We start from the raw sequence: 72,089 nt of genomic DNA, 5'->3' as shown, positions 1-72,089 counted from the left end.
TCTTTTACACACAGCTTCAATTTGTTGTATGATCTTTTTTGGCATGATAAATATCTGGCACCAAAATTGATTTTAATTGATTTTTACTATTCCCTCTGGTCCATTTTAATTGATTTTTAGCTTTTTTTGTCGTCCGCAATATTTGATTTTTTAGATATTAAGAAGGAGTTAACTTTTTTTTTCCAAAGTTCCCCTTGGAATAAAGAGCCTATGGATATTTGCTATATTTTCAATGAACAAATTAAGGTTAATATGGTCAATTTCATTATCAATTAATGCTAAAAGGTGCATTTCTTAATATGTATGAAAACAATCATAAAATCAATTAAAGTAGACCGGAGGAAGTAATATATATTTGTATTTTATATACTATTATGCATAAAATAATAAACAGATAACCACATAACTTAATTCGAGTATTATTTTAATATCACAAATCAAATGATGCATTAGTTATGCGACCATTATTTTTCTTATACTGTCAACGAAATGATATATTATCTTAAGTAAGATTTTATGTAAGTATTAATTATTCCAATATAATCAACCTAATGTTGTAGTGTCCAACGGTTTTATGATATCGGGGGTGTATTTCAATCTATTATGTGTTTTGCATATTTATTTTTGACATTGTGTCGAAGCCAAAAATTTTAATAAGGAGATTAATCAAAAAAAAACTTGCACAATGAATTAATACACTTGTCTATCAAGAGAAGTCACAAAATTTAGTTTTACTTCATTTACATAATATAGAATTTTCAGGCAAAAAGAATTTAATTGAATCCAATCAATACACTTAGTTCCGCCACGACTTTTACTTCATTTACATAATATAGAATTTTCTTTTGTACTGTGTATAAAAGTTTAATTAGTTGCCATATTTAGGAATTGTTTGCATTTTGCTTAGTTCGGTAGCACCTTTTTCGGTCACATCCAAAAAAAACCATTGAGTTTAGCTGCTAATTCCAATAATAATGCTGCAAGTTCAGTGGTAATCATTTATCAAACAAAGAGCTAAAAGCGACAACATGAATTTCACAAGTTTCGTTCATTGTAATGACGCAAACATCGATCACTCATCTTTTATTTGAATAATAATTAAGTGAAAGGTGATAAATATCAATATCACTTTCAAGAAGTTGCATTCACACTGTTTCTCATGACATGTAAGTATTAATTAGTGTTTGCTTCAAAAAATTGAAAAACCAATTTTATGAAAAGTGCCACTAAAAAGATTTTTTATTTTATTTTCCTTTTTTGCTACTACTGCCTCCTATCGATTATATATATGATTGTTTGATTACAACAACAACAACAACAAATTTATAGACTAAATATACAAATTTATTAAACGCAAATTTTAAATAATAAAAGGAAACTTTCAACATATAAACTAAATATATTACAAATTTATAGTCTTACTATTATTCACATGTTCTTTCATAGTATTTATCTCCCCTAATAAAACAATAAAGTTTTATATAAAAGAGTACAAACTCATATCAATAAGGGTAAAATCAGAATGATAATATTAAATAATTTTTAAATATAAAATGATACTAATATTTTTTGGGATAGATTAGAAAAAGAATGTTACCTAAGATAGGGTATAGGGAGTATAAATTTCTCGAAATTAGATTGTCCTCGTTATATGTTGGATGTTATATGAGAGGAATATTTGAAATTATAAACATAGCATTATTATATTTAGGTTGTCAAACGTCTCACGCGAGTGGAGAGCTAGCCTTTTGTAATGATCAGGTTGGTTGTTTTTCCCGCATCTTTTTCTGTTTATGTGACTTGTCGAGAGGTCTTGTTTTGGTTTCGGAGTGTTTTGGGACACTTAGTCCCTAAAACGAGAGTTTAAGTCTTAGGATTTTGACCGTAGTCAGAACTGTGTGAAGACGACTCCGGAATGGAGTTTCATCGGTTTCGTTAGCTCCGTTGGGTGATTTTGGACTTAGGAGCGTGTCCGGATTGTGTTTTGAAGGTCCGTGGTCCATTTAGGCTTGAAATGACGAAAGTCGAAATTTTGGAGATTTGGACCGATAGTGAAAATTTTGATATCGGGGTCGGAATCTGATTTCGGAAGTTGGAGTAGGTCCGAAATGTTGAATATGACTTGTGTATAAAAATTGGGGTCAATCGGACATGGTTTGGTTGGTTTCGGCATCGATTGTCGAATTTGGAAGTTTCAAGCTCTTTAGGTTTGAATCGGAGGATAATTTGTGATTTATTATTGTTTGATGTGGTTTGAAGGCTCGACTAAGTTCGTATGGTGTTTTAGGATTGGTTGGTATGTTTGGTCGAGATCCCGGGGGCCTCGGGTGAGTTTCGGGTGCTTAACGAGTGAAAACTTGGACTTAAAAGAATTTGTGACATGCTGGTTTCGGTGTTTTCGCACCTGCGGTGGGCAAAGGCGGACCCAGGATTTGAACGTCGCAAGGGCACCATTATCTTTAACGTAAATATAAAAATAACATTAGTTGCAATAAAGTTTGGCGTGCAACTCTTTTAAAACTTAGTGATTACGAGTTCGTGGCCGAAAGAATGTTTAAAAACATAAAAAACTTAAAATCATGACTAATAAAAGTCTGTAAGCAGTCCAAAAAGCCTCAATCGAAGTCCCAGAGTGAACGAATACTTGCTACTTTGCCCAAGTAAACGTTGAAGGGAGAAGGTTTTAATTGTCTTTATTTTTTTTAAATAAAATAATAATAAAAATTGATTAAAGATAAAGATTATTGACTAATGAAACTAGTTAATGATATATTTTATCCCCTTTTCTACTGTCTTTAATCATTATTTTTGTGTCTCTTTATTAACTTTTCAAAGTCTAGAAAGACGTATCTTCAATAGAGTTTTGAGTATTTTGTGTAGAAGATACAAAGAACTAATTATGAAGAGAAGTTGAGTTTTGGAGCTTAGATGGAGAGATTTTAAAAGAAAAAAATCAAACTAAGTGACTTCTATGTACTAGTAATACTAAATCGTTGAAGGGAGAAGGGTTCTAGTTGTCTTTATTTTTTCTAAATGAAATAATAATAAAAATTGATTAGAGATAAAGATTATTGATTAATGAAACTAGTTAATGAAATATTTTATCCCCCTTTCCTACTGTCTTTAATCATTATTTTTGTGTCTCTTTATTCACTTTTCAAAGTCTAGAAAGATGTGTCTCCAATAGAATTTTTGAGTATTTTGTGTAGAAGATACAAAGAACTAATTGTGAAAAGAAGTTGAGTTCTAGAGCTTAGATGGAGAGATTTTAAAAGAAAAAAAAATTAAACTAAGTGACTTCTATGTTCTAGTACTAAATTAATGTTTGAATTAAAAAATAAATAAACCAAGTTGATTATTAAATATGGAGGGCTAAATTGTCGTTCAATTAAAAAAGGAAAAAAGAAAGAAATGGTGAAGTAATGCTAATGTTGGGTCTCGATCATGGGTCTCGCAATGAGAGAATGGAACTAAACAGCCTACAGAATCAGTGCAACCAAGGGGTATTTTATTATTTTGGGGGCACAATTAAATTATTATAAGAGTCCTCGACGTATATACAGTAATATATACATGGTTTTTCCCGAGCCTATAAGGTGCCAGTGACCCCTCACCACTCCACGTGGGTCCTACCCTAGCGGTGGTGAGTCTGCAGGTGCGGCCCCGCAAAAGCGAGGCTGGGATCGCAGGTGCGCCTTTAGACATGGGAGTCAGTGGTCGCAGATGCGACGAATGAGCCGCAAGAGCGGAGCCGCATCTGCGGAAGGGCAGTCGCATATGCGGAGATGAGAAGGACTCAAGGTTCCACAGAAGGGAACGAATAAACGCAGAAGCGCATCCGCAGATGCGGATTTAGGCGTGCAGGTGCGGACTCTGGAGTTTTAATGAAAACTCGCAGGTGCGGAGTCCTCGCCGTAGAAGCGGCACCGCATGTGCGATGATGAGGTCGGAGGAGCGGGTTCGCTGGGCAGAAAAGAGAGTTTCGAGGGCTTGATTCATTTCTCCATTTTTGGACTTGGGAGCTCGAAAATTGGCAATTCTTTAAGGGATTTTCAGAGAGAGCTTTGGGTTAACGATTCCTAACTCGTTTTTGGTTGTATTTCATTAATCTATAGTTGTTTTCTCCATTTAATTTCGGATTTAGATTGAAAAGTTGGGAAAATGGGGAAAAAGTTCCCTAATCGAATTTCTGAGTTTTGATTGGGATTTAGACATCGAATTTGGTTAATTTTGGTATGAGTGAACTCGTGAGTGAATAGGTATTCGTATTTTGTGACTTTTACCTGATTCCGACACGTGGGCCGGAGTCGACTTTTTTGGGGGGCGAATTTCGGAATTTTTGTTAAAATATTAATTTCATTAATTAGATGAGTCTATTATGGTTGTATTTATGATATGTAATTACTTTTGGCTAGATTTGGGCCATTCGGAACCGGATATTCGTGGGAAAGGCATTTTGACCGATTGATTGAGCTTGGTTCGAGGTAAGTGGCTTGCCTAACTTTGTGGGGGGAGGGGGGGAACTCCCCGTAGGATTTGTACTGTTTTTGATATATGAGCGTCGTGTACGTGAGGTGACGAGTACGTATACGGGCTAATTGTGTAAAAACCCGATTTTTCTACTAAGTAATAACCTGATTTCTTTCTTATTTGAGTTTCATCAGCTTGCGTAGTATCCTACTAGATTAGAATAGCATGTCTACTTGCCTTAACTATTTACTTGAACTACGTACAGCATGTTTAGTGAATTTACATGTCTTTCCTTAACTGGTACTTAGGTTGAATTGTAAAATTTTGTGTCGTGACTATTGAATTTTATTGTTTAGCTGCATATTTACTTTAGAACTACGGAACGATATTCCGGGAGATCCCTCTATACTGCATATTTACTTTGGGACTACAGGACGGTATTCCGGGAGATCCTCTTGTACTGCATATTTACTTTGGGACTACGGAACAGTATTCTGGGAGATCCCCATGTACTGCATATTTACTTTGGGACTACGGAACGTTATTCTAGGAGATCCTCCTGTCTTGCATATTTATTTTGGGACTACGAAACGGTATTCCGGGAGATCCCTCTGCACATTTACGTTTGGGACTACGAGACGGTATCTCGGGAGATTCCCTGTTGTTATCTCTGTGTACTGAGCTGTTGTCTTCTATGATTTCATTCTTGTTAAATTTTAGTCTTTATTTTACTGCGGTATTTCATTTTATCTTGTGTTATTATCTATATACCAGTAAGGACCTGACTTGACCTCGTCACTACTCGACCGAGGTTAGGCTTGGCACTTACTGGGTACCGATTGTGGTGTACTCATGCTACTCTTCTGCACATGTTTTTCATGTGCAGATCCAGGTACTCCTTATCAGTCGCACTATCAATAAGCCGAGACAGCTTTGGAGATTTCAAGGTATATCTGCCGCGTCCGCAGACCTCGTAGTCCCCTTCTACTCTTCCCCATGTCCATTATCTTCTGTATTTTCTTTTGATAGACTCTGATGTATAGAGATACTAGATTTACTTTCTGTAGTTTGTGATTCATGATGTTCCGAATTTTGGGATTACTTTGTATTTTTGAATAGTTAGTTATTGTACATGCCAAGCGGCATGGTATTCAGTTATGGTGTTATTGCTACAGTTAGTTGTTAAATTTATGTTTTCATTTTATTTTTCCGCAAATGTTAGGCTTACCTAGTCATAGAGACTAGGTGCCGTCACGACGTCATACGGAGGGAAAATCGAATCGTGACAAGTTGGTATCAGAGCCCTAGGTTCATAGGTGTCGTGAGTCACAAGCCGATTTATTAGAGTCTCGTAGATCGGTACGGAGACGTCTGTACTTATCTTTGGGAGGCTATGGAACTGTTAGAAAAATTTCACTACTTTGATTCCTTGTCGTGCGAAAAATTGTTGACTTCAAAAACTCTACACTTCTGTATTCTATTCTCTCACATATGGTGAGAACACGTACAAACGAATCTGATGACCAGGCACCCGCGCCCTCTGCTAGAGCCGCGAGAGGCTGGGGCCGGGGTAGAGGCCGAGGACGTCTACGTGGTGCAGCTAGAGCGCCTACACGAGCTACTACAGAGGAGCCCCCAATAGCTCCAGCTGGAGGGCAGACACCTGAGGTACCTGTTTTTGCACCAGCCCTCCAAGAGACTCTAGCCCAGTTTCTGAGCATGTTCAGCACCTTAGCTCAGGCTGGATTGATTCCACTTGCTCCTGCCACATCTCAGGCTGGGGGATGAGCACATACTCCAGTCGTCGGTACTCCAGAGCAGCGAGTTCAGGTCGACCAGGTTCCAGAGATTGTACCAATGCAGCCGGTAGCTCCAACTCAGCCCGAGGTTAGGGCAATAGCTTCTGAGGTGGAGCAACTCAGACTTGAGAGGTACAAGAAGTACCACCCACCTACCTTCAGCGGATTGGCTACAGATGATGCTCAGGGTTTTCTGGAGGAGTGTCATCGTATTCTTCGTACTATGGGCGTAGCGGAGACGAGCGGATTTCTTTTACTACTTTACATCTTAGAGGAGCAGCCTATCAGTGGTGGCGTGCTTATGAGCTGAGTAGTCCGGATGAGGCAGTTTCGCTTACATGGATTCAGTTCTCGGACATATTTTTGAGAGAGTATGTCCCTCAGAGCCTCAGGGACTTATGGCACGCAGAGTTTATGCAGTTGCGCCAGGGATCTATGACTGTGTCAGAGTATGCAGTCCGTTTCAGTGATTTGGCCCGACATGCACCGACCTTGGTTGCCACAGTTCAAGAGAAGGTCCGACGATTTATTGAGGGACACTACCCCAGCATTCGGATTAGTATGGCTAGGGAGTTGGGATGGATATTTCTTATCAGCAGGTTATGAGTGTTGCCAGGAGATTGAAGGGCATGCTTGCCCGGGATAGAAAGGAGAGAGAGGCCAAGAGGTCTCGAGAGACTAGTTATTATTCTAGTGCTCGTGCCCCAGCAGCTCGCCATGGTAGGGGTTATGTGAGTCGCCCCGTTCATTAAACCCTTCCAGCCGCCAATAGTGTTCCAGTTCCTTCTAGGAACTCGAGCCTTATTATGCACCGCCAGTATCTAGTGTGCCTCCTGCACGGGGTGTTCCTAGCGGCCAATCCAACAGAATTGGCCCGAGCCAGTCATAAAAGCCACGCCCTCCCAGATCTTGTTTTGAGTGTGGCGACACTCACCATATGGTGAGGGATTGCCCCAGATTTATGAGGGGTGCACCTCCATAGACTTCTCATCCAGAACATGCTCCATCGGGTCCTCAGGCTATGATTACAGCACCAACTGTCACCCCACCTGCTCAGCCATCCCGAGGTAGATGTAGGGGAGGTAGAGGTCGCCCTAGAGGGGGAGGTCAGGCCAGATATTATGCCCTTCCTGCTCGTACAGAGACAGTCGCTTCTGATTCTGTCATTACAGGTATTGTACCGGTCTGTCATAGTGTTGCGTCGGTATTATTTGACCTAGACTCTACATATTCTTATGTGTCCTCTTATTTTGTCCCGTATTTGGGCGTATTTTGAGATTCTTTAAGTTCCCCTATTTATGTGTCTACTCCTGTGGGAGATTCTCTTGTTCTGGACCACGTGTATCGGTCGTGTTTGATTGCTCTTAGTGGTTTTGAGACCAGAGCCGATTTATTATTGCTCAGCATGGTGGACTTTGATATTATTTTAGGCATGGACTGGTTGTCGCCTCATTATGCTATTCTTGATTGTTACACTAATACTGTGACGTTGGCTATGCTAGGTTTACCGCGGTTAGAGTGGAGATGTACCTTAGAGTATACTCCCAGCAGATTTATTTCGTTTTTTAAATCTCAACGAATGGTTTAGATGGGGTGTGACGTGTATCTAGCTTATGTGAGAGATGTCAGCACTGATACGCCTAGAGTTGAGTCAGTTCCAGTAGTGAGGGATTTTTCAGATGTGTTTCCAGCTGATCTTCCGGGTATGCCGCCCGACAGATATATTGATTTTGGCATTGATTTGTTGTCGGGCACTCAGCCCATCTCTATTCCTCCATATCGTATGGCTCCTCCTGAATTGAAGGAGTTGAAAGAGCAGTTACAGGAGTTGCTTGATAAAGGCTTCATTCGGCCCAGTGTGTCACCTTGGGATGCTCCTGTCTTATTTGTGAAGAAGAAGGATGGTTCTATGCGAATGTGTGTTGATTACCGCTAGTTGAACAAAGTCACAGTGAATAACAGGTATCCATTTCCTCGTATTGATGACCTATTTGATCAGTTACAAGGTACCAGAGTGTTTTCTAAGATTGGCTTGCATTCAGGTTATCATCAGTTGAATATTTGGGAGCCAGGTATCCCGAAGACTGCTTTCAGGACCAGATATGGTCACTATGAGTTTCTTGTTATGTCTTTTGGGCTGACCAATGCCCCAGCAGCTTTTATGCACTTGATGTACAGTGCGTTCCGGCCTTATCTTGACTCATTCGTCATTGTGTTTATTGACGACATTCTGGTGTACTCTTGGACTCGGGAGGATCATGAGAATCACTTGAGGACTGCGCTTCAAACCTTGAGAGAAAAGAAGTTATATGCAAAAATTTCAAAGTGTGAGTCTTGGCTAGACTCGGTGGCATTATTGGGTCATATAGTATCAAGCGATGGGATCCAGGTGGATCCAAAGAAGATTGAAGCAGTGCAGAGTTAGCCCAAACCGTCCTCAGCTACAGAGATCCGGAGTTTTCTTGGTTTGGAAGGGTATTACTGTCGATTTGTAAAGAGTTTCTCATCTATTGTAGCACTTATGACCAGACTGACCCAGAAGGGTGCTCCGTTCAGGTGGACAGAGGAATGTGAGGAGAGCTTTCAGAATCTCAAGACAACTTTGACTACAGCCCCAATATTGGTATTGCTTACAGGTTCAGGGTCTTATACTGTATATTGTGATGCATCGCGGATTGGTCTCGGCGTGGTGTTGATGCAGGACGGTAGGGTAATTGCCTACGCATCCAGACAGTTGAAGGTGTATGAAAAGAACTATCATTTCCACGACCTTGAGTTAGCAGCTATTATTCATGCCTTGAAGATTTGGAGGCATTATTCGTACGGTGTTTCTTATGAGATTTACACCGATCATCGGAGTTTATAGCATCTGTTTAAGCAAAAGATCTTAACTTGCGTCAGCGTAGGTGGTTGGAGCTACTTAAGGATTATGATATCACCATTTTGTACCATCATGGGAAGGCCAATGTGGTGGCCAATGCTTTGAGTCGTCGGGCAGAGAGTTTGGGGAGTTTAGCATATCTACCAGCAATAGAGAAGCCATTGGCGTTGGATATTCAGGCCTTAGCCAGCCAGTTTGTGAGATTGGATATTTCTGAGCCGAGTCGAGTATTGGCTTGTGTGGTCTATCGGTCTTCTCTTTATGATCGTATCAGGGAGCGTCAGTATGATGACCCCCATCTCCTTGTCCTTAAGGACATGGTTCAGCACGATGATGCTAAGGAGGTCACTACTGGGGATGATGGCGCATTGAGGATGCATGGCAGGCTATGTGTGCCCAATGTAGATGGTTTGCGTGAGTTGATTCTCCATGAGGCACACAGTTCGCGTTACTCTATTCATCTGGGTGCCACGAAGATGTATCAAGACTTGAGACAACATTACTGGTGGATGAGGATGAAGAACAACATAGTAGAGTATGTGGCCCGATGTCTAAATTGCCAGCATATGAAATATGAGCATCAGCGGCCGGGTGGGTTGCTTCAGAAGTTGGAGATTCCGGAGTGGAAATGGGAGCGAATCACTATGGATTTCGTTATTGGGCTCCCACATACTCAGCGGAGGTTTGATGCAGTTTGGGTGATTGTGGATAGGCGGACCAATTCGGCTCATTTCATTCCTGTGATGACTACCTATTCTTCCGAGCAGCTAGCTCGAATCTACATCCGTGAGATCGTCAGGCTTCATGGCGTACCGGTATCGTTATCTTTGACCGGGGTACGCAGTTTACATCACGATTCTGGAGAGTCATACAACAGGAGTTGGGTACTAGAGTGGAGCTGAGCATAACATTTCACCCTCAGACGGACGGACAGTCCAAGTGCACTATTCAGATACTGGAGGATATGATATGTGCTTGTGTGATAGATTTTGGGGGTGCTTGGGACCAGTTATTGCCGCTTGCGGAGTTTCTTACAACAATAGTTATCAGTCCAACATTCAGATGCCACCGAATGAGGCTCTGTATGGTAGGCGATGTCGGTCCCCAGTGGGTTGGTTCGAGCCGGGCGAGGCCAGGTTATTGGGTACGGACTTGGTTCAGGATGCCTTGGAGAAGGTTAAGGTGATTCAGGATATACTTCGCATAGCCAGTCCAGACAGAAGAGTTACGCAGACCGGAAAGTTCACGATATTGCATTCATAGTTAGAGAGCGGGTCTTGCTCCGGGTTTCGCATATGAAGGGCATTATGAGGTTCGTAAAGAAGGGCAAGCTAAGCCCAAGGTTCATTTGTCCTTTCGAGGTGTTGCGGCATGTTGGGGACGTTGCTTATGAGCTTGCCTTACCTCCCATCCTAGTAGGGGTTCATCCAGTATTTCATGTTTTGATGCTCCGGAAGTATCACGGCGATCCGTCTCACGTATTGGATTTCAGCTCAGTCCAATTGGACAAGGATCTATCTTATATTGAAGAGCTAGTGGCTATTTTAGACAGGTTGGTCAGAGAGTTAAGGTCAAAGAACATTGCTTCTGTGAAGGTTCAGTGGAGGGGACAACCGGTCGAGGAGGCGACTTGGGAGACCGAGCAGGATATGGGCAGCCATTATCATCATCTTTTCACCACTTTAGGTATGTCTCTATACTCGTTCGAGGATGTACGATTGTTTTAAAAGGGGGAGGATGTAACGACCCGCCGGTCGTTTTGAGAGTAATAGCCTCGATCCCCTATTTACTATTTTTCCCGTATATTTTTCTGCTTATGTGACTTGTCGGGAGGTCTTGTTTTGGTTTCGGAGTATTTTGGGACACTTAGTCCCTAAAATGGGAGCTTAAGTCTTAGGATTTTGATCGTAATCAGAACTATGTGAATACAACTCCATAATGGAGTTTTGTCGGTTCCGTTAGCTCCGTTGGATAATTTTGGACTTAGGAGCGTGTCCGGATTGTGTTTTGGAGGTTTGTAGCCCATTTAGGCTTGAAATGGCGAAAGTCGAAATTTTGGAGATTTGGACTGGTAGTGAAAATTTAGATATCGAGGTCGGAATCCAATTTCGGAAGTTGGATTAGGTCATAAATGTTGAATATGACTTGTGTGCAAATATTGGGGTCAATCGGACGTGGTTTGGTTGGTTTCGACATCAATTATTGAATTTGGAAGTTTCGAGCTCTTTAGGTTTGAATCGGAGGACGATTTGTGATTTTAGCATTGTTTGATGTGGTTTGAGGGCTCGACTAAGTTTGTATGGTATTTTAGGATTGGTTGGTATGTTTGGTCGAGGTCTCGGGGGCCTCGGGTGAGTTTTGGGTGCTTAACGGGTGAAAATTTGGACTTAGAAGAATTTCTAACATGCTGGTTTCTGGTGTTTTCGCACCTGCGGTGGGGAGTCCGCAGGTGCGGCCCCGCAGAAGCGAGGCTGGGATCGCAGGTGCGGCTTTAGACCTAGGAGTCAATGGTCGCAGATGCGATGAGTGAGCCGCAGGAGCAGAGCCGCATTTGCGGAAGGGCAGTCGCAGATGCGGAGATGAGAAGGACTAAAGGTTTTGCAGAAGCGGACGAGTAGACACAGAAGCGCATCCACAGATACGGACTTAGGCATGTAGGTGCGGACTCTGAGTTTTAATGAAAACTCGCATGTGCACAGTCCTAGCCGCATAAACAGCACCACAGGTATGATGATGAGGTCGCAGGAGCGGGTTCGCTAGGCAGAAAAGAGAGAGTTTTGAGGGCTTGATTCATTTCTCTATTTTTGGACTTGGGAACTCGGAAATTGACAATTCTTTAAGGGATTTTCAAAGAGAGCTTTGGGGTAACGATTCCTAACTCGTTTTTGGTTGTATTTCATTAATCTATAGTTATTTTCTCCATTTAATTTTGGATTTGGATTGAAAAGTTGGGAAAATGGGGGGAAAGTTCCCTAACCGAATTTCTGAGTTTTGATTAGAATTTAGACATCAGATTTGGTTAATTTTGGTACGAGTGAACTCGTGAGTGAATAGGTGTTCGTATTTTGTGACTTTTATCCGATTCCGAGACGTGGATCCGGGTTGACTTTTTTTTTTTTGGCGAATTTCGGAATTTTTGTTAAAATATTGATTTCATTAATTAGATGAGTCTATTATGGTTGTATTTATGATATGTAATTACTTTTGGCTAGATTTGGGCCATTTGGAGCCGGATATTCGTGGGAAAGGCATTGTGACCGATTGATTGAGCTTGGTTCGAGGTAAGTGGCTTGCCTAACTTTGTGTGGGGGAACTCCCCGTAGGATTTGTACTGTTTTTGATATATGAGCGCTGTGTACGTGAGGTGACGAGTGCGTACACGAGCTAATTGTGTAAAAGGTCGATTTTTCTTCTAAATAATAACCTGATTTCTTTCTTATTTGAGTTTCATCAGCATATGTAGTATCCTACTAGATTAGAATTGCATGTCTACTTGTCTTAACTATTTACTTGAACTACGTGCAACATGTTTAGTGAATTTACCTGTCTTTCCTTAACTGCTACTTAGGTTGAACTGTAAAATTTCGTGTCGTGACTATTGAATTATATTGTTTAGCTGCATATTTACTTTGGGACTACGGAACGGTATTCCGGGAGATCCCATTGTACTGCATATTTACTTTGGGACTATGGAACGGTATTCCGGGAGATCCCCTTGTACTGCATATTTACTTTGGGACTACGGAACGGTATTCCGGGAGATCCCTCTGCACATTTACGTTTGGGACTATGAGACGGTATCTCGGGAGATTCCCTGTTGTTATCTCTGTGTAATGAGCTGTTGTCTTCTATGATTTCATTCTTGTTAAATTTTAGTCTTTATTTTACTGTCGTATTTCATTTTATCTTGTGTTATTATCTATATACCAGTAGGGCCCTGACCTGACCTCGTCACTACTCGACCGAGGTTAGGCTTGGCACTTACTGGGTACCGATTGTGATGTACTCATGCTACTCTTCTGCACATGTTTTTCGTGTGCAGATCCAGGTACTCCTTATCAGCCGCACTATCGGTGAGCCGGTACAGCTTTAGAGATTTTAAGGTATATCTGCCGCATCCGCAGACCTCGGAGTCCCCTTCTACTCTTCCCCATATCCATTATCTTCTGTATTTTCTTTTGATAGACTTTGATGTATAGAGATACTAGATTTACCTTCTGTAGTTTGTGATTCACGATGTTTCGGATTTTGGGATTACTATGTATTTTTGAATAGTTGGTTATTGTACATGCCAAGCGACATGGTATTGAGTTATGGTATTATCGCTACAGTTAGGTGTTAAATTTAAGTTTTCATTTCATTTTTGTGCAAATGTTAGGCTTACCTAATCATAGAAATTAGGTGCCGTCACGACGTCATACGGAGGGGGAAATCGGGTCGTGACATGGTTACGGGTTCGACCTAATCACTTAGCTTTGGTCCAAACTTTATATTTATTTTTAAAAAATTATTGAATATTTATAAATTATTACTTTAAAGCTCAATAATTTTAAAGAACTATATTTCTGAATTCATAAATTTTAAATCCTAGCTTAGCCTATGTTTACAACGAATCTGCGTTAGAATACTTAGGATTAATAGCTAACTCAACCTCGTTATTTTGTCATCTATTTTCTAGTCTTTTGCCCTTTTTTTGGTTTCCATTTTTTTTTTCTTAAATGCACTTGCTTCTTTAGACAGCCCTTCTCCCTCCCCAATATAGTGAAGTTACCATATTGTTTTCAATTTAAGACGTTATTTGGATAACATTTTGTTATCGAATATAACTTATATATATATACAAGGTGTAAAGGGCGTAACTTATATAAATCACATTGTTAGTATAATTTGTTTAAGGTATTAGTATATTTAACTGGTTATAATAAAATTTAACTGGTTTAATGTATTTTAAGGCTTAGAATTACGATGGTTAGTTACATAGTGTAAGTCCTCTTAACCAAATGGTGTAAAAATACTGTGCAATATTAATGCACGTAAGTTAAAAGTCACATTTGAATGAGAAGAGATCCGTACAAATTACAAGGTTAGTTTTTTTGAAGAATTTGAATATTTTTTAGGATAATACTTTGGACAAAAATCACTTTTAACCCGCAATAAATCTATTTAAATCTGGTGGCTAGCCGAAAATTTTATATATATATATATATATATATATATATATATTATCGACTATTATTTTAAGAACGGCTATACAGCGTAAATTTTTTTAAAAAGTACATTTCAAATTTCTCTCTTTCTTTTTTATAGGAAAAAAAAAAGGTTACCCATAGAGAAGCTTTTTTAAAACAGTTGACACATATTTCTAACGATCTAGGGGCTACTCTGTAGCTAGAACTAGGCCAGTGACTGAAGATAGAATTTTTTATTTTTATTTTTTGGAGTACATTAGAAAAGTGATAGAATTAATTTGTGTTAAGTTGCTAAACTTCCTCCCATTATGCTCTTGCTCTCTTAATTCATTTCGCACTCGTTTGAGAATCAACTTGACAAAACAATTGGAGTCAAATCAGGTCATACTAGTTTTTATCAAAATTTTGGATATTTAGGAATTAAAAAAAATTATTTATAAGCTACAATTTTTTTCATATAAAAATGGCAAATAAGTTGTTTATAAATGTTAGTTGAAGTCTCTTAATCTGACTCTCGAGAGGTAAAAATTGGTGAACATTTAGAAACGAAAAGTTATCTAAATTTTTTTATTATTATCTTATACGTTAAAAGTGTTTTCTATAGGTTATTTTTATATTCTCTAAACTCGAATTTGATAATCTCCTTTTGAACAAATTCATTTATTTCGTATTTTAAAATTTAAAGTGCAAGTGCATTGTTGCAACAAATAATTCATTCTTTTGCTTGTGGACATTAATTAAGCGTTCACACACATAACTAGTGACAGCCTACTACAGCTACACGTTGTCGACTCTTTCCTGTTGATTTTTCGTAGTAATAAATTAAATTTTGTCATAAAAAAGTATCAGATCCACTTAAACCAACAATCAATATTCTAACAAACCCAGGAAGGTTTTAATTAATGTGCGAGCTTTGAGTTGGCCAAATCACCTTCTATTTTATGAAAACCTTTAGTATTTGAAGAAGCAGATATATTTTTTATATTAAAAATTTATTTGCACACTGTGTTTATATACCAAATCACTTTAATTTACATGGTTAAGTGATTTAATAAAGTAAAACGTATATTACTCAATTATGATTAAGTAGAAAAAAATTATGGATAAACATCATGCATTTACAAATGTGATGTAAACACCCGGTGTTCAAAGAGATAGATTAGAACCCATACTCGGTCCAGCTATCCTTATTCTTATTTTTTTTCCAGCTTTTTTATATATTTATCTCAAAATTTCATTATATATACGAAGTAGGAATATTTTTCGTTTCGGCCTTTACTAAAATTACTTCCTGAGTGGAGAGGAAAACAAAACTTTGTTAGAGAAAAGAATTTTTTTATAAGACCAAACACTTTACTAAATTGGAAGAGAAGAGAAAATGTTTAACATGTAACACACTAATGCTTTGGTGTATAAAAGTAGATAAAATAATGAAGTAAAGAAGTTTCAAGTGAGCAGGCCTCGGATGTAGCGTGTCAATCATAGGTTCAAATGAACCCATAATTTCGATGCGAAGTAAAAATTTATATATAAAAATTTGTTAAATATTACAAAATGGTAGATATGAACACATAAATTTATAAATTAACAAGTTCAATGCTAAAATCTTAAAAATTAAACCGATAAAATTTAAATTATAGATCTGCCTCTTATGTGAGTAAAAAAAGTAGAGAAGAAACAATTCGGGTTTCCGCTTCAAATGATGGAATATCAAACCGCTTTGTCTGCCATTAAATGCAATTAAAGTATGCTTTTTTAATATTCAGATAGTTAAATTTCTGTCATTTTGAGGAATTATTTCGTAAGTTTTCTAGTTCCAAAAGTGTGGCATCATGTGGAAAAAGGAAACAGAACAATTATAAAATGATGAGTCGTTAGAAAATATTTATTCACACTAAATATTTACACTAAGCCAAATAATTCAATCATAAAAGGCATATATTAAAGTTAGATAACGTGAAGTTTATATGCAAGAACAAAAGTACAACATTATCCTCAACTTTTAACTATACTTTAAAATTACAATTTTATTAAGAATAAAGGATAAAATTGAGACTGTATAGGTAAAATCTGATTTTGTCACGTAGATAGATTGCATGGTGATACAATATTGCTTAAACTATGTTTTATCCCAGAGATAAACCAACAAAGGACTCTGCCCCCACGAGAAGTGTCTCTGACTCGGTAACTCCTTCCTGGGTAGACAAGAACCATGTCCCGGTAAAGCACTCCGAAGATGGTTCCGGGAATCCATTGGTGAAGCAATAGCTCGGGGTCTCACTTTACTAGTGATCCACCCACATCCACTTATATCAGATACTTCTCCCACAACCGACAAGTATCTCGCTGGCTTCTAATTAACTATTCAGAGCGATGTGCGAAAGCGAGACTAGGTATATGAACGTTATACTTAAGCTATAAATATCCATAATTCTCTCATTTGCAGTTTATTCAGAGACAGCTAAACTTACTCATTGTTAAATGTTATTGTATCTCTTCTGGGCAATCAATCTTTACTTCGCAAGCACCGCGGCTCATAACGAAACTCTATAAGATTTTTTTTTTTGCTTGTCTACTTTACTTGCTTTATTAGTGTCATTTATTGCTCATTTAGTCTAATTATACGATTCATTCAATTAAGATTTGATTTAAACTAACTGCTAGTAACCGCATTAAATATAAATTTAATTATTTTTATTTTGAAACTATTTTTTGGTTAAATAAAGATAATTTTCTAATGACTAGAAAAATATAAATTAATACGTTTAAATTTTATTTTATAATTTAATAAAGGACAAAATTGTTCCATTTCGAGTAATACATAATCAAATTTGACGATAATTTTACTAACGTGAGCTCAATAAACGCGTGCTTTATAACGCCGAAGAATATGTTCTTTTTGATCAGAGAATGGGAATTCCTACACTTCAAAATAAATTATCTGAAACACATCGAACAGCTCGTTTACTGCCACTAATATTTAAACACGTGGAAATTCAGCCTCGGAAGATCTACAGGCTCGGTTCTGAGCCTATCCAGATTTCCGAACCTATTGATTCGCTAAGTGGGACCCAAAGTATACAGCTAATGAACACGCCTTCCAACGTTATGGTCATGACGTAAACAAAGTACTGGTATGAACACACATGCGTGATTGCGCAATAATTTTTCTAGGGGTCGCTTGGTACACGGGATAAGGTAGGATAAAATAACGGATAAAAATTATTTTATATTTGATTGATGATATAAATTTATCTCAAGATAAATTTAATCAAATATGGTATAAATTTAATTTCAGATTTAATACTGAATATCCCTTTATAAAATAATCTAAGATAGAATTGTTATCCCGGAATAACTTAGTCCGCTTACAAAACCACACTTGATTCTATTGTTTTTGGAATGTAGTCCCTCAATTTCTGACCATATTACTAGAAAGGGTTACAATTTATCCGCCAACTGTCCCTGTCAAATGAATTAACTTATTATGATTAAGTAATAATTAAAATAATATTATATACATTAATTAATTATAATTTAATATATTTATATTATGTATATATGTATTAAGTATTTAATATTTATTGAATTGGTATAAGCACCTGGTGCAAATAAGTATTTATATACTACTCACTCCGTTCACTTTTAATTATCCACTTTGGACTTTTATGTCCCTTAAGAAATAATAAATAAAATATGTATTTTATAATTTTACCCATAATATGATAGCATTTTCAAAAAGTTTTGGAAAATGATTTAGGAAATGAGTAGTTAATAATAATAAGGTTAAAACAGAAAAAGATTGTCTTTCTCTTGATTTAATATAGTGAACAAGTAAAAATAAAAATATATTTTTAGTACGGTAGAGTGAACGGAAGGGATACAAAGGATGTCATCATTTTGGGTGCAATTTGCTTTTCATTCTTTAAGCAAATATTAATCCCACTGTTTTATTTTATGTGATTACTATTACACTTTGGGAATTCAAAGAAATTTATACTTTATCGATTTTTTAGATATTTTTTGAAATTTTAGACTATTACCAATTATTGCCTTTAATAATCTTTTTCTTTTTGTAAATTTTATTTCATAATTTTTGAAGAATCTATATATAAATTCACAGAGAAGTAAGTAATTTGACCCTCAGACTCCTTCCAATTCCGCCACATAAAATAAAACAAAAAGAGTATTAATATTTGATAATATCTTAGTCTATGAGAATTAATAAATTTTATAAAACTTGTCTTTTTAGATGATCAAAATTAGCAATTCTAATACATAATAATTAAAAATATACGAAGAGAATATCTTTGAAGTGTTAACTAAAATAACTACTTCTATTATTATTATTATGTCACAATTGTAAACAAATCGGAGTAGCTATATGAGTTTTCAAAAATCACGATATTTTAATTTAGACTCATTTCAAGTCAATTTTATACAGTACAAAGGTTAGCAAGCTATGAATGAAGTCTCTACAGACAATGACCTTAATCATATCACAATCCTTCTTATCTTCATATAATAATCCTGAAATATGTTAAGAAAAAAATAAGAAAAAAGCATATGTATCAGTAACAGGTCCAATATCCTAATTGTAACATTAACAAGACAATGATAGCCTCCTGACATAAATTAACTTTAGTAAGTTTCATATTAGGGGTATTTAGAAATTTAATGCGCAGCCCTAAGTTTCATGTCAAATAATATGCCCTTTTCAAGTTTGCACTTTTGAGGTAGAATAGAAGAACTAATTTTCATTAAACGGTCCAGTTTTTCCACATATCACGACAAACCAATAGTAAGTGGTCCAAATTAAAATCGTCTAAAATGGGATCATTTGGATGTAACAATTAACCAATGGCGGCTCAATCAATTATGTGGTTTTGGTGAAAGTTTTACATATTTTATTTTGATGTTAATTTTTGTAGTTTCCTAAAATGCAAGGAAGTTAATTATATTTGGATAATCAACTCTTTTCACTTGATAGTATCCTCAGTAAGTATAATTCTCATGAGACATTGTTGATATTAAGCTAGATCTTATTAATTTTAGTTTGCAAACTTTTTCAAATTTAGGCAACCATCTGTTATAATTCGGCACATAACCTACTGCGATTCTTCTTTCAGACTATTCCTCTTTGTTGGGAGCTGGCTAAGCTACAAGCTAAGATACATACATGTTGGAAGGTAGTAAAATTGTCATGTGACCTGTTATCCGGTGCCTTCCTAAGATTCCTTAGAAGGGCGACGTAAGTCTAAGCAATCGATAAAAAAAAAATGCCCCCCCCCCCCCCAAAAGTACTTTTATGAAGAAATTAAGGTGTTTGACCAATCTTTTAGGAGAAAACATATTATACGATAGCACATTTTCTAAACTAATCATTAATTAATATAGTTAGCCCGAGCTTGAAATTATTTAAAAGACACTCAAGAAAAAATCTTACAACAACGAAATTATAAACAAGAATGGTTCGAATTCAAATGCATTAGATAAAATTAAGATAGGAAGTAGTTACAAATTTAATTGCTTACAATTTTCAATCGTAATTACATTAATCATATTTTAAAATAGTATTTAGCATAAACTTTGAAAATATGGACGTAGTGAATGATAAAAAATGACAACATATGATTACCAAATTTTATTTTTCACTAATAATAAATATATAATTATTTATATTATATATATAATTAATTTTTGGGCCTCATCCCCAAGGATTGACTGAGTTGATTGGGTGAGTGGTTTCCTACATGGGAGACCTGGGATCGATTCCCTCACCAGCAGCCTCCTCAGTTAGAGCTAGGTAGAAGCTTGTCTAGTGCGGTTTATATATTTTTTGTGTAGTTTGCGAGCTATTGTATAGTGAACAGGTTACTCAGTATGCACCGAGAGGTAACAACTGCTGCTTTCCTTGGAAATTTTTTCAAAAAAAATAAAAAATAAAAATTGGGACCTTATTTCTTTGAGGCCCCCACTGCTTTAGTGGCTTTAGGGTTGGGCCGCCCCTGCAATTAACTTAAACAATCTACGGGTCAGTCTAGAGTCTTTACGTAAGACAACATCATTTAGCCACGGTGGCCAATGCTACGTGGTTAAGTTTCCTTGCAAAAGTCAAAACTATCTACGACCAACAAGGGGTTGTTTTGTAGGATGTATAATAATACTACCGAATAAGGTATTTTAATAAGTTGAGATTAGTAATCTTGGAATTAGATTTTCTAAGATTAGTTATGTTGGTATTATTTCTTATCGATTGTTTGGTTTGATATATTAAATGCTTTGAAAGGACAGTTATGTCTTTATACATGCTTATCCATATATTAAAAATTATGGTATCGCTAATGTTATGATTTGCTATGTATAAGAATAATACTGAATAAGGAGTATTATTTTTTACATAAGTTAGAAAAATACTACCAAATAAGAGATCAATAATATCAAGGCAAATATATGTATTTTTCCTAATACATTTTACCAAACGACCACTAAATGATTGTTGAACACTAATTATAAGGTTGACTATGGCCTTGACAACAGACTACAAATTAATATTTTTCCTAATACATTCTAAGGTTAATTTCAGAGACCTCCCCTCAGGTTTGGCCTCATTACAGTCATCTCCCTTGTAGTTTACGATATTACGCATACCTCTCTCATTTTAATTTTGTTGTAACAATTCTCTAAACCCATTTATTATTATTTTTTATGAATTGTGATATGACTAATTTGCCCTTTCTAATATACTCTTCTCTTAATTAATTTTACTAACATCGTTTTTGAAAAAAATATTTTGCAAGAGAAATCTCTTGAACCGAGAATCTCTTGTTCAGGCTTAAAATGGTCCAATGGCGATGCAACACGGGGACAAAGTTATACTAATCCATTTATTGAAGAAATAGAAGACAATAAAACCATTAAGATCGTTAGCTTAACTTTTTTTTTTTTGGTTTCTCATTCGGTGTTCAGTATTCGCATGAAAATCCGACTATATCCAAATTCACGCCGCATGGGACCCCATTCGGGGAAAACCGCTCCCTACCCCATTCGGGGAAAAGCCGCTCCCGATCAGGATTTTTCCATACCCAAAGTTCGAACTCGATACCTCAGGTTAAGAGAAGAACAGTCTCATCCGCTACACCACATACTTTGGTGGTAGATCATTAGCTTAACTTAATCATGAATAAGTCATGAAAGACTCGAAATCAGACTATCTCAAATCGTCACAATTCCTGCCAATGCATCTTCACTCTTTTAACACCAAAAAAAATAAATACTTCAGATTTGCCCAAAATTCCTCCTTAGCATCATCGCCCTTTGTATTTCGTTACAGTATCCAATCCTTAATTTGGTCATATAATCCCTAATTTGCTATTTAGGAATATTCTTATAATCTCCATACATCAATGCATACTCCAATATCAACGGCAAGAGATGGTGAGCCAAAACGTTTGGATACTTCAATTGGCTTTTGAAGTTTGCTTTTCAAGATTCTTGGTGTTGAGAGAAAGGTGTTGGGGTTAGAAAATATTTGAAAAATTAATTAACGAGAAGAACATATTAAAAAGGGGTAAATTAGTCATATTATAACTTTAAGGAATTAATAATAAATAGGTTTAGAGAATTGTTACAACAAAATTAAAATAACCGGATATATGCTAATATCATAAACCACAAGTAAAGTGACTACCAAACCTGAGGGCAGTTATCTGAGATTAACCCTACATTCTACCAACAGACTACAAATTGCGATTTATAAGTTCCCACTGCAAAAACAACAGCGCTTTTTTCCACCCTAATGCCCTTCCAATCATTTTCCTCGTTTCCTTATATTCGGCATTCTCAGAAGACAAATTAAAATCAATAAAGAGCTAAAAATAGAAAAAGAAACTTAAAGCAAACTGGAAGGAAGGCAAACAGTTGCAGGAATTGAGTTTAGTGTCTCAAACAAGGAGAACTCTGTTATTGCTAATCTATTGCAGGTATCCATTTCCTTCTTTTGGTATCACTATAGTATTCCCTGTGTGTTTGTTTTTAATGTTTATTGTGCTTCAGAAGAAGGATTCTTTGACCATAGTGTACTAAGTTACTGTCGGTGTTGTTGATGAGAAAGTTTGCAAATTTTTGGTCATATATATTGAATATTGAAGATAGAATTAAATATAGAATCTTCGGTTTGAAATGTATAACATGATCCATCGCAGATGCGATGCACTGTATATCAATTCTAACTGTATAATGTTTTCTTTCTGTAGGAAGTACCAATTGGACACAATGGTCGAATACAACAGAGTGAAGGTCAAGTGTTTGATTGAATTTACTAGAGGGTTTGTGCATATGTAAGGTCAAACTTCTGTTATTGATTCGGAGACATGATCAAAAGAGCTTTATTTGCCAGAGAAGTGGGTGTTTCCAATGATAATGCATGGCTACTTAACGGGGGAATTCACCGCAATCATTATTGTTGATAAAATGGCCTAGTCCTTCATATCTACTGTGCAATGTGCTCAAAAAGTACAAAGAGAGGTTAGCCTATACCATAATATCTCAATTGGGTTATATGATATTAGCACTAGCAGTTCTAGATTAGTGGTGATATATAACTTGAGTTTTATGCACAATCACAGGGTACAATCACACTACTCCCCCCCCCCCCCCACAACCCCTTCCAAAAAAAAAAAGGAAGAGAAGTCCATAGCCACTGTAAAGGAACAATGAGAAAAGAAACTTCTTTAGGAAAAAAAGAAGAGAAAGAGAGCACGTAGTGTGAACTGACACATTGTCAGATCACCTAGATTACTTGGATTATTAGTTACATTACTTACTCTCTTGGAGCTTTCCCCTGATGCATCTAATTCTTTTTTCCTCGTGTGATGTTTCACTTAGAATATTGAAACAGGTTGTCATCAGAATAAACCTATGGGAACCAAAAACTATTTTTGAATTTTAATCAACAAGTTTCACTTGAAAAGTATATAGAACAACCGTACAGAAGATAGAGATGTGCTAATTAATGTTTGATCTATGTGAAGACCCTTTGAAGTCGGTGCTGAATCTATTGGGGTAATAGAGGGAGCACCGGTATTACTTAACAAACTCAAACTCGTGATATATAACTTGAGTATGATGCGCACGGTCTCCACCTAATGAAAAGGAAGAGAAGAAGTTCTTACTCAATGTAAAGAAATTTCTTGCATATGAAGTGCTTCTTCAGCTTAGAGATGATCGATAATCTTCCTTGTAGCACTTGAGAGAATAATGAGAAGAAACTGCTATAGGAAAAAGAAGAGAAGGAGAATACATAGTTCGAACTGACTATCAGGTTACCTAGAAAACTTGGATTTACAATTGCATTACTTACCCTCCTTTTGGCACTTTACCTGATGCATTTAATTCTTTTTTCCTCCACAAATGTTTCACTTTGTCATATCTCAGTTATAGACACCAAGTTCTCTCCATGTCGATGTACAGAATTTTGTTGAATGAAATTGGAGCAGTAGAGGCAAGATCACTTGATAGTATAAAAATCTAATGGATCTAGATTGATAATATATAACTTAAAAAGTGTGTAAGCAAACCTTACCCCTACTTTCTGCAGGTAGAGAGGCTTCTCCACCCGTTTAATCTAATAGCGACTCATCAAAAGCTTGTAATAACTAAAAGAGAAATGGAGCCCATCCTTACTTGAGATGTTATTCAGGAAAAAAAGTGCAACTAAGACGCTATTTGGGGAACAACTAAGACGCTATTCGAGGGAAGATGTGAATCACCTCCATTTACATTGTCGAATAGCATCATAGTTGTGGTGCGAAATCCTGTGATGGTCTGGATTAGAGTGTGTAATACCGAACACTGTGAAAGAAACAATGTTTAGTTGGACCTTTAGAAGACAGAGGAGATATAGGGTATCTGATGTTGCTCCTCTAGTACTTATGGATTGTATGAAGAGAGATGAATTGGAGCGCTTTTGATGGAGTAGACATGGATTTTGTACACATGAGGAATGGCCTCCTATCTCTTATTACTTTTTGGTGCACCCACGACATTCCCTATGTATAAAAGATTGGGTGTCTTTCGTAAAAAAACATATTATTTTGTAAGCTTAGGGCATTTTTTGCCCTTCTTTTAATGAAATTTATTTCCTTATCAACAAAAAAAAACCCTAATCCATAGGATGACTACAAATGTGAAACTATTACCGGGCTGTCAGAAGTAGTGATTCCTACTAATTTCAGAGATCATTATCTTAGTTGAAGAAAAAGTGTCATAGACTTATGTTTTAGATCAACTGTCAGATTATTTGTCTTTGCATCTCCACGCAACAACATCATACCCAATGTAATCCCTAGTGAGGTTTGGGGGTAGTGTGTAAGTAGACCTCACCCCTACTTTCTGCAGGTTGAGAGGCTTCTCCTCCCATTTAATCTAATAGCGACTCATCAAAAGCTTGTAATAACTAAAAGAGAAATGGAGTCAGTCCTTACTTGAGATGTTATTCAGGGAAAAAAGCCCAACTCTTCTTTGCACTCAGGGCAGCACTTAGTTTCACTGGCTGCTTGATAGATGCATGAGTGCTTAGTTTCACTGGCCGCTTGATGGATGCACCTTTTGCAAACTGCATCAAAGAGGAAATTATCATAAACATGAGATTAAGATTGACAACCAATTAGCTAATGATGGTCAATGATGTTTATCATAAACTGCAGTTCCTCTGGTGTTTGTCAATGATGCACTATGGGCAGACATCCTAGGAACTACTTTCAACAGGAAAACTTTGGTCCGTAATATTACTAACACTAATGCAAACAATGCTAGCCACTTGGACAGCCACTCTAACTTGCTACCCGTGTAATTATTTTTGTTAATTAAGTATCTGCTTTATCAAATAAAAAAGAAAAGAAATACTCCTTCATAAGATGTTAGTCACTTTTTGATTCTCAAAATTCAACCTAATAATATTTGAATGATACGAGTAGAATTACAATTTATAGCATATTTTGTGTAGTTCTGAATATTTATATTTCAATTTATAACTAAAGAACTTAATCTAATAATTTATAATAGCTTTTGTATAGTTTGTGAAAAATAATTACATTTTAAATTTAAATAAAAAAATAGTCAGGTGTAGTCCTGAAAATTAAAAAAATGATTTTCCATAATTGAAAAAAAGCCAAACAGATTTCTTCTAAAAAAAAAAGCCAAACAGATTAATATGGAAGGAAAATAGAACTTCCCAAGTGGGAGGTACATTACAAGGAAGGGTCGAATTTTCTTATGTTGAAATACTTTTGTAGATATATACCATATGTCCGTAAATAATAGTATTTAATATGTGAACCAATTATTTTTTTCAATTTCAATTTCAAATACCTTTTTTCCCCAAAATTAAACCAAATATTTTAGCTTCTTTTATGAATACACTGGATTATAGATGTCCATCTAATACTCCTTGCGATCATAAGAAGCTTTATAAGCCGCAATATCCAAATGGTTCACAAGTCGTAATAGCTGAATGGATTAATAAGTTGCATGCCTTGAATGCGATATGTGAGTCGCAATTACAAATGCGAATTATAAGTTGAAATGTCGAAATGCGATTTATACATCGCTTTTACCGGATACGTTTTATAAGCGTGTTGTTTGTAACAAGGAGCAAGTAAAAGAAAAGTGGCGCTTTTTTCCACCGCTTTCTTGTGCTAATGCCCTTCCATTCCTCGTTTTCCTTATAAAAGATTGGGTGTCTTTCATTGAAAATCATATCATTTCGTAAGCTTTTTATACATTTTGGTATACCTCTTGTATACAGGCATTTTTTGCCCTTCTTTTAATGAAATTTTTTACTTTATCAAACAAATTTTTTTTTTTATAGGATGATTACAAAAGTGAATCTTTTGACGGGCTGTAAGAAGTAGTGATTCTTACTAATTTCAAAGATCATTATCTTAGTTGAAGAAAAAGTGTCATAGACTTGTTTTTAAGATCAACTATTGGATTATTTGTCTTTGTTTCTCCACCCAACAACAACAACATACCCAGTGTAATCCCACAAATGGGGTTTGGGGAGGGTAGTGTGTAAGCAGACCTTACGCTTACCTTGTGCATGTAGAGAGACCTCTCCACCCATTTAATCTAATAGCGACTCATCAAAAGCTTGTAATAACTAAAAGAGAAATGGAGCCAGTCCTTACTTGAGATGTTATTCAGGAAAAAAGCCCAACTCTTCTTTGCACTCAGGGCAGCACTTAGTTTCACCGGCTGCTTGATAGATGCATGAGTGCTTAGTTTCACTGGCCGTTTGATGGATGCACCTTTTGCAAACTGCATGAAAGAGGAAATTATCATAAACATGAGATTAAGATTGACAACCAATTAGCTAATGATCCATCTCAATAAACAAACTTCAAAAAAAGAAAGAAGGAACTTTAAATTTGGCAATGTTGATGGTGATACTTCACAGTCAACATCGCTAGCTGAAGGTATACTTTTGTTGCATTTGTACTACTAGATATTTGCTCAACTACCATAAATGTTTATCCTTTTAGTCACACTTAAAGAGCTTTAAATCTTGGAAATCTATTATTCTGTCACTTCTTCAATTAGTGAAGATGCCGGAACTTTTAGTTTGCCAATGTGTAACAGTTCTTAGACTCTTGTCTAGCTTAAGTTGCTTTTCGCGAACTGATATATGATGCAAAACATGCTCGTATTTATGTGTATGATTGGTCAAAGTGCTTCTGTGGTAATTAAATGAACGAGATAGAGAGATTTTTGTACTCACCTTATTTCTATTTACCAATGCTACCTATTATGTTTATTGTATAAAGAGTGGATTGAGGAATATGTATATCTTGTGTACGCGTGCAAATGCAAAAATGGCTCAGGAAAACTCATGTAGACATGTCTGAAGGCAAAAGTTAATAGTGGTGGCTTTGTTGCAAGTTTACTACATAGAGTACGACGCAAACATTTATTAATTTCCTCTAGATTGCTATCCATTGAAAATTCTGTGTTGGCTGGTTTTCCAGAATCTTTTACTTCAGATCATTGGTCACTTTTTACTGAATCCACTGACAACGTTCTATCTCTTTATTTTGCCTGCACAATAAGAATTGTATCAAACTTCTGAATTGATCCAGAAAAGAGACCACAAATATATCTAATATCTAATCATACTGAACTCTTAAGCGCAAGAAATACAAATATCGTAATGTTTATCTGTTGAGAAAGATATTTACTTTCTATAGACTTCCAGATGCTGTAGCCTTTATCATCTAGCATTGATGCATTGACTGTATGGACTGATGCAGTAAAAAACTGAAAATTTAGAGTATCTGACTAACTAAGTTGAGGTAGAAAACATCAAGTCGATATAAAAGATATTATGTCTGGAGGTAGCGATGATTTGATAACCTAATACTGTACACTGTTTCAAAGTTGAAATTTATACATACGTTTTGCATTAAATACATTTAAGTCGCTGCTTAAAATGCCATGTAAGTTTTAGGTGAAAATCACTTAGATAGACTGTAATTTGCTGCAAAAGTTATATCATTAAACATTCTAGCATATTTCCCACAAACCATAATCTCATAATTGAAAGTAAACATTTCTTCAACAATGTAATTGGCTGCCATTGCAGATATTTGTTATTTAATAGCAAACATTTACTTTTGCCTGCTAGACTATTTTTCGTATTGTTAGTTTATAAGTGTGTCCAAGAACATAAGCAATTAAAAGAATGCTAATTTTTATAAGAATCTATAAGTTTATATTTCGATTTTTCCGTAAAGAAGCAAACATCATAATTATACATTTAGTGAAGATTTTCATGCACGCAAACATGACATTTTGAGCAAGTTCAGTAGTGCATGCTTCAGCTTTCAATTAAAAACCCCTCCGGATTGGTAGAATTCTAGGTATTTATGCACTTGTACTAATGGTCAAATTTTACTCCAAAAGCACAACCTTATCTTGCCTGCTTTATCTGGTCCCTTAGAACACTCAAAACTGCAATGGAAGCGACTGTATCATATGTCGCTTCCATGTTAGCTAAAGTTACTTTTATAGGCTATAATTGCCGCTAGTTGTCTTTGGTTTTGCTATTATGTAGTTAACCCTTAAATGGAAGGTTTGTGGGGGGTGGGGGGTGGGGGTGGGGGGAGGTGTCCTGCAAGTCCTACAACGGTAGCTGTTTTCCCTTAAAAAGTATTTTTCATGAAAGCTTAAACCTAGAAATTACAGGCTCTACTTATCTAGAGAAAATGTTTAATATCAGTGCTATTTACTAAATCCTCTCATCATCTATGCTCTTATCAGTCGCATATCGGGTGGTCTCAAAATTTTGGTAGGCATCTTTGGAATTTACTCTTCCATCAATTACGGTTTGCTCTCATGCTTTATAATTCTACAAGTAGCATATAAGTAAATACTTAAACATAATTTACGAGAAAGGTGAATAAAAAATTCCCTCCCATATCATTGTTTTGTGAATTCAATTCCTAAAATGATAGAAAGAGAATGCATGTCAATCTATCCATGGGAACCAAAGAACTTTCGAATTCTAATCAACTAATTTTACTAGAAAAATATAAACAACACTGTTAGGAACGATGTAGAGGTGCTAACTAACGTCAAGCGTTTTGGAAGACGTTAGACCTTTGTGTTGACTGCCTAGTGGTGAAACAAATGTAAGCCTGCTTATTAGTGTAAAAATTTAACAGATTTTGATTCATGAAATGTAACTTGAGTGTCATGCACAATACCCCGCCACTCCACCCCTTAAGAAAACGATAGAGAAGTTCTTACCCAATTTAAGAAATATTTTGTATAGGAAGAGCTTCTTCTTTCAAGAAAATATTGATAATCTTCCTTGTGGCACTTGAGAGAATAACGAGAGAAGAATTTGCTCCACCGAAAAAAAGAGAAAGAGAGAGTGCATAGTTTGAACCGAGACCGTCAGATTACCTAGATTACATTACTTACTCTTTTTGCACTTCCTCCTTAGGCATTTAATTAATTTTTCCTCCTTGTGCAGCCAAATCTTACTTTAATTTCAGAAGAGAGAATCCGAAGGCCCCGATTCTTCTTCTACCAAATAGTACAAAAATTGAATAACTACCCTTATATACTAATACATACCGAAAAACAAAAAGAAAAAAAAACTATATTAATAGGAAAATCAAGGAAAACAACAGAGGTAGAATTCACCAGATACAAAAAAGGTTGTCTTTTTCAGTTCATTGCAATCAACTTCCTTCACTTTATCAAATCCTTTTGGTTTTAGTCTGGACGATATGTTAGAAGATCAGTCTTGTTTGGTTTCAAAAGATCGTCAGAGAGAAAGTAACTGGGTGGCTTGCATGAATGGCAAAGAGCCATTGGTAAATTATCAGGAGTGTGAACTTGTGAAATGCAAGTTGCCAAATAAGTCTGATGCTTTCAACAGAGTGGAAGTCGCTCTATCTTTGGGCAACTCTTCAGCATCCCCGAACGAGCAAGCTGGCAATAAATGTCATGCTGGGGATAATTTTGATTCGAGCTCTCTTATTCATGCCATTGGCCGTGACAATTCCATCGGTTGTCTCATTCATTGCTCTCGGTCGGATTATGGCGCCATAGCATCTTTGAATCGTAGCTTTCGCTCATTGATTAGGAGCGGAGAACTTTACAAATTGCGGCGGGAAAATGGTGTGGTTGAGCATTGGGTTTATTTCTCCTGCCAACTGGTTGAATGGGAAGCTTTTGATCCTAGTCGCGGTCGTTGGATGCATCTGCCAGCTATGACTCCTGATGAGTGTTTCGTGTTGGCTGACAAGGAGTCGTTGGCAGTTGGCACAGAGCTGCTTGTGTTTGGAAAGGAGATCTTTTCTCTTGTCATTTATCGTTACAGTTTATTGACAAACACGTGGTCATCTGGGATGCGGATGAATGTACCGAGATGTTTGTTTGGTTCTGCCAGCATTGGGGAGATTGGCATTCTAGCTGGTGGCTGTGACTCACGAGGCAATATTCTTAGCTCAGCTGAACTTTACAATTCGGAGTCAGGAACGTGGAAGACTTTACCAAGCATGAACAAGCCACGTAAGATGTGTTCAGGGGTATTCATGGATGGAAAATTTTATGTGATAGGAGGAATTGGAGGAGCCGAATCGAAGCGGTTGACTTGTGGGGAGGAGTATGATCTGGAAAAAGGAACGTGGCGTGAAATCCCAAACATGTCTCCGGTGCAAGCTAACGCTGCTAGGAATGATATGCCTGCTACATCTGATGCACCTCCTTTGGTGGCAGTTGTACACAATGAGCTGTACGCGGCTGATTATGCTGACATGGAGGTGAGGAAGTATGACAAGCAAAATAAAGCGTGGGTTACCATAGGACGGCTGCCCGAAAGAGCAGCTTCCATGTATGGTTGGGGTTTGGCTTTTCGAGCATGTGGTAACAGGCTAATTGTAATTGGTGGACCCAAGGGAGGTGCAGAATATATCGAAGTGAATTCATGGGTTCCAAGTGAAGGGCCGATACAATGGGACTTGCTTGGCTGAAAGCGATCTGGTAGCTTTGTGTATAACTGTGCTGTCATGGGGTGCTGATCATATAATCCCGGTCTTTTGTCCTTGATGATGTTACCTTGATCCATCTTTCTTTCTGTTTTAAATTCATGTTTGTTCTTTGCTAGCAATCTCTATCGCTGTACTGCAATATGCAATTAAGGGGAAAAATAGGACGATGAAATTCAATAATTGGATGCTGACAGACAAGTGAACTCCTATCTCATGTCATCTTTTTTTTTTCCCCTCCCTTATATGATTGGATATGTTTGAAAAATACCTGCATCTTCATGAAGTTGCCACCATAATGAGATATGACATATGCATGTGTTTTTTGTGATTTTGTCATTCATTTCCTCTGAAGTTTCCACCAAGAGTGTAGTTAATTCACTAATAACTCTTTGCATTTGTTAATTTCTCTCTACATCTTAGTCTCAGAGCATCTAGTGCTGGATCAAGGGGAGGACAGATGCACCGCCATTTGCTGCAAAGAGGAGAAGAGGAAAAGAAGGTGAAGTACGTTATACGTCACAACTCTTTGAGGTTTGATTCCTGCGCTTGGTAAAATGATAATCAAAGAACCTGAACTCATTTTCTAGTCGGCTTATAGAGATTATTCCACATGCAACATCTCTTTTTGCTGTTTCACAATCATAAAACGCGATTATCACTTCAATAGATTTTTATGTTCCGTTTTGAAAGTTATTTTCCAGCTGGATTCTCTTCATAAGCAAATCCATTTGATCTCTGTTGATTACTGTGACTAAATCAAATCTCCAAATATTAAATGAGTGGTAATTACTTTTCTAGAATAGCAACTGAACTTACTCTTGTATTATACACGCTGCAGTAACTTTATAATGGTCAATAAGAAGGTTTCACTTCTAAATGCAAAGAGGATCTTAGATTTTATTCCATTCATTCTCTGTCCTGGTTAATGGTAGCCCGTGTGGTTTCTTTGGCAGCTCCAGGGGTCTCAGGCAAGGTGACCCCCTATCCCTCATGTTATTCATTCTAGTGATGGATGCTCTGAGCAAAATGATGGATCGTGCGGCGGGCGGAGGTTTCTTGAGAGGATTCTCAGCTTCGATTGGGGTGCTCAGTGCTCGAAGAGTCTCACATTTGCTTTTTGAGGATGACACACTGGTTTTCTGTGATGCCGACATGAATCAGTTGACCTACCTGCAGCAGGTCCTGCAGTGGTTTCGGTTAGTATCAGGACTCAAAATCAAAATCGGCAAGTGTGAGATTTTCCCGGTAGGTGAGGTTACTAATATTGATGCCTTATCTGGTGTTCTCAAATGCAAGGTGGGCTCCCTTCCCACTACTTACCTGGGCCTCCCTTTGGGCGCTTCATATAAGGATACTACGGTTTGGAATTCAGTGATCGAACGGGTTGAAAAAAGATTAGCAGGGTGGCAGAAACGGTATTTGTCAAAAGGAGGTAAGGAAGTGGTTATCAAAAGCACTTTATCGAGTATGCCCACCTATTACTTATCACTGTTGCAAGCACCGGTGAGCATCACAGAAAAACTGGAGCGACTTCAAAGGAACTTTCTGTGGGATGCGGCGGATGGAACTAGAAAGTTTCATCTAGTGAATTGGCAGACAGTCACTTCCCCAAAGAAGTGGGGTGGACTTGGAGTGAAAGATCTTAGGGTATTTAACAGAGCTTTAATGGGAAAGTGGTTGTGGAAATTCGAGGTAGAAGAGCATGCTCTATGGAGGGAGGTCATAGTAGAAAAGTACGACTCAACGGGAGGGGGTTGGAGGACCAAGGCGATCACAACACCTTTCGGGTGTGGCATGTGGAGAAGCATCATGAAGAATTGGGAAGCATTCAGTGGCAACATCACTTACAGGGTGGGAGATGGAAGGAGAATCAGCTTTTGGAATCATAGGTGGTGTGGAGAGGATACTCTGAGGGTCTCCATCCCCCACATCTTCAGAGTTTCAAACCAGAAAGAACTGATGGTCCAACAGATTCGCGAGGAGCATGAAGGGGTAGTATGGGACCTCTCATTCAGGAGGAACATGCAAGATTGGGAGATTGCGGAGCTCCAAATTTTGTTGGCGCTGCTATACGGGCAAGACAGGCTTCAGCCATCCTGTGACTCTTGGAGATGGGGCTTGCGTGGCGATGGTTTGTTCGCCGTAAAGTCCTTTTACCAGAGTATGTTGGTGAGAGAGGAGACCACTTTTCCATACTCCTCGATCTGGATTCCTAGGGCGCCCACGAAGGTGTGCTTTTTTGCATGGCTAGCGGCAAGGGGAGTGATCTTGACTGTTGAAAATCTCCGAAAGAGGGGAATTACACTTGTTAGTTGGTGCTACATGTGCAAAAGCTCAGGGGAGGAAGTTGATCACCTTATGTTGCATTGCCCTGTGTCCTCTGCTTTGTGGAGGGAAATCCTGAATCTTTTTGGTGTTCAATGGGTGATGCCAAGCACTGTAAAGGAAATGTTACATAGCTGGGGCGGTTTTCGTAGAAGAAGAAAGCAGAAGGCGTGGAAGTTCGCCCCGTTAGCTCTCATGTGGCTAGTATGGGGGTAGAGAAATAGGAGAGCTTTTGAGGAGATTGAGTCTCCTTTTTCACATCTTACGAATAGTCTTTTATCTTTGATCGCTTTTTGGTGCACTCATTTAGCCCCTACTTGTATAGAAGATTGGGCGTTTTTTTGTAGAGAATCATGTTCTGATGTAAATTCTCTACGTCTTTGGTATACTTCGTGTATACGGGAGTTCTCTCCCTTTTGATTAATACAATTTACCTTATCAAAAAAAAAAAAATTATTCCATTTATTACTTACCCTTTTGGCGCTTTTCGCTGATGAATTTAATTCTTTTTCTTTCTTTGGAGGTTCACTTGGTCATATCTGAGTAATTAAATCATAATAGAGTGCACTATCTTTTTAAAATTTGAAGCAAAATTTTAGTTGCATCTATAAAACTCGCTATCATAGTCCATATGTATTAACTGTGCTGAGTGTGCACCATGTTGTAATTTGTAATAGTTGAATGTATTCATTAGTGAAGCCAAAAATGTAAATAATGATACAGCTAAGTACTATCTGGATTTAATTTACTTGAATAGCCTTCTTTTGGTATTTTCCTCCCCTTCATGAGGTTCTTATTGTTATTTGGGAATATAATGCCAGGTGTTATTATGGTAAATATTTAGCCGCATCCAGCTAAAACAAATCAACTTTACTAGTATTGCTATGGCTAAATACTTTGTAGTAAATATTTAGTCGCACTTGGTTAATATACCAAATCAAACAATTTAACCTTAATAGCATTGCATTTCCCTATTTATTAGTTTTACGTACTCAATGTACATAGTGAGATCCCTAATCCTTGTTGATGTCCATATATAGTATGGTTTTCTCCAAATACAGGAAGTGGCAAAACTTTTGGATGCATGGATTGACATACATTTTCTTGTATCCCTTTTGGAAAAGAAATATTTAGCTATTTTCCCTTTGATGGTTGCTTCTAAATTCTGATGGGAAGATAAAATTGAAAATGGGAACATCTTTTATAAGCCTTTAACAAACAATTAATCAGTTAATCTAAAGCACAAGTGAATTTTGGCTTCTTTCTGAAATCAAACAGGCGTTTTACCCTTGTAAATAGGTAGTATTTTAGATGGAAAGCGTAAAAAGATTTCATAGCCATTGCAAGCAGGATATGAAATTTTTTACTGTGTTCCTTTCTTAATTATCTGGCTCCAAAAATGGGTCTAGCCGGGGCATTTTATTAGGAAACAAAAGCTGAAAGCTAACAATTTGTTTTGCCTTTAGTTGCTTTCTAGTTCCAATGATGGGTGCAGTGGCCAAAATCTGGTTGGGACAAGCTCATCAACAATATTGCAACCTCTGTTTTAAAAGGCGTTTCTGAGGCTACCAAAAACGTCCCGGGGCGATGGTGTGGGGCGAAAGTCTCAAGAGGCGTACGCCCCGCAATTTGGGGCGTACGCCCGGGCGTTCGGGGAAGTAGGCCCGGGCGTTCGGGGCGCGTTTTTTTAGTAAGGAGTAAGCCCAAGAAGCTTTTTCAAATTAAAACAAAATTTGTTGAATTAGTCATTCATATAATACCCAAATTCTCAAAAGTCAGTTTGGTAATTACTCAAAAGGTTTAAAAAGGAATTCAAAAGTATTAAATTTAAAAGTAAAGACCTTTTTTTATTGATTTAAGCCCTAATTCATGGTTTTCCCAATTTTTTTATCTTGTCCGCTAGTCTGCTAATATCTCCCAAAAGCAACGAATATTTAATTTTTTTTACAAATACAAAGAGAACTACATTCTTCTTCATAGCAGCAAATTCAAAGTTCAAATTGCAGGTTAATCATCCTTTTTGTTCCTCCATATAGAAAACTTTATTCTTTGACTCAAATTACTTGTGCTTGTAAGTAACGTATAATAGATTGTTTTGATTAGTTTTTTGTGGGGATGGAGCACACACATATATAGTTTTCTTCAATATTTATGCAATTTTACCTGTTTATAAATATTTACTGTCATTATATTATTTTATAAAATATTAAAAACTAAATACCTATGGGGCTTACGCCCCGCTGAGGCATATGTAAAACGCCTCGCCTTACGCCCACGCCTTTTAAAACACTGGTCTGAACCATATTTTAAGTCTCATCCTCAGGGGGAGAAATTAAGAGAAGATTCGCTCTTTCTGAACCTAGGAAAGAATCAGATTATAGAATTTATTCAGATAAGGACTTTAGTGTTTTATCACCGGAATTAGATGTTTATCAAGTCAAACCTTAGTGTCTATGACGTGCTATGAGGGAAACAAACTTCTAGGATCTTGGGATGAGGTTTTGCCCATTTCTAAGATCTTGGCGTGTCCAACAACAATAGAAATTGTTATCACGGCCTAGTAGTTACGAATTATGATCTTTAGGAATGTGATTGAATTGGAGCATCAAATCAAATGTTACATAGCGATATCATTTTAATTGTGAAATTACAATCTACCAAAACTAATCCAATTGGGATGGCAAAAGTAACTTCGACAAATTAGGTCAAGAGGACAAGACAAGAACAGAATATTATGTTATTAACAAGTGAACTACTCCTTCACCAGAATTAGAATTTTGGCAGTACCTCTGGTGTTTGTCAATGATGCACTATGGGCAGATATCCTAGGAACTACTTTCAACAGGTAAAACTTTGGCCTGTAATATTACTAATGCAAACAATGTTGGCCACTTGGACAGCCACTCTAACTTGCTACCCTTGTAATTATTTGATAAGACTAAAAGGAGATATGAACCAATTATTTTTTTTTCAATTTCAATTTCAAATACCTTTTTTCCCCAAAATTAAACCAAATATTTTAGCTTTTGTTATGAATACACTGGATTATAGATGTATCTAAAATAGTGCTATTTGTGTATCATGCCCTTTGACAATTTTGAATATAAGAAAATGACCTTTTTAGATCTTTTATGTGTAAAAGACAAATCTCTTACGTGTAAAAATAAATCTCCCATGTGTAAAATAAGAGGTAGGGTCATAAAACTAAAAACAAGTTTGTAAAGAGCCAAAAAACCAATTGACCCAATACTCCTTGCGATCATAAGAAGCTTTATAAGCCGCAATATCCAACGGTTCAATAGCAGAACGGAAGTCGCAATTACAATATGCGAATTATAAGTTGAAATGTGGAAATGCGATTTATACATTGCTATAAGCGCAATGTTTATAACAAGGACCAGCAGTGGCACTTTTTTTCACCGCTTTCTTGCGCTAATGCCCTTCCATTCTTCGCTTTCCTTATATTCGGCGTTCTCAGAAGACAAATTAAAACCAATAAAGAGCTAAAATTAGAAAAGAGAGATTTAAAGCAAACTGGAAGGAAGGCAAACAGTTGCAGAAGTTGAGTTAGGGTGCCTCAAACAAGGAGACCTCTGTTTTGCTAATCTATTGCAGGTATTCATTTCCTTATATTAATTTCCTTATTTTGTATCACTATGGTATTTTCTTCGTGTGTGTGTTTTTTGTGTTTATTGTGCTTCAGAAGAAGGATTATTTGACTTTAGTGTACTGAGTTAATGTTGTGTTGTTGATGAGAAAGTTTGGAACTTTTTGGTCATATTGTATTGAAGATAGAATAAAATTTAGAATCTTCGTTTTGCAATGTATAACGTGATCCACAGCACGTTTTGGTGTTTCTTTTTGTTCTATCAAGAATGCTGCTATGTGCTCAAAGTGTACCCTGTACTTGCTATAATTAGGCCGAACCGTAGTCTTTAGGGAATTCAGCTACTATTGCTACAACCTAGTTTATATCTTGGAAATTGTAGTGATGATTTTGGTATTAGGAATTTGTAGGCTGCAGTCTATTGGAAACAACCTTTCTACCTCTACAAGGTAGGGCTAAGTTCTGTGCACACACTATTCTCCCCAGACCGCAGTATGCGAAGGGGTAGAGGTTATTTCATTGTATGGATTCACTTCCACGCTTTACTCTCCTGTTTTAGGGATTATATGCTTTTTAAGCAGTTAGTTTTATGCCAAACACTATCTGTATAATGATTTTCCCCGTAGGAAGGATCTATTGGACACAATGGTCGAATTCAACAGGGTGAAGGTGAACTGACACATTGTCAGATCACCTAGATTACTTGATTATTAGTTACATTACTTACTCTCTTGGAGCTTTCCCCTGATGCATCTAATTCTTTTTTCCTCGTGAGATGCTTCGCTTGGTCATATATAAGATCTAGACACCAAGTCTTTGCCATATCGATGCACATAATTTGCACATAAGAGGTGATCCTAATGTTTTGGTGGCATCTATTGGCATTTACTCTTCCATCAATTAGGGTTTATGTTCTCATGGTTTATAATTCGTCAAGTATCATCAAGTATTTATTTAATTTTAACCACTAAAAATTTTGAAAATTTACAATCTTATATCATGGATATGTGAATTTAATTTCCTTCAATGATAGAAACATGATGTCATCACAATCGACCTATGGGAACCAAACAAATTTTTAACTCTAGTCAGCATATTTCACTAGTAAAAGGATAAAGAATGCTGGTAACGAGGTTGGAGAAGTGTTAATTAATGTTGGACATATGAGAGCACCTTTGACATTTGTGTTGAATGTCGTTGGAGCGATAGAGGCAACACCAGTTGGTTGTATAAAAGTTTAAAAGAATATATAACATGAGTATCATGCATAATCCTCCAACATTCCACCCCTTAGAGCAGTAAAGGCAAGATCACTTGGCAGTATAAAAATCTAACAGATCTAGATTGATAATATATAACTTAAGTTTCTTTCACGATCCTCCACCACTCCACCCCTTAAAAAAAAGAAAAACCTAAAGAATATTTTTTTATATGAAGAGTTCTTTCTCAAAAAAATGATTGATAATCTTTTTTGTAGCATTTTGAGCGAATAATGAGAGAAGAAATTGCTCTAAGAAACAAAAGAGAAAGAGAGCACAGAGTGTGAACTGATAATGTCACATCACCTAGATTACTTGGATTTTCAATTGCTTTATTTACCCTTTTGACATTTTCCCCTGATGCATTTAATTGTTTTTTTCTCCTCAGATGCTTCACTTGCTCATATGTTAGTTCTAGACAACAAGTCTTCTCCACATTTATGCACATAATTTGCAGATAAGGGGTGCTTCTTCCTTTAAGACATGATTGATAATATGAAGAGCTTCTTCCTTTAAGAAATGATTGATAATATCCTTGTAGCACTTGAGAGAATGAGAAAAAATTCTTTAGGAGAAAGAAAAGAAAGAGAGTACATAGCTTGGTCTTTTGGAACTTCCTTGGTGCATTTAATCCTTTTTTTCCTCCTGATCAGTTTTAGACACCAACCTTAACATTGATGCACATAATTTTGTTGAGTGCCATTGGAGTAATAGAGGTAGGAATAATGAAAGAAGAAACTGCTCTAGGAAAAAGAAGAGAGAGAGTACATAGTGTCAACTGACACAGAGTCAGATGAGCTAGATTACTTGGCCCTAGATTACATTACTTACTCTTTTGGCACTTTCTCCGTAGGCATTTAATTATTTTTTCCTCCTTGGATGTTTCACTTGGTTATATGTCAGTTCTAGACTCAAGCTTTCTCTGCCTGTATGCACATAATTTGCACATAATTAGCACATAAGTGGTGATCCTAAACTTTTGGTAGGAATCCCTGGTATTTACTCTTCCATCAATTAGGATGTGCATTTTTCACTTGGCCCAAACATGTAGAAATACTTTTGTTAATGGGCGGCGGTTAAACTCAAACTTGAGTCCTCTGCCTAAGTTGGTGCCATCCGAAAAGATAGAACATGTTGAATTGTGTGAACTACCTTATCTGAAAGCTCAAGTTATTAGAGATAGAACATTGTTATTTATTTATGTCTGCAACCTGATCCATAGGATATGGAGTCTACAAGGGGAGAAGCACATTGGGATTTGAAGTTTTGAAACAACTGGCGCAAGACTGGAAGGTCGAAGCACATTATAGTCAAGATGTATGGAGATGGGGCCGGGGAAAACAGTGCCTTTTATGTAAGTCCTATTATGAGAAGTTTATTACTATGAAGGAGTCGAGAAATGTGTATGTTTTCACTTGGCTAGCTGTGTGTGGGGTAATCTTGACGGTGGAGAACTTAGGGAAGAAGAAGTTTATTTGTTCGTTGGCGCTTCATGTGTAAAGACTCAGGGAAAGATGTGAATCACCTCCATTTACATTGTCGAATAGCGTCTTAGTTGTGGTGGGAAATCCTGTGATGGTCTGGACCAGAGTGAGTAATGCCAAGCACAGAGTGAGTAATGCTAAGCACTGTGAAAGAAACAATGTTTAGTTGGACCTTTAGAAGACGGAGGAGACACAGGGACCCTAATCCTTCACAATCAACATTGCTAGCTGAAGGTATAATTTTGTTGCATTTGTACTACTATAAATGTTTATCCTTTTAGTCACACTTAAAGAGCTTTAAATCTTGGAAATCTATTATTCTGTCACTTCTTCAATTAGTGAAGATGCCGGAACTTTTAGTTGGCCAATGTGTAACAATTCTTTGACTCTTGTCTAGCTTAAGTTTGTTTTTGCGAATTGATATATGATGCAAAACATGCCTGTATTTATGTGTATGATTGGTCAAAGTGCTTCTGTGGTAATTAAATTAACGAGATAGAGAGCTTTTTGTACTGACCTTATTTCTATTTACCAATGCTACCTATTATGCTTATTGTATAAAGAGTGAGGATTGAGGAATTTGTATATCTTGTGTACGCATGCAAATGCAAAAATGGCTCACGAAAACTCATGTAGACATGTCTGAAGGCAAAAGTTAATAATGGTGGCTTTGTTACAAGTTTACTACATAGAGTACAACGCAAACATTTATTAATTTCGTCTAGGTTGCTATCCATTGAAAATTCTGTGTTGGCTGGTTTTCCAGAATCTTTTACTTCAGATCATTGGTCACTTTTTACTGAATCCACTGACAACGTTCTATCTCTTTGTTTTGCCTGCACAATAAGAATTGTATCAAACTTCTGAATTGATCCAGAAAAGAGACCACAAATATATCTAATATCTAATCATACTGAACTTTTAAGCGCAAGAAATACAAATATCGTAATGTTTATCTGTTGAGAAAGATATTTACTTTCTATAGACTTCCAGATGCTGTAGCCTTTATCATCTAGCATTGATGCATTGACTGTATGGACTGATGCAGTAAAAAACTGAAAATTTAGAGTATCTGACTAACTACGTTGAGGTAGAAAACATCAAGTCGATATAAAAGATATTATGTCTGGAGGTAGCGATGATTTGATAACCTAATACTGTACACTGTTTCAAAGTTAAAATTTATACATACATTTTGCATTAAATACACGTAAGTCCCTGCTTAAAATGCATGTAAGTTTTAGGTGAAAATCACTTAGATAGACTGTAATTTGCTGCAAAAGTTATATCATTAAACATTCTAGCATATTTCCCACTAACCATAATCTCATAATTGAAAGCAAACATTTCTTCAATAATGTAATTGGCTGCCATTGCAGATATTTGTTATTTAATAGTAAATATTTACTTTTGCCTGCTAGACTATTTTTCGTATTGTTTGTTTATAAGTGTGTCCAAGAACATAAGCAATTAAAAGAATGCTAATTTTTATAAGAATCTATAAGTTTATATTTCGATTTTTCCGTAAAGAAGCAAACATCATAATTATACATTTAGTGAAGATTTTCATGCACGCAAACATGACATTTTGAGTAAGTTCAGTAGTGCATGCTTCAGCTTTCAATTAAAAACCACTCCGTATTGGTAGAATTCTAGGTATTTATGCACTTGTACTAAAGGTCAAATTTTACTCCAAAAACACATCCTTATCTTGCCTGCTTTATCTGATCCCTTAGAACAGTCAAAACTGCAATGGAAGCGACTGTTCATATGTGGCTTCCATGTTAGCTAAAATTATTTTTATAGGCAATAATTGCCGCTAGTTGTTTTTGGTTTTGCTATTATGTAGTTAACCCTTAGATGGAAGGTTTGGTTTGGGGGGTGGGGGGTGGGGGGAGGTGTCCTGCAAGTCCTACAACAGTAGCTGTTTTCCCTTAAAAAGTATTTTTCATGAAAGCTTAAACCTAGAAATTACAGGCTCTACTTATCTAGAGAAAATGTTTAATATCGGTGCTATTTACTAAATCCTCTCATCATCTATGCTCTTATCAGTCGCATAGCGGGTGGTCTCAATATTTTGGTAGGCATCTCTGGAATTTACTCTTCCATCAATTACGGTTTGCTCTCATGCTTTATAATTCTACAAGTAGCATATAAGTAAATACTTAAACATAATTTACGAGAAAGATGAATAAAAAATTCCCTCCCATATCATCGTTCTGTGAATTCAATTCCTAAAATGATAGAAAGAGAATGCATGTCAATCTATCTATGGGAACCAAAGAACTTTCAAATTCTAATCAACTAATTTTACTAGAAAAATATAAACAACACTGGTAGAAACGATGTAGAGGTGCTAACTAATGTTAGGCGTGTTGGAAGACGCTTGACCTCTGTGTTGACTGCCAATGGAGAAAAAAAATGTAAGCCCACTTATTAGTGTAAAAATTTAACAGATTTAGATTCATGAAATGTAACTTGAGTATCATGCACAATCCCCCGCCACTCCACCCCTTAAGAAAACGATAGAGAAGTTCTTACCCAATTTAAGAAACAATTTGTGTAGGAAGAGCTTATTCCTTCAAGAAAATATTTATAATCTTCCTGGTGGCACTTGAGAGAATAACGAGAGAAGAATTTGCTCCACGAAAAAAAAAGAGAAAGAGAGAGTGCATAGTGTGTACCGAGACCGTCAGATTACCTAGATTACATTACTTACTCTTTTTGCACTTCCTCCTTAGGCATTTAATTAATTTTTCTTCCTTATGAAGCCAAATCTTACTTTAATTTCAGAAGAGAGAATCCGAAGGCCCCGATTCTTCTTCTACCAAATAGTACAGAAATTAAATAAATACCCTTATATACTAATACATACCGAAAAACAAAAAGAAAAAAAAACTATATTAATAGGAAAATCAAGAAAACAACAGAGGTAGAATTCACCAGATACAAAAAAAGGTTGTCTTTTTCAGTTCATTGCAATCAACTTCTTCCTTCATTTTATCAAATCCTCTTGGTTTTAATCTGGACGACATGTTAGAAGATCAGTCTTGTTTGGTTTCAAAGGATTGTCAGAGAGAAAGTAACTGGGTGGCTTGCATGAATGGCAAAGAGCCATTGGCAAATTATCAGGAGCGTGAACTTGTGAAATGCAAGTTGCAAAATAAGTCTGATGCTTTCAACAGAGTGGAAGTCGCTCTATCTTTGGGCAACTCTTCAGCATCCCCGAACGAGCAAGCTGGCAATAAACGTCATGCTGGGGATAATTCCGATTCGAGCTCTCTTATTCATGCCATTGGCCGTGACAATTCCATCGGTTGTCTCATTCATTGTTCTCGGTCGGATTATGGCGCCATAGCATCTTTGAATCGTAGCTTTCGCTCATTGATTAGGAGCGGAGAACTTTACAAATTGCGGCGGGAAAATGGTGTGGTTGAGCATTGGGTTTATTTCTCCTGCCAATTGGTTGAATGGGAAGCTTTTGATCCTAGTCGCGGTCGTTGGATGCATCTGCCAGCTATGACTCCTGATGAGTGTTTCGTGTTGGCTGACAAGGAGTCGTTGGCGGTTGGCACAGAGCTGCTTGTGTTTGGAAAGGAGATCTTTTCGCATGTCATTTATTGTTACAGTTTATTGACAAACACGTGGTCATCTGGGATGCGGATGAATGTACCAAGATGTTTGTTTGGTTCTGCCAGCATTGGGGAGATTGGCATTCTAGCTGGTGGCTGTGACTCACAAGGCAATATACTTAGCTCAGCTGAACTTTACAATTCGGAGGCAGGAACATGGAAGAGTTTACCGAGCATGAACAAGCCACGTAAGATGTGTTCAGGCGTATTCATGGATGGAAAATTTTATGTGATAGGAGGAATTGGAGGAGCCGAATCGAAGCGGTTGTCTTGTGGGGAGGAGTATGATCTGGAAAAAGGAACGTGGCGTGAAATCCCAAACATGTCTCCTGTGAAAGCTAACGCTGCTAGGAATGATATGCCCGCTACATCTGATGCACCTCCTTTGGTGGCAGTTGTAGACAATGAGCTGTACGCGGCTGATTATGCTGACATGGAGGTGAGGAAGTATGACAAGCAAAATAAAGCGTGGGTTACCATAGGACGGCTGCCCGAAAGAGCAGCTTCCATGTATGGTTGGGGTTTGGCTTTTCGAGCATGTGGTAACAGGCTAATTGTAATTGGTGGACCCAAGGGAGGTGCAGAATATATCGAAGTGAATTCATGGGTTCCACGTGAAGGGCCGATACAATGGGACTTGCTTGGCCGTAAGCGATATGGTAGCTTTGTGTATAACTGTGCTGTCATGGGGTGCTGATCTTTTAATCCTGGTCTTTTGTCCTTGATGATGTTATCTTGATCCATGTTTCTTTCTGTTTTGAATTCATGTTTGTTTTTTGCCAGCAATCTCTATCGTTGTACTGCAATCTGCATTTAAGGGGAAAAATAGGACAATGAAATTCCATAATTGTACGCTGATAGACAAGCGAACTCCTATCTCATCTCATCTTTATTTTCCCTCCTTTATATGATTGGATATGTTTGAAAAATAGTTGCATCTTCGTGAAGTCACACCATTACTTCTTGAGATATGACATATGCATGTGTTTTACTTGATTTTGTCTTTCATTCCGTCAGAAGTTTTCCACCCAGAGTTTAGTTAATTCACTCATAACTCTTTGCATTTGTTAATTTCTCTCTACATCTTAGTCTCAGAGCATCTAGTACAAGGGGAGGACAGATGCACCTCAATTGCTGCAAAGAGAAGGGGAAAAGAAGGTGAAGTGCGTTATACGTCACAACTCTTTGAGGTTTGATTCCTGCGCTTAGTAAAATTAGGGCAGCATTGCAAACCCTCGTCTCGTAATTTTTTAAACCTATTACATTCTTCACTAACTTTGAAATTTAAAATGATAATCAAAGAACTCATTTTCTAGTCGGCCTTATGGAGATTACAACACTCTTTTTGCTGTTTCACAATCAGAAAACGCGATTGTCACTTTTAGTAGACTTTTATTTTCAGTCTTGAAAGTTATTTCCAGCTGGAATCTCTTCATAAGCAAATCCATTTGATCTCTGTGTAGATTACTGTTAATCAAATCTCCAAATATTGAATGAGTGGTAATTAGTTTTCCAGAATAGCATCTGAACTTACTCTTGTATTATACACTCTGCAGTAACTTTATAATAATGGTCACAATAAGAAGTTTTCACATCCAAATGCAAAGGGGATCATGGATTTTTTTTCCAGTTATTACTTACCCTTTTGGCACTTTCCCCTGATGAATTTAATTATTTTTCACATTTTGGAGGTTCACTTTGTCTTTTTCAAAAATTTGAGGGGAATTCTTTATTTTGCATCTATAAAGCTCAGTATCATAGTCCATATGTATTAACTGTGCTGAGTGTGCACCCTGTTGTAATTTGTGATAGTTGAATGTATTCATTAGTGAAGCCAAAAAATGTAAATAGTGATACAGCTAAGTACAATCTGGATTTGTATTACTTGAATAGCCTTCTTTTGGTATTTTCCTCACCTTCATGAGGTTCTCATTGTTATTTGGGAATATAATGCCAGGTGTTATTACGGTAAATATTTAGCCTCAAAACAACTTAACCTTAGTAGTATTGCTACGGCCAAATACTTTGTAGTAATACTTAGTCGCACTCGGTTTATACACCAAATCAAACAGTTTAACCTTAATAGCTTTGTATTCCACTATTTATTAGTTTTACGTACTCAACATATATAACGAGATCTATATAGCATGGTTTTCTCCAAATACATGAAGTGGCTCCAAAAACTTTTACTGTGCTCCAAAAATTATTAATCTTTCATAGCCATTGTTAGCAGGGTGAGATGTGTTCCTTTCTTATGTATTGGCTCCATGGGTCTGAAGGGCAGCAATGTGCACAAAACATCCCGCGTTTACGAAGGGTTGTACCTCAAGGGAAGTAATTTAGGCAGCCTACCTGAAGCATTTTATGGCTCGAATTCGTGAATTATTACATAGAGACACTAGTTGGGGCATTTTATTACGAAGCAAAGCTGAAAGTTAACAATGTGTTTTGCCTTTAGTTGCTTTCTAGTTCCAATGATGGGTGCAGTGGCCAAAATCTGTTTGGGTCAAGCTTATCATCAATATTGCTAACACAAATCTCAATCAAATGAATTTAACAAGTAGGCATGGCATAGGGCTCTATCATTGTGCACGAGACACCTATCTAGTTTAGCTGATCTTGTAGTAGATAAGTCAAATCTCGATGGCTATGACGCACTAACATTGCATCACATATCATCTGATTTAGCTGACCATATCGTAGATCAAGTCACACTTTAGTAACTATGACGCGCTAAGAGGGAAACAGACTTCTAGGATCTTGGGATGAGGTTTTACCCATTTCTAAGATCTTGGCCCGTCCAACAACAATAGAAATTGTTATCACGGCCTAGTAATTATGAATTATGATCTTTAGGACTACAAAGAGATGTGATTTCATAAATGAATTGGAGCATCAAATCATATATTACATAGCGATATCATTTTAATTGTGAAATTACAATATGCGAAAACTTATCTAATTGGGATAGCAAAAGTGTAACTTTGACAAATTAGGTCAAGAGGACAAGAACAAAATATTATGTTATTAACAATTGAACTACTCTTTCATCAGATGTTAGTCACTTTTTGCTTCTCAAAATTCAACTTAATAATGTTTGAATGATAGAGTAGAATTACAATCTATAGCATATTTTGTGTAATTCTGAATATTTACATTTTAATTTATAACTAATGAACTTAATCTAATAGTTTATAATAGCTTTTGTATAGTTTGTGAAAAATAATTACATTTTAAATTTAAAATAAAAAAAATAGTCTGGTGTAGTCCTGAAACTTTAAAAAAATGATTTTTCATAATTGAAAAAAAGCCAAACAGATTGGTAATACGGAAGGAAAATAGTTGCAAACGGTCGTAAATTAATTAGTTGCAATTCGTGAATGCGACTTACAATGCGAATTATAATTTTAGAATGTGATAATTACCGAATGCGTTTTATAAGGACTAAACCACACCATACCAAGGAGCAGGTAAAAGAACAGTAGCGCTTTTTTTTCACCCCTTTTTTGCGCTAATGCCCTTCCATTCCTCGTTTTCCTTATATTCGGCGTTCTCAGAAGACGAATTAAAATCAATAAAGAGCTAAAATTAGAAAAAAGAAATTTAAAGCAAACTGAGAAGAAAGGCAAACGGTTGCAGAAGTTGAGTTTAGTGTCCTAAAATAGGGTGCCTCAAACAAGGAGAACCTCTGTTTTGCTAATCTATTGCAGGTATCCGTTTCCTTATTTTGTATTACTATGGTATTTTCGCTGTGTTTTTTTTAGTGTTTATTGTGCTTCAGATGAAGGATTATTTGACTAAAGTGTACTGAGTTAATGTTGTGTTAATGATGAGAATGTTTGGAACTTTTTGGTCATATCGTATTGAAGATAGAGTAATTTTTAGCATCTTCGTTACGTTTTGGTGTTTTTTTTGTTCTATCAAGAGTGCTGCTATGTGCTCAAAACGTATCCTGTACTTGCTATAACTAGGCCGAACCGCCGAACCGTAGTCTTTGTGGAATTCAACTACTATTGCTTCAACCTAGTTTATATCTTGGAAATTGTACTGATTGATTTTGGATTAGAAATTTGTGGGCTGCAACCGAGGGTCTATTGGAAACAACCGCTCTACCTCCACAAGGTAGGGGTATCCCACTGTAGTCCCAGTGAGATTACACTGGGTATGTTGTTGTTATTATTGTAATTTGTGAGCTGCTGTTGCAAGCTTAACGTGAAACTAATATGCAGAAGGGGGTAGAAGTTATTTCATTGTATGGATTCACTTCCACACTTTACTTTCCTGTTTTAGGGATTATATGCTTTTTAAGCAGTTAGTTTTCTGCCAAACGTGATGCACTGTATGTATACTGCATATCAATTCTAAATGTATAATGTTTTTTTCCTGTAGAAAGGATCAATTGGACACAATGGTCGAATACAACAGAGTGAAGGTCAAGTGTTTGATTGAATTTACTTGAGGGTTTGTGCGTATGTAAGGTCAAACTTCTGTTATTGATTCGAAGAAATGATCAAAAGAGCTTTATTTGCCAGAGAAGTGGGCGTTTCCAATGATAATGCATGGCTACTTAACGGGGGAATTCACCGCAAATACTAGTTTATCTCATTATTGTTGATAAAATGGCCTAGTCCTTCACATTTACCGTGCAATGTGCTCAAAAAGGTACTAAGAGAGGTTAGCCTATACCATAATATCTCAATTGGGTTATATGATATTAGCACTAGCAGTTCTAGATTAGTGATATATAACTTGAACTTCATGCCCAATCCCCCCCAACCCCCCCCCCCCCCCCAAAAAAAAAAAAAAAAAAAAAAAAAAACCAGTGTAAAGAAATCTTTGCATATTTAGAGCTTCTTCTTTCCATAAATGATTGATAATCTTCCTTATAGCACTATGAGAGAATAATGAGAAAAGAAACTTCTTTAGGAAAAAAGAAGAGAAAGAAAGTACGTAGTGTGAACTAACACATTGTCAGATAACCTAGATTACTTGGATTATTAGTTACATTACTTACTCTCGTTGAGCTTTCCCCTGATGCATCTAGTTCTTTTTGCCTCGTGAGATACTTCACTTAGTCATATATCAGATCTAGATACCAAGTCTTCACCACATAGATGCACGTAATTTGCACATAAGAGGTGATCACTAATTTTTTGGTGGCATCTATTGGCATTTACTCTTCCATCAGTCGGGGTTTATGTTCTCATGGTTTATAATTCGTCAAGTATCATCAAGTATTTATTTAATTTTAATTTACTAGAAATTTAGAAAAATTACAGTCCTATATCATGGATATGTGAATTTGATTCCCGACAATGATAGAAACATGATGTCATCAGAATCGACCTATGGGAACCAAACTGATTTTGAAATCTAATCAGCATGTTTCACTAGTAAAAGGATAAAGTGCTAATTAATTTGGGACGCATGAGAACACCTCTGACATTTGTGTCGAATGCCGTTGGAGCAATAGAGGCGACACCATTTGGTTGTATAAAAGTTTAATAGAATATATAACTTGACTATCATGCATAATCCTCCAACATTCCACCCCTTGAAGGAAAGGAAAGAGAAGTTCTTATTCAAGCTTCTTCCTTCAAAAAGATTAATAATCTTTCTTGTAGTACTTTCCATTTCAAAAAAGGAAAAAATCCATTTTCAAAAATCTTTCTTGTAGTACTTTGCAAGAATAGAGGGAGAAGAAATTGCTTTAGGAAAAAGAAGAGAAAGAGAGTACATAGTGTTAACCGACACAATGTCAGATCGCCTAGATCACTTGGATTTTCTATTATGTTTCATACCTTTTGAGCACCTTCCATTTATGAACTTAATTGTTTTCCTCGTAAGATGCTTCACTAGGTCGTATCTTTCAAAAAAAGAAAAAAGATGCTTCACTTGGTCATATATATTAGTTATGTACACCGAGTCTTACCCGCATCTATGCACATAATTTGCACATAAGAAGTGATCTAAAACATATGGTTGGCATTTCCGGCTTTTACTCGTCCCTCAATTATGGTTTATGTCTCATGTTTTATAATCTTTAAATAGCATAGTGAATAATTAAATTTAATTTTCCAGAAATTTATAAGAAATACCACCCTATACCATCGATTCGTGAATTTAATTGTCTAGAATATTGAAACTAGCTGTCATCAGAATAAACCTATGGGGAACCAAAAGCTTTTTTTGAATTTTAATCAACAAGTTTCACTTAAAAAGTATAAAGAACGACCGTAGGGAAGATGGAGATGTGCTAATTAATGTTTGATCTATGGGGAGACCTTTTTTTGAATCCATGGGAGTAATAGAGGGAGCACCAATATTACTTAATAAACTCAAACTCATGATATATAACTTGAGTATGATGCGCATGATCTCCACCTGAAGAAAAGGAAGAGAAGAAGTTCTTACTCAATGTAAAGAAATTTCTTGCATATGAAGTGCTTCTTCAGTCAAGAGATGATCGATAATCTTCCTTGTAGCACTTGAGAGAATAATGAGAAGAAAGTGCTCTAGGAAAAAGAAGAGAAGGAGAATACATAGTTCGAACTGACTGTCGGGTCACCTAGAAAACTTGGATTTACAATTGCGTTACTTACCCTCCTTTTGGCACTTCCCCTGATGCATTTAATTCTTTTTTCCTCCACAAATGTTTCACTTTGTCATATCTCAGTTACATACACCAAGTTCTCTCCACGTCGATGTACAGAATTTTGTTGAATGACATCGGAGCAGTAGAGGCAAGATCACTTGGTAGTATAAAAATCTAACAGATCTAGATTGATAATATATAACTTAAGTATCATTCACGATCCCCCACCACTCCACCCCCTAAAAAAGAAGAAGAAGTTCTCACCTAAAGAATATTTTTTTTATATGAAGAGCTCTTTCTCAAAATAATGATCTAGGAAGGTGTGGAGCTCTTTCTCTTTCTTCAAAATATATGAAGAGCTCTTTCTCAAGAATGATTGATAATCTTCTTGTAGCACTTTGAGCGAATAATGAGAGAAGAAACTGCTCTATGAAATAGAAGAGAAAGAGAGTACAGAGTGAGAATGCCACAATGTAGATCACCTAGATTACCTGGATTTTCGATTGCTTTATTTACCCTTTTGACATTTTTCCCTGATGTATTTAATTATTTTTTCTCCCGAGGTGCTTCACTTGCAGATAAGGGGTGCTTCCAAAATTTTTGAATGCTTTCTCTGATCTTTTATAATGTTTCAAGTAGCATCAAGCAATTAATTGAATTTAGTTTACCGAAAACTTTCCAAAAAAAAAAAAACCACCTCGTATCATCGATATGTGAATTTAACTGCCCAGAATGGTAGAAACATGATGTCAACAGAAACTACCTGTGGGAACCAGAAACTTTCTTAATTCTAATCAACTAGTTTCACTGGAAAATGATAAAGAATGCTGGTAAGAAGGTTGGAGAGGTGCTTGTTGATGGTAAGACGTATAAGAAGACGTTTGATGTTTGTGTTGAATGTCATTGGAGCAATAGATGCAACACCATTTGGTAGTACATACATCCAACAGATCTAGATTCATTATATATTACTCGAGTGTTATGGACAATCCTCCATACTCCACCCCATAAAGAAATGGAAAGAGAACGAACTCTTATCCAATGTACAAAAAATTGTCGATATAAAGCTTCTTCCTTCAATTAATGATTGGTAATTTTTCTTGTAGTACTTTTCCATGGAGAGAAGAAATTGCTTTGGGAAAAAGAGGAGAAAAGGAGTACATGGTGTGAGCAGATACAATGTCAGATCACCTAGATTGCTCGGATTTTCAATAACCTTGCGTACCCATTCTGCACTCTCTGCTGATGCGTTTAATTCCCTTTTCCTCTTGAGATGCTTCACTTGGTCATATATCAGTTCTAGATACCAAGCCTTCTCCACAACTATGCACATAATTTGCACATACACGATGATCCCAAAAATTTGGTAGGCTTCTCTTCCATTTACTCTTCAATCAATTAGTTGTTTATGTTCTTAAGTTTTAAAATTCTACAAGTAGCATTAACAAATTAATTAAATTTAGTTTGCAAAAAGTTTTAAAAAGATACCTTCCAGTATCATCGATATGTGAATTTTATTCCTTAGAATGATAGAAACATGATGCCATCAGAATTTGCCTTTGGGACTCAAAATGTTTTAGCATCCAAACTTTCTAATTGTCAAGCATCGCTTGAAATGGATAAAGAACAGTGGTCGGAAATGTGGAGATGCACTAATAATGTTTAGACCTATGGGAAGATTTTTGACATTTGTGTTGGATGTCATTGGAACAATATAGGGAACATCACTTGGCGGTATAAACTTTTTTAAATCTAATTCCTGATATATAACTTGAATATCCCGCACAATCCTCCACTGCTCAAACCCTTTAAGAAAAGGGAAGAGAAGAAGTTCTTGCTCAATTTGCATATAAAGAGCCTTTTCTTAAAAAATGGTTGATAATATCCTCGTAACACTTGAGAGAATGAGAAGAATTTGCTCTAGGAGAAAGAAAAGAAAGAGAGTACATAGTTTGAATTAAGGCTATGTCAGGCGCCTTGATTACTTGGATTTACGATTGCACTACTTGTCCTTTTGGAACTTCCTCGATGCATTTAATCCTTATTTCCTCCTGAGATGTTGCACTTTGTCATACCTCAGTTTTAGACACCAACCTTAACATCGATGCACATAATTGTGTTGAGTGCTATTGGAGTAATAGAAATAAGAAAAATAACAGAAGAAACTGCTCTAGGAAAAAGAAGAGAATGAGAGTACATAGTGTCAACTGACACGGAGTCAGATCACCTAGATTACTTGGATCTTAGATTACATTACTTACGCTTTCGGCACTTTCTCCACATGCATTTAATTAGTTTTTCCTCCTTGAATGTTTCACTTGGTCATATGTCAGTTCTAAACTCAAGCTTTCTCTGCATCTACGCCCATAGTTTGCACATAATTAGCACATAATTTACACATAAGTGGTGATCCAAATTTTTTTGTAGGACTCCCTGGTATTTACTCTTCCATCAATTAGGATGTGCATTTTTTATTTGACCCAAACACGTAGAAATATTTTTGTTAATGGGCGACGACAAAACTCAAACTCTAGTCCTCTACCTAAGTTGGTGCCATTCGAAAAGAGAGAACATGTTGAATTGTGTGAACTACCTTATTTGAAAACTCAAGTTATTAGAGATAGAACATAGTTATTCATTTATGTCTGCAACCTGATCCATGGGATATGGAGTCTACAAGTGGAGAAGCATATTGGGATTTGAAGTTTTGGAACAGCTTGCGCAAGACTGGAAGGTCGATGCACATGATAGTGAAGATGTATGGAGATGGGGGCGGGGGAAAACAGGGTATTTTCTGTACGCCCTATTACGAGAAGCTTGTGACTAGGAAGTAGTCGAGAAAGGTGTATCTTTTCACTTTACTTTGCTAGCTGTGTGTGGGGTAATCTTGACGATGGAGAACTTGGGGAAGAAAAAGTTTATTTGTTAGTTGGCGCTTCATGTGTAAAGACTCGGGGGAAGATGTGAATCACCTCCATTTACATTGTCGAATAGCATCTTAGTTGTGGTGCGAAATCCTGTGATGGTCTGGCTTTTAGTGTGTAATACCGAACACTCTGAAAGAAACAATGTTTAGTTGGACCTTTAGAAAACAGAGGAGATATATGGTATGTGATGTTGCTCCTCTAGTACTTATGTACCGTATGAAAAGAGAGGATTTGGAGTACTTTTGATGGAGTAGCGTTCTATCTCTTATTCCTTTTTGGTGCACCCACGAGGTTCCCATATGTATAAAAGATTTGGTGTCTTTCGTAGAAAACCATATTATTTCGTAAGCTTTTTCTACCTTTTGGTGTACCTCTTGTATATAGGCATTTTTTGCCCTTCTTTTAATGAAATGTATTACTTTATCAAAAAAAAAAACCTGATCCATAGGATGACTACATATGTGAAACTTTTGACGGACTGTCAGAAGTAGTGATTCTTAGTAATTTCAGATATCATTATCTTAGTTGAAGAAAAAGTGTCATAGACTTATGTTTAAGATGAACTATCAGATTAATTGTCTTTGCTTCTCCACCCAACAACAACATACCCACAAGTGAGGTCTGGGGAGGGTAGTGTGTAAGCAAACCTTACCCCTACTTTCTGCAAGTAGAGAGGCTTCTCCACCTGTTTAATCTAACAGCGACTCATCAAAAGCTTGTAATAACTAAAAGAGAAATGGAGCCCATCCTTACTTGAGATGTTATTCAGGAAAAAAAGTGCAACTAAGACGCTATTTGGGGAACAACTAAGACGCTATTCGAGGGAAGATGTGAATCACCTTCATTTACATTGTCGAATAGCGTCATAGTTGTGGTGCGAAATCTTGTGATGGTCTGGATTAGAGTGTGTAATACCGAACACTGTGAAAGAAACAATGTTTAGTTGGACCTTTAGAAGACAGAGGAGATATAGGGTATGTGATGTTGCTCCTCTAGTACTTATGGACTGTATGAAGAGAGATGAATTGGAGCGCTTTTGATGGAGTAGACATGGATTTTGTACACTTGAGGAATGGCCTCCTATCTCTTATTACTTTTTGGTGCACCCACGAGGTTCCCTATGTATAAAAGATTGGGTGTCTTTCATAAAAAAACTTATTATTTTGTAAGCTTAGGGTATTTTTTGCCCTTCTTTTATTGAAATTTATTTCCTTATCAACAAAGAAAAACCCTGATCCATAGGATGACTACAAATGTGAAACTATTACCGGGCTGTCAGAAGTAGTGATTCCTACTAATTTCAGAGATCATTATCTTAGTTGAAGAAAAAGTGTCATAGACTTATGTTTTAGATCAACTGTCAGATTATTTGTCTTTGCTTCTCCACCCAACAACATCATACCCAGTGTAATCCCTAGTGAGGTTTGGGAAGGGTAGTGTGTAAGTAGACCTCAGCCCTACTTTCTGCAGGTAGAGAGGCTTCTCCTCCCATTTAATCTAATAGCGACTCATCAAAAGCTTGTAATAACTAAAAGAGAAATGGAGCCAGTCCTTACTTGAGATGTTATTCAGGGAAAAAAGCCCAACTCTTCTTTGCACTCAGGGCAGCACTTGGTTTCACTGGCTGCTTGATAGATGCATGAGTCCTTAGTTTCACTGACTGCTTATAGATGCAAACTGCAACAAAGAGGAAATTATCATAAACATGAGATTAAGATTGACACCCAATTAGCTAATGATCCATCTCAATAAACAAACTTCAAAAAAAGAAAGAAGGAACTTTAAGTTTGACAATGTTGATGGTGATCCTTCAGTTAACATTGCTAGCTGAAGGTATACTTTTGTTGCATTTGTACTACTAGATATTTGCTCAACTACCATAAATGTTTATCCTTTTAGTCACACTTAAAGAGCTTTAAATCTTAGAAATCTATCATTCTGTCACTTCTTTAATTAGTGAAGATGCCGGAACTTTTAGTTTGCCAATGTGTAACAGTTCTTTGACTCTTGTCTAGCTTAAGTTGCTTTTTGCGAATTGATATATGATGCAAAACATGCTCGTATTTATGTGTATGATTGGTCAAAGTTCTTTTGTGGTAATTAAATGAACAAAATAGAGAGCTTTTTGTACTGAACTTATTTCTATTTACCAATGCTACCTATTATGTTTATAGTATAAAGGGTGAGGATTGAGGAATTTGTGTATCTTGTGTACGCATGCAATTGGAAAAATTGTCTCATGAAAACTCATGTAGAGATGTCTGAAGGCAAAAGTTAATAGTGGTGGCTATGTTGCAAGTTTACTACATAGAGTATGCCGCAAACATTTATTAATGTCATCTAGGTTGCTATCCATTGAAACTTCTGTATTGGCTGGTTTTCCAGAATCTTTTACTTCAGTCATTGGTCACCTTTTAGTCTTTTACTGAATCCACTGGCAACGTTCTATCTCTGTTTGTTTTGCCTGCACAATAAGAATTGTATCAAACTTCTAAATTGATCCAGAAAAGAGACCACATATATATCTAATATCTAATCATACTGAACTTTTAAGCGTAAGAAATGCAAATATCTTAAGGTTTATCTGTGGAGAAAGATATTTACTTTTTATAGACTTGCAGATGCTGTAGCCTTTTCACCTAGCATTGTTGCATTGACCGTATGGACTGATGCAGTGAAAAATTGAAATTTAGAGTATCTGACTAAGTTGAGGTAGAAAACATCAAGTCGAATATAAAAGATATTATGTCTGGAGAGGTAGTGATGATTTGATAACCTAATACGGTACACCGTTTCAAAGTTGAAATTTGTGCATAAGTTTTGCATTAAATACATTTAAGTCCCTGCTTAAAATGCCATGTAAGTTTTAGGTGAAAATCACTTAGATAGACTGTAATTTGCTGCAAAAGTTATATCATTAAACATTCTAGCATATCTCCCACAAACCATAATCTCATAATTGAAAGTTAACATTTCTTCAACAATGTAATTGGCTGCCATTGCAGATATTTGTTATTTAATAAACATTTAATTTTGTCTGCTAGACTAATTTTCGTATTGTTAGTTTATAAGTGTGTCCAAGAACTTAAGCAATTAAAAGAATGCTAATTTTTCTAAGAATCTATAAGTTTATATTTCAATTTTTCCATATAGAAGCAAACATCATAATTATACATTTAGTGATGATTTTCATGCACGCGAACATGAATAAGTTCAGTGGTGCATGCTTCAACTTTCAATTAAAAACCACTCCGTATTGGTAGAATTCTAGGTATTTATGCAGTTGTACTAAAGGTCAAATTTACTCCAAAAACTCATCCTTATCTTGCCTGCTTTATCTGGTCCCTTAGAACACTCAATACTGCAATGCTCTTAACTATATCATAGGTCGCTTCCATGTTAGATAAAGTTATTTTTTGCCGCTAGTTGTTTTTGGTTTTGCTATTATGTAGTTAACCCTTAGATGGTAGCTTTTTTCCTTTAAAAAGTGTTTTTCATGAATGCTTAAACCTAGAAATTACAGGCTCTATCTAGAGAAAGTGTTTAATATCAATGCTATTTACTAATCCTCACATCATCTATGCACTTATCTGTCGCATAGAGGGTGGTCCCAAAATTCTGGTAGGCATCTCTGGCATTTACTCTTCCATCAATTACGGTTTGCTCTCATGTTTTATAATTCTCCAAGAAGCATATACCTTAAACACAATTTAAGAGAAAGATGAATAAAAAATTCCTTCCCATATCATTGATCTGTGAATTCAATTGCCTAAAATGATAGAAAGACAATGCATGTCAATCTATCTATGGGAACCAAAGAACTTCCAAATTCTAATCAACAAATTTTACTAGAATAATATAAACAACACTTGTAGGAACGATGGAGAGGTGCTAACTAGTGTTAGGCGTGTTGGAAGACCTTTGACGTTTGTGTTGAATGCCAGTGGAGAAATAAAGGTAAGCCCGCTTATTAGTGTAAAATTTAAGAGATTTAGATTTATGAAATGTAACTTGAGTATCATGCACAATCCCCCGCCGGTCCACCCCTTAAGAAAATGATATAGAAGTTCTTACCCAATTTTGAGAAAATTTTTGTATAGGAAGAGCTTCTTCCTTCAAGAAAATATTGATCGTCTTCCTTGTGGCACTTGAGAGAATAACGAGAGAAGAATTTGCTCCACGGAAAAAAAGAGAGAGAGAGTGCAGAGTGTGAACCGAGACTGTCAGATTACCTAGATTACATTACTTACTCTTTTTGCACTTCCTCCTTAGGCATTTAATTAATTTTTCCTCCTTATGAAGCCAAATCTTACTTTAATTTCAGAAGAGAGAACCCGAAGGCCCCGATTCTTCTTCTACCAAATAGTACAAAAATTAAATAACTACCCTTATATACTAATACATACCGAAAAACAAAAAGAAAAAAAAACTATATTAATAGGAAAATCAAGAAAAACAACAGAGGTAGAATTCACCAGATACAAAAAAGGTTGTCTTTTTCAGTTTATTGCAATCAACTTCCTTCATTTTATCAAATCCTCTTGGTTTTAATCTGGACGATATGTTAGAAGATCAGTCTTGTTTGGTTTCAAAGGATTATCAGAGAGAAAGTAACTGGGTGGCTTGCATGAATGGCAAAGAGCCATTGGTAAATTATCAGGAGTGTGAACTTGTGAAATGCAAGTTGCCAAATAAGTCTGATGCTTTCAACAGAGTGGAAGTCGCTCTATCTTTGGGCAACTCTTCAGCATCCCCGAACGAGCAAGCTGGCAATAAACGTCATGCTGGGGATAATTCTGATTCGAGCTCTCTTATTCATGCCATTGGCCGTGACAATTCCATCGGTTGTCTCATTCATTGTTCTCGGTCGGATTATGGCGCCATAGCATCTTTGAATCGTAGCTTTCGCTCATTGATTAGGAGCGGAGAACTTTACAAATTGCGGCGGGAAAATGGTGTGGTTGAGCATTGGGTTTATTTCTCCTGCCAACTGGTTGGATGGGAAGCTTTTGATCCTAGTCGCGGTCGTTGGATGCATCTGCCAGCTATGACTCCTGATGAGTGTTTCGTGTTGGCTGACAAGGAGTCGTTGGCAGTTGGCACAGAGCTGCTTGTGTTTGGAAAGGAGATCTTTTCTCTTGTCATTTATCGTTACAGTTTATTGACAAACACGTGGTCATCTGGGATGCGGATGAATGTACCGAGATGTTTGTTTGGTTCTGCCAGCATTGGGGAGATTGGCATTCTAGCTGGTGGCTGTGACTCACGAGGCAATATACTTAGCTCAGCTGAACTTTACAATTCGGAGTCTGGAACGTGGAAGACTTTACCGAGCATGAACAAGCCACGTAAGATGTGTTCAGGGGTATTCATGGATGGAAAATTTTATGTGATAGGAGGAATTGGAGGAGCCGAATCGAAGCGGTTGACTTGTGGGGAGGAGTATGATTTGGAAAAAGGAACGTGGCGTGAAATCCCAAACATGTCTCCGGTGCAAGCTAACGCTGCTAGGAATGATATGCCCGCTACATCTGATGCACCTCCTTTGGTGGCAGTTGTACACAATGAGCTGTACGCGGCTGATTATGCTGACATGGAGGTGAGGAAGTATGACAAGCAAAATAAAGCGTGGGTTACCATAGGACGGCTGCCCGAAAGAGCAGCTTCCATGTATGGTTGGGGTTTGGCTTTTCGAGCATGTGGTAACAGGCTAATTGTAATTGGTGGACCCAAGGGAGGTGCAGAATATATCGAAGTGAATTCATGGGTTCCAAGTGAAGGGCCGATACAATGGGACTTGCTTGGCCGAAAGCGATCTGGTAGCTTTGTGTATAACTGTGCTGTCATGGGGTGCTGATCATTTAATCCCGGTCTTTTGTCTTTGATGATGTTATCTTGATCCATCTTTCTTTCTGTTTTAAATTCATGTTTGTTCTTTGCTAGCAATCTTTATCGTTGTACTGCAATATGCATTTAAGGGGAAAAATAGGACGATGAAATTCAATAATTGGACGCTGACAGACAAGCGTCCTATCTCATGTCATCTTTTTTTTTCCTGCTTTATATGATTGGATATGTTTGAAAAATAGTTGCATCTTCATGAAGTCGCCACCATTACTTCTTGAGATATGACATGCATGTGTTTTACGTGTTCATTTCTTCTGAAGTTTTCCATCAAGTGTTTAGTTAATTCACTCATAACTCTTTGCATTTTGTTAATTTCTCTCTACATCTAGTACTGGAACAAGGGGAGGAAAGATGCACCGCAATTTGCTGCAAAGAGGAGAAGAGGAAAAGAAGGTGAAGTACGTTGTAAGTCACAACTCTTAGTGCTTGGTAAAATTAAGGCAGCATTGCAAACCCTCGTCTCGAAATATTTTTAACCTATTAGACTCTTCACTAACTTTGAAATTTAAAATGATAATCAAAGAACCTGAACTCATTTTCTAGTCGGCTTATAGAGATTATTCCACATGCAACATCTCTTTTAGCTGTTTCACAATCATAAAACGCGATTATCGCTTTAATAGACTTTTATGTTCAGTCTTGAAAGTTATTTTCCAGCTGGATTCTCTTCATAAGCAAATCCATTTGATCTCTGTGTAGATTACTGTGACTAAATCAAATCTCCAAATATTAAATGAGTGGTAATTACTTTTCCAGAATAGCATCTGAACTTACTCTTGTATTATACACTCTGGCCTCTGCAGTAACTTTATAATGCAACGAAGATCTTGGATTTTTTTTCCAGTTATTACTTACCCTTTTGGCACTTTCCCCTGATGAATTTAATTCCTTTCTCTTTGGAGGTCATATCTGAGTAATCAACTGTCATGACAAAGTGTACTGTCTTCTTAAAATTTGAAAGGGAATTTTTTAGTTTGCATCTCTAAAACTCGGTATTATTGTCCATATGTATTAACTGTGCTGAGTGTGCATCCTGTTGTAATTTGTGATAGTTGAATGTATTCATTAGTGAAGCCAAAAATGTAAATAATGATACAGCTAAGTACCATCTGGATTTGGACTAATAGAATAAACTTCTTTTGGTATTTTTCTCACCTTCATGAGGTTCTCATTGTTATTTGGGAATATAATGCCAGGTTTTATTACGGTAAATATTTTGCCGCATCCGGCCAAAACAATTTAACCTTAGTAGTATTGCTACGGCTAAATACTTTACAGTAAATATTTAGTCGCAACTGTTTATACACCAAATCAAATAATTTAACTTTAGTAGAATCGCATTCCATTATTTCTTAGTTTTACGTACTCAACATATATTGTGAGACCGTAACTTTGGCGTCTCTAATCCTTGTTAATGTCCACATATAGCATGGTTGTTCTCCAAATACATGAAGTGGCAAAACATTGGATGCATGGATTAACATGCATTTTCTTGTATCCCTTTGTTTCGGTTATATATATATATATATTTTTTTTTTGGTTACTATTTTTTTTTCATAATCACAATCATAACTGTTGTGATTATGCTTTCCTTGAGCCGATGGTCTAACCGAAATAGCCTTTCTACCTTCACAAAGTAGATGTAAGGTCTGCGTACATACTACCCTCCTCAGGCCCCACTTATGATAAAGTCTGTGGGAATAGCAATACTCGTTTATGTAGTCGGAGGAGTAGGAGTAAGAATAGCAAATGATGGACCATCAAAACCAATACTATCTCTCTTCCTTTTCCTAGTATATTGGTTAACGACTGCATTTTTGTTTTGCTCCGCAAACAACACTACATATACATTAGTTTGCTGCAAGACCTCAATTCTAGGATAAATTGTCAAATGAAGAAACTAAAAATCAAGACATAATTTTTGAAATGTCCTGACAATTTGAAGTATGAATCTAATATTAAGGACACAATTCTCCAAAATATCCTTAACTTTTGGAATTTCACCTGAAGAACTGAACTTAATACCTGTGTTGGCCACCCTGTCTTCTTGTATTTCTTTAATAGACAATGGAGCTGAGATATTGCTTATGCTTGTTCTATCCATTGCATTTTCTTTATCTTGCAACTGTTCTCCATGTTCTTCGCTTGCAAGTTCACAAGATTCTGCAAATATTTACAAGAACTAACACAATTAGAACTTGTTACTAATCTTTGACTAAAACTAACATGCATAAGATCAAACAAAACTTCGTCTAACCTTTTGCGTCTGTCAAGATCATGCCAGTTAAATTATTATCTTGACTAGCATTATTTTGACTTCCAAAATTGTCTCTAAGAGAGATAGTTGTAGAGATATCATATGTTCCTTCTATACATCTTCAAACAATCTCACTTATGCTTGTTCCTTGGGTATTTTCTATGTCTTGAGATTGTCCTCCACTTCTCTCTTTTGAAATTTCCTCATCTTGATGTTCCACTCCATCTTCCTTTATTTTAATTTGCTCTGAAAGCAATACTACAATAATTAAGAAGGGGAAAATTTGCAAATCATGCAAGAATGCGGCCTTGTTGAGAGTAAACTGGGTACAAATTTTTGACTCTCAAATCCACTTGTGCAGAATTTCTGACTCTCAAATCCACACACAAAAATCTCAGTAGCAAGACAGCTGAAAGAACATAATTATACTTCTGCCACCATTTCTTTTTGTATCATATGTTCAAAATAATCTAATATTTCAAAGAAAGAACTTAATACCTATGTTGTCCACCCTGTCTTCTGTTATTTCTTTAAGAACTGGCGGAGTTGAGATATCGTATGTTCCTTCAGCATATTTATCTTGAGATTGCACTCCATCGTCTTTCCTTGCAACTTCAGAAGATTTTGTACCATTTACAATTAATATTTGTTACTAATAGTTTACTGAAACTAACATGCATCGGGTCATCAAAATTCCATCTAACCTTGATTAGCATCATTTTGATTTCCAAATTTGTCTTTTAAGGGAGGGAGGTGTAGATAGATCGTATGTTCCTTCTATACATTTGCATAGAATCTCACTTATACTTGTTCCCAATGGATTTTCTACATCCTGAGATTGCACTCCAGATTTACAAATTATTTCTGTTACACTTCTCTCTTTTGGATTTTCCTGATCTTGACATTCTACTCCGTCTTGAAATTCCACTCCATCACAAGATTCTTCACACATTTGTAAGCGCAAAATAGTTAATATTTATTACAATATTTAATATAAATTTACAATGACAACAAAATCAAAAACTCTATCTAATCTTTACGAATTCCGATGCCCATATCAGTTTCATCTTCTAGATGCACATCTCTATAAAAGCTTTCATAATGATCTTCTAGATGCACATTTGTATCGTCACATTGATCATCAACGGCAGCTTTGCTAATTGGAACACTAGGTTCTCTCTCTTTGTTCCTTTCATGAGGTTTCTCAAGAAACTTCAATAAAGTATCAACCTTTGACTCTAGATTTTTTTTAAAGCCCGTGAGATAGTATTTAAAATAAGAATCAGAATGTTAGCTTCTTATAAGTTAAGGACAATTAGTCCCTAACTTAGAGTTACAAGTTCAGAAAATAAGGACATGTAGTCCTGAACTTAGAGTTAGCAAGTTTAAAAATTAAGGCCAGGTAATCCTAAACTTAGAGTTACAAGCTCAAAAATTAAGGACACTTAGTCCTTAACTTAGAGTTACAAGCACAAAAATTGAGGACAGGTAGTCCTGAACGTAGAGTTACTATTTCAGAAAATAAGGACATGTAGTCATGAACTTAGAGTTATAAGTTCAGAAAATAAGGATATGTAGTCCTGAACTTAGAGTTACCAAGTTCAAAAATTAAGGACAAGTAGTCCTAAACTTAGAGTTACAAGCTCAAATATTAAGGACAGGTAGTCCTAACCTTAGAGTTACAAGTTCAAAAATTAAGGACACTTAGTCCTGAATTTAGAGTTACAAGCTCAAAAATTAAGGACACCTTAGTCCTGAACTTAGAGGTACAAGCACATATATAAAGGACATCTAGTCCTGAGTTTATAATTTAGAAGCTCAAAAATTAAATACATGTTACCTTGATGTCCTTTTGAATCCTTTTTTCTGATAAAGTTATTTTTTGATGTATTCTAACACTTTCTGCCTGCAAATCCTTTTTCAACTTCTCCGATAATATCTGAATCAAAAACCATAAAAACAAAAAGTCTCTTAAGCAAAAATAAGCAAATAAAAACTAATGGTATTAAAAGACAGAAAACTTACATTAACAATTTCTTTAAGCAAGCCTTCATCAAATTGTGTAGAAAAATTGAACTATGATCTTGAGATAATTGCACATGCACACTAGCGGGCTCCGCATCTTCTTCAGAAGAAACAAATGGTACCATCTCGAGCAACTGAAACACCTATTATATAAGGGAAAAAAGTAAGTATTTAGAACCAAAACACATAGATAAAAATATAGCTAGTAATCCTATAAACTTAATTTTTCATTATGAAAGTACTTTTTACATAGGTCGTCATAATGCGGAGATTTCATATCTGAATAACATAGCATACGAGGGAACCCGCATTCTCTGAAGTTCACAAACGGTTTTTCCTGAAAAACTGGGAATACTTCCATAATCCAAACACATAAGGCAAAAGGGAAGCCAAGTATAATATAATTGTCCTTCTCTTTATCTTTGTCTTTCTCTGTGTCTCTTTCTTATTCTCATTGCCTAAAGTATTTTGTTTGGGCTTCAAGCAACTCTTCAATGATTTGAGTAATTTTTGATAATAAAGAGAGCCCCAATTGAAAGAAGAGCAGAGTTCATCGTCATCAATGATTTTCATTACCAGCTCAGACACATTCCAAGTCTTGCGCTTACCCATCAACACAGATTCAACAAAATAATTTGTTGTCAACTTCACCGCATCGTTCGTCGCTGCCTACAAATGATGCAGTTGTACCAGATGGGCGACTAGTAATAAAATGCCACAAATCGCCTAACTTAATTCTATCCTTTCCAGTGAAGTAGACTTTAGAAAGCTTATTAGCTCTTTCACTCAAAAAGTTGAAATCCACAGAAGAAGAACATTTCTACCCAGTAATTATCTGGAAGGCTTCACATGTAAACTTCACTTCATGATCAAAAACCTTGAATGTCATTGAATTCGTCTCATTGCTTACAATTTCAGAAAGCAACACACAATGAATAAGTTTGCCACAGAATTTCACACCTTCCAATCGGAAAAAGTTTTCGGAAACATCATCTCTCAACTTCTTCCATTGCGTGTTCGACAAGAAACTTTTTATTGTTTCCTTATACTAAAAATCTCCTTTCCAATAGCTCATCAAATTACGTCAATCATCAAACTCGAAAAAATGATCTCATTCCATTAGCACACTACAAAGAAAGAAATAGAAGGTAAACATTAGGACTATTTTCTGAAATGTCCTGAATATTTAAACTAAATAACTAAAATTTAGGACCTAATTAGATGCATCTTTCCTAAACACAGTTAGTGTACAAATTTATCTTTAGCAACTTCCTTGACACACAGATTGTTTAATCAACTGCACATTTACAAGCTTTAGAAAGATTCGGCAAAAAGCTGTGAAATTGAGGAAAAAGTTATGAAGATGAACAATGACAAAAAACTGAAGAACGGAATGGGACCTGTTAAGATTTCATATACATTACTCCATCTTACAAGCGAACCATGACTCACTGGCAAAGGAATACTCAATATGAAATTGTTATCTTACTATCATTTGGATAAGATTCCACTTCATTAACACTAGGCTTCAAATAATATGCTTCCTAAATATCTAGTTTGGAATTAAAACTGAACCAACACCAGCTTGTGACTAATATTTTGAATTACTATCTAATGAAGTTTTATGACTATTTCTACTATAAACGAAAGTTGATTTTCAAAACAGAGAAAAGCATAAGGATAGCAGGAATTCCAAAACCAAATACCAACCAAAAACAGTTTAAGTATACACAATTAAGGTCGTCGCGACGAGTGTTGACATTCCAATAGTAGCATAGTACCAGTTGAATTAACTTTCCATAATCCTTTTATCCTTTTATCGTTGAAACCAGCTCCCATAGCAATAACACCAAAAGAAAATATTAACACAAGTACTTCAAAAAAGTGATCCCATTACCATCTACAGAAGCGTAACAAATAACAGAACCAGAATACATTAAGACACAATATAAAATATAAAAAGTGTAAAAGCAAAATAGAAAACATACAATTCGATTCACGAAAAACGTCGAGAAGCTTGGAACTGCAAATCCTGATTTCGATGATGAGAAGAAAAGACTGGCTGAATTATTGAAATAAGCAGGCAAATCTCGCAACAAAAATTCGAAGTCGTTGGAGAAGTGGTCTGCAACGTCGAGGAAGTGGTCTACATGTCCTCATTTTCTGAACTTGTAACTCTACGTTCAGGACTACATGTCCTTAATTTCTGTGCTTGTAACTCTACGTTCAGGACTACCTGTCCTTAATTTCTGTGCTTATAACTCTAAGTTAAGGACTAAGTATCCTTAATTTTTGAACTTGTAACTCTAAGTTTAGGATTACCTGGCCTTAATTTTTGAACTTGGTAACTCTAAGTTCAGAACTATATGTCCTTATTTTCTGAATTTGTAACTCTAAGGTCAAGACTACATGTTCTTATATTCTGAACTTGTAACTCTAGGTTCAGGACTACATGTCCTTATTTTCTGAACTTGTAACTCTAAGTTAAGGATTAAGTGTCCTTAACTTATAAGCAGCTAACATTCTGATTCTTACTTTAAATACTATTTCACATGCTTTAAAGAAAAACCTAGAGTCAAATGTTGATACTTTATATAAGCTTCTTGAGAAACCTCATGAAAGGAACAAAGAGCAACCTAGTGTTCCAATTAGCAAAGATGCAGTTGATGATCAATGTAACGATACAGATCTGCATCTAGAAGATCGTTATGAAAGCTTTTATAGAGATGTGCATCTAGAAGATGAAACTGATATGGGCATCGGAATTGGTAAAGGTTAGATAGAGTTTTTGATTTTGTTGTCATTGTAAATTTATATTCAATAGTGTAATAAATATTAACTGGTTTGCGCTTACATATGTGTGTAGAATCTTTTGATGGAGTGAAATTTCAAGATGGAGTAGAATGTCAAGATCAGAAAAATTCAAAAGAGAGAAGTGTTGTAACAGAAATAATTTGCAAATCTGGAGTGCAATCTCAGGATGTAGAAAATCCATTGGGAACAAGTATAAGTGAGATTCTATGCAAATGTATAGAAGGAACATACGATCTATCTACACCTCCCTCCCTTAAAGACAAATTTGAAAATCAAAATGATGCTAATCAAGGTTAGATGGAATTTTGATGACCCGATGCATGTTAGTTTCAATAAACTATTAGTAACAAGTATTAATTGTAAATGGTACAAAATCTTCTGAAGTTGCAAGGAAAGGCGATGGAGTGCAATATCAAGATAAATATGCTGAAGTAACATACGATATCTCAACTCCGTCAGTTCTTAAAGAAATAGCAGAAGATAGGGTGGGCAACATAGGTATTAAGTTCTTTCTTTGAAAAATTAGATTATTTTAAACATATGATACAGAAAGAAATGGTGGTAGAAGTATAGTTATGTTCTTTCAGCTGTCTTGCTACTGAGATTTTTGTGTGTTGGTTTGAGAGTCAGAAATTCTGTTCAAGTGGATTTGAGAGTCAGAAATTCTGTTCAAGTGGATTTGAGAGTCAGAAATTTGTACCCAGTTTACTCTCAACAAGGCCACATTCTTGCATAATTTGCAAATTTTTCCCTTCTTAATTATTGTAGTATTGCTTTCAGAGCAAATTAAAATAAAGGAAGATGGAGTGGAACATCAAGATGAGGAAATTTCAAAAGAGAGAAGTGGAGGACAATCTCAAGACATAGAAAATACCCAAGGAACAAGCATAAGTGAGATTGTTTGAAGATGTATAGAAGGAACATATGATATCTCTACAACTATCTCTCTTAGAGACAATTTTGGAAGTCAAAATAATGCTAGTCAAGATAATAATTTAACTGGCATGATCTTGACAGACGCAAAAGGTTAGACGAAGTTTTGTTTGATCTTATGCATGTTAGTTTTAGTCAAAGATTAGTAACAAGTTCTAATTGTGTTAGTTCTTGTAAATATTTGCAGAATCTTGTGAACTTGCAAGCGAAGAACATGGAGAACAGTTGCAAGATAAAGAAAATGCAATGGATAGAACAAGCATAAGCAATATCTCAGCTCCATTGTCTATTAAAGAAATACAAGAAGACAGGGTGGCCAACACAGGTATTAAGTTCAGTTCTTCAGGTGAAATTCCAAAAGTTAAGGATATTTTGGAGAATTGTGTCCTTAATATTAGATTCATACTTCAAATTGTCAGGACATTTCAAAAATTATGTCTTGATTTTTAGTTTCTTCATTTGACAATTTGTCCTAGAATTGAGGTCTTGCAACAAACTAATGTATATGTAGTGTTGTTTGCGGAGCAAAACAAAAATGCAGTCGTTAACCAATATACTAGGAAAGGGAAGAGAGATAGTATTGGTTTTAATGGTCCATCATTTGCTATTCTTACTCCTACTCTTCCGACTACACAAACGAGTATTGATGAGGGTTTGTCCATGGATGTTGAAGAAGAGCTTGGTCGCGGGAAAAGGAATAAGAAGCTTAGTTGGCAATTGCAATCTCCTTTTGAACAGATAAACAAAAGAGGAACATCGATGGCGCACAATGAAAATACTACCGAGTATACGGGCTAGATAAAATCAAAATATACTCGTACATATATTTTTCATTATGCCAAAGATGATGAAAAATTATTGAAGAAATTCATTGGGTGGTTGAGCAAGGAGAAAAGGAAAGGTCGCAAAAAAGTGCAAGTCCCTAAATGTATTCATTATTTCTTAATTGCTTACATTTGTGTCTTGAACTTCTAATTGTGTCCTTAACTTATGAGCTTCCAACTCTATGTTCAGGACCAAGTATCCTTAACTTATGAGCTTCCAACTCTATGTTCAGGACCAAGTGTCCTTAACTTATGAGCTTGTTACTTTAAGTTCAGGACCAAGTGTCCTTAACTTTTGAACTTCCAACTCTAAGTTCAGGACCAAATGTCCTTATGAGCTTCCAACTCTAAGTTCAGGACCAAGTGTCCACAATTTACTTTGTTTATCCGTCAAGGTAGGTAGTCCTAGCAACTACCTTGTTCGCTCGTGGAAACTCCTGAACTTATTTATATGATTGAATATAGTATTTTTACATAGATTATACGTATTGTTTTCATGGCAGGCTAAGATGGAGCTCCTATATCATCGCATTGTTATTCAAATACAACATACATGATATATTTGTGATATGATCTATGACTGTTTACCTTTACTGAAAATGGAGATCTCTACTTTGTTTCAGAATAATGCATGTTGGCATTTTTTCTTGCTTGTCTCCATGAGAAAACGGTTGTGGATAAGCATTATAAACTCAGTGAGCTAGCGAACTCACTTTTTACTTTTGTTGTTTTTATGGAGTAAAGGCTTCTGGTTGCCGCAGTAAAGGTTCTCTCCCGGGCTAACACCTAGAATTTTGCAGTATCTCAAGTAGAAGCCAATTCGATCCTTTACCTTCTCGTCAGAACCATGACCACATTCTAATCCTCCGTTGAGGATGTTTGTGATGACCCCGTAACCAGGGAGCCTATTGGCTGCTGTGGATGACATCGTGGCACGACGGCATTGGTGGTTTTGAAGTACTAGTCATCCAGACCCAAAGTGCAGTTTTGAATGAGATAACACTGTCAGCAGCCACCAAATCAGGATGCAATGCCAAATACTAGTGGGAATATTTGGTTATCTGCATCCTTTGTAACTGAAATCATTAAAACACCACAATAATTTGACTTCAAAAAAGTTGCATCAACAACAATCACCGGTCTACAATGATTCAAACAAAATTCAGTACTACTATAAAAAATTAGGACTGCACACATCAAAGTTAAGGACAACATGTCCTAAACATTTACACTGCACACATCAAAGTTAAGGACACCATGTCCTTAATATTTACACTACACACATCAAAGTTAAGGACACCATGTCCTTAACATTTATACTCCACACATCAAAGTTAAGGACGGGATGTCCTATAGTTTAAAACAGACTAATAAACTCTTTTTGATTGTTTACCTGTTGTTGTCATCTGTCTTTATGTTGGTGTATGTTCCCAGATTTTTACTTTTCATCATATACAAGTATGAAGACAATAATTCATAATTCTCTTCAGGAGTTCCTCTTATTAAAGCTGAAGCACGTTGAATAGCACGCCACACCTTGTGATAACCAATGTCTAGTCCATGCAATTTTTGCATTTCAGCCATGACAAAGGCTGGTGTAACTTCAAACCTTGGGTCTCGAAGATTGTCAATAATGTAACCACTAATCAACTTTGAAGTTGCATGCCTTTGATCAACTTTCATAGTATTAACTGAGCAGTCGTGATTTTTCTCAACCTTTACTATTTTGAATAGTGTTAAATCTTTAATTCTGAAAGCACGCACACACCACCCACACATTTCATCATTGCATTTCAAGGAATATCTTGTTGAGCTTGATCTAACAACCTTGAATTCAAAATGTCCTTTAATTGCTATATTCGAAAAATAATTAATTATACTCTTCTTTTTGTCAAATATTGATCCTACTTTTATTTCATCTCACGAAGCATTTTCTCTCAATATTGTACTTCGGGATTCTTTTTGTTTCGACTTTGACCTTTGTCTAGTTAGTTGAGTAGAGGATTTTTCAGCAACTTCTTCAATTACTGGTGCACTCTCTAAGACTTGAATACCCAAAGCTTGTTGATTGTCAATCTCTATAATACTTTGTCCTTCCACTTGGATTGAATTAAATGTTTGAAGCACCTATTCAATTATTGGTTCAGGTTCAACCACATCTATTTCCATTATCAGTTGGCATTTGTCTTGATTTTCTTGTTGAGTTTCTATGTTGACATGTTCAAAGGTGCTTGTAGAGCCAAAAACTCTTTCCGAAACATCAACAATGAAACAACAGCCCTCGAAGAGTGAATGACTTTTTAGTAACTCTATACATATGTGAAGATCTAAATCTTTGGATACGAGCATTCCCTTGCTTGTTCCCAGGTTGATATCAAACCATATCATTGCTTCAAACTTGTCTGTATCCAATTCAATAACTTCAAAGACCTGGTTGACGAAATCTTCAAATCGAATTGCCTCAGGTACTAGAACAAGCTTTGTTTGATGATTCAGATACTTATAGTCTTCTGTCCATCTTCCATTGAAAGCAACTATAATACATATTGTATCCATCCTGCAAGTCAAGAAAAGGAGAAATTCAGGACATTATGTCCTTAATATTTACACAATAGTCATGAAGTTAAGGACACGATGTCCTAAACTTTATCAATACAAATTGCAAATACAGGACACTTTGTCCTTAATATATACACATCAGTCATGAAGTTAAGAACACAATGTCCTAAACTCTATCAATACAAGTTGCAAATACATGACACATTGTCCTTAATATTTACACAATAATAATGAAGTTAAGGACACGATGTCTTAAACTTTATCAATACAAGTTGCAAATACATGAAACTTTGTCCTTAATATTTACACAATAATAATGAAGTTAAGGACACGATGTCCTAAACTTTATCAATACAAGTTGTAAATACAGGACACAACATCCTTAATATTTACACATCAGTCGTGAAGTTAAGGACACGATGTCCTAAATTTTATCAATACAAGTTGCAAATACAGGATACTGTCATTAATATTTACACATCAGTCATGAAGTTAAGGACACGATGTCCTAAACTTTATCAATACAAGTTGCAAATACAGGATACTGTCATTAATATTTACACATCAGTCATGAAGTTAAGGACACGATGTCCTAAACTTTATCAATATAAGTTGCAAATACAAGATACTTTGTCCTTAATATTTACACAACAGTCATGAAGTTAAGGACACGATGTCCTAAACTTTATCAATATAAGTTGTAAATACAGGAAACTTTATCAATACAGTGGAATCCAGAAAAGGAAAAATAAAAATATCAAATCCCTTGCATCGTATTCTCTGGCAACCAAATAAAAATCCACACAAACACACAAGCATATAGAGATATCTGAAATTTTAGAACTTACTGTAATTTTATGGTGACGATCAAAGTTACTGTAATCCACACAAACACACAAAACCGTTTGAAATGGGAGGAAAAAACCTTCTGTAATTTGGACGATCAAATAGGAGGAGAAAGGATATTGTTCAGTTACTATATGTAGGGGGAGAAAACCTTCTTTAACTTATATGTAATCTTTTCAGTTACTAATTTGAGATATTGTTCGTGCACTCAAAACAGATGATATATTATAAAATAAATTGATTTAGTTTTATTATTTATAGAAGAAAGGAAGTTGTTGTAAGTCTTTTTTGAAATCAGCTTACAAACTGCCTAGATGAGCTACTTGCTTGATTGCGGGCCTCTTCAGGAATTTGTTTGCTAGTTGTTTGCATGAATTACTTGCTTAAGCTACTTGCAAGTTAGTATTTGTTTGATTGCAACGAGTATTAAATGGACATTTACAATTCAGTGTATTCATAACATAAGCTAAACTATTTAGTTTAGTTTTGGAAAATAAAAATATTTGAAGTTGAAATTGAAAAAAAAACAATCCGTGCAAATATTAAATGTTATTTATTGACAGATGGTATATCTGTACCAAAGATTTTCAATATAAGAAAATTTGATCCTTCCATGCAATGTACCTACACTCGGGAAGTTCTTATTTCCTTCCGTATATGTGTTTTGGCTCTTTTTCAATTATCAGAAACCATTTTGGCAGATTCTATCCCACTTGGATCATTTTGGCAGATTGTAATTTCACAATTAAAATACATTTGATTTGATGGTCGAATTTATTTAAGAAATCACCTCCCTTGTAGTCCTAAATATTATAATTTATAACTACTAGGCCGTACGTGAAAATCTATTGTTGTTGGAGGCGCCAAGATCTTAGAAATGGGCGAAACCTCATCACAAGATCCTAAAAGTCTGTTTCCATCGTACCACGTCATAGTCATTAAGTTTTGACTTGATCTACAATATACTCAGTTAAATAAGATGGTGTCATGCAATTTTGGAGACGGGCATGTGTCATAGCTATTGCGGTTTGATTTGACCTAAGATATGATAAGTTAAATCAAATAGTGTGTCATACAATGTTAGAGATTGCTGCACCATCATAACCATTGAGGTTTGACTTGATCTACGACATGATCAGCTAAACCAGATGGTGTGTCAGGCAATGTGGGAGAATACGACGTCAATGATGAGCATTG

At 36.2% G+C, this 72,089-nt stretch overlaps 4 protein-coding genes and 2 long non-coding RNA genes across 7 annotated transcripts; 5 read left to right on the top strand and 1 right to left on the bottom strand.

Moving 5' to 3' along the window:
* The first annotated feature begins 28,487 nt into the window (after positions 1-28,487).
* On the top strand, positions 28,488-31,310 carry LOC107803303 (F-box/kelch-repeat protein SKIP11-like). The gene has a single exon (XM_075239133.1). The coding sequence runs from the start codon at positions 29,633-29,635 to the stop codon at positions 30,878-30,880; it is 1,248 nt and encodes a 415-aa protein (XP_075095234.1). The 5' UTR covers positions 28,488-29,632; the 3' UTR covers positions 30,881-31,310.
* Positions 31,311-36,588: 5,278 nt separating this feature from the next.
* On the top strand, positions 36,589-45,178 carry LOC107803299 (uncharacterized). Its single transcript, XR_012703135.1, has 3 exons — positions 36,589-36,838; positions 39,312-39,807; positions 44,295-45,178. It is a non-coding gene; the product is annotated as an uncharacterized LOC107803299 (long non-coding RNA).
* Positions 39,815-44,052, top strand: LOC107803302 (F-box/kelch-repeat protein SKIP11-like). The gene has a single exon (XM_016626990.2). It carries the CDS (start codon positions 42,607-42,609, stop codon positions 43,900-43,902), a length of 1,296 nt encoding a protein of 431 aa, XP_016482476.2. The 5' UTR covers positions 39,815-42,606; the 3' UTR covers positions 43,903-44,052.
* Positions 45,179-46,661: 1,483 nt separating the features above from the next.
* On the top strand, positions 46,662-59,361 carry LOC142173522 (uncharacterized). Of its 2 annotated transcripts, none has more exons than XR_012703134.1 (4): positions 46,662-46,915; positions 47,595-47,879; positions 50,907-51,166; positions 58,964-59,361. It is a non-coding gene; the product is annotated as an uncharacterized LOC142173522 (long non-coding RNA). The 2 variants fall into 2 exon arrangements; XR_012703133.1 differs by having other exon boundaries at positions 46,664-46,915; positions 47,595-47,867.
* LOC142173517 (F-box/kelch-repeat protein SKIP11-like) lies at positions 51,173-58,827 on the top strand. Its single transcript, XM_075239122.1, has one exon. The coding sequence runs from the start codon at positions 57,289-57,291 to the stop codon at positions 58,582-58,584; it is 1,296 nt and encodes a 431-aa protein (XP_075095223.1). The 5' UTR covers positions 51,173-57,288; the 3' UTR covers positions 58,585-58,827.
* Positions 59,362-68,507: 9,146 nt separating the features above from the next.
* Positions 68,508-69,170, bottom strand: LOC142167949 (uncharacterized). The gene is made up of 2 exons (XM_075228569.1): positions 68,881-69,170; positions 68,508-68,628 (listed from the first exon to the last, which is right to left on the bottom strand). Exons 1-2 carry the CDS (start codon positions 69,168-69,170, stop codon positions 68,508-68,510), a joined length of 411 nt encoding a protein of 136 aa, XP_075084670.1.
* Between the last annotated feature and the right edge of the window lie 2,919 nt (positions 69,171-72,089).

Source organism: Nicotiana tabacum, chromosome 2, assembly GCF_000715075.1.
Source record: "Nicotiana tabacum cultivar K326 chromosome 2, ASM71507v2, whole genome shotgun sequence".
Lineage (NCBI taxonomy): Eukaryota > Viridiplantae > Streptophyta > Magnoliopsida > Solanales > Solanaceae > Nicotiana > Nicotiana tabacum.
This window is presented reverse-complemented; position numbering and strand designations above follow the sequence as displayed.

Bases quoted from the DNA above. Each gene is read 5' to 3' on its own strand.
- LOC107803303 (XM_075239133.1), top strand. From the start codon at position 29,633: ATGTTAGAAGATCAGTCTTGTTTGGTTTCAAAAGATCGTCAGAGAGAA.
- LOC107803302 (XM_016626990.2), top strand. From the start codon at position 42,607: ATGTTAGAAGATCAGTCTTGTTTGGTTTCAAAGGATTGTCAGAGAGAA.
- LOC142173517 (XM_075239122.1), top strand. From the start codon at position 57,289: ATGTTAGAAGATCAGTCTTGTTTGGTTTCAAAGGATTATCAGAGAGAA.
- LOC142167949 (XM_075228569.1), bottom strand. From the start codon at position 69,170: ATGAAAGTTGATCAAAGGCATGCAACTTCAAAGTTGATTAGTGGTTAC. The intron at 68,629-68,880 runs GTAAACAATCAA...GAATCATTGTAG, and splicing joins AAGACAGATGACAACAACAG to ACCGGTGATTGTTGTTGATG.